Source organism: Lonchura striata, chromosome 20, assembly GCF_050655825.1.
Source record: "Lonchura striata isolate lonStrDom1 chromosome 20, ASM5065582v1, whole genome shotgun sequence".
In the NCBI taxonomy this organism is placed as follows: domain Eukaryota; kingdom Metazoa; phylum Chordata; class Aves; order Passeriformes; family Estrildidae; genus Lonchura; species Lonchura striata.
Genome location: NC_140722.1, coordinates 48,467 through 120,043, shown reverse-complemented (window position 1 = coordinate 120,043; position 71,577 = coordinate 48,467).

Here is a 71,577-nt window from a genome sequence, read left to right as displayed (position 1 = left end):
CCAGAGTCAGGGGCCCCTGAGCACATCTTTTGGCCATTTTCCCTGGGAAAGAAAACTCACCAGTCCAGGTTCCTGATGTCAGTTTGTAGGGCTCCCTTGGGTCTATCTGGACAGAAGAACCTTGAGGAGGGGACAACTTCGGTCTATGATCCATCCTTCGATGTATGGATATTTTGGAGTCAGGTCCCAGCCCTGTGCTTGGGGCCCCTGGGCACACCCTTTGGCCATTTTCCATGGGAAAGAAAACTAACCAGTCCAGCTTCCTGATGTCACTTTGTAGGGCTCCCTTGGGTCTATCAGGGCAGAAGAACCTTAAGGAGGGGACAACTTTGGTCTAGGGTCCATCCTTCGATGTATGGATTTTTCGGGGTCAGGTTCCAGCCCAGGGCCAGGGGCCCCTGGGCACATCCTTTGGCCAATTTCCCTGGGAAAGAAAACTCACCAGTCCAGATTCCTGATGTCAGTTTGTAGGGATCACTTGGCTCTATCAGGGCAGCACAAGTATGAGATGGGGACAACTTCGGTCTGGGGTCCATCCTTCGATGTATGGATATTTTGCAGTCAGGTGCCCAGCCCAGGGCCAGGGGCCCCTGGGCACATCATTTGGCCATTTTCAATGCGAAATACATCTCACCAGTCCAGGTTGCTGATGTCAGTTTGTAGGGCTCCATTGGGTCTATCAGGGCAGCACAAGTTTAGGTAGGGACAACTTCGGTCTGGGGTCCATCCTTCGATATAAGGATTCTTTGCAGTCAGGGCCCATCCCAGGGCCAGGAGCCCCTGGGCACAACCTCTGGCGATTTTCCATGGGAAAGAAAACTCACCAGTCCAGGTTCCTGATGTCAGTTTGTAGGGCTCCCTTGGGTCTATCAGGGCAGAAGAACCTTGAGGAGGGGACAACTTCGGTCTGGGGTCCATCCTTCGATGTATGGATTCTTTGCAGTGAGGTCCCACCCCAGGGCCAGGAGCCCCAGGGCACATCCTTTGGCCATTTTCCATGCGAAATACAACTCACCAGTCCAGGTTCCTGATGTCAGTTTGTAGGGCTCCCTTGGGTCTATCAGGGCGGCACAAGTTTGAGGAGGGGACAATTTTGGTCTGTTATCCATCCTTCGACATAATGATTTTTTGCAGTGAGGTTCCAGCCCAGGGCCAGGGACCCCTGGGCACATCCTTTGGCCATTTTCCCTGGGAAAGAAAACTCACCAGTCCAGGTTGCTGATGTCAGTTTGTAGGGCTCCCTTGAGTCTATCAGGGCAGAAGAACCTTGAGGAGGGGACAATTTCGGTCTAGGGTACATCTTTCGATGTATGGATTTTTTGCAGTTAGGTCACAACCCAGGGCTAGGGGCCCCTCGGCACATCTTTTGGCCATATTCTATGTGAAATACAACTCACCAGTCCAGGTTGCTGATGTCAGTTTCTAGGCCTCCCTTGGGTCTATCAGGGCAGCACAATTTTGAGGTGGGGACAACTTCGGTCTGGGGTGCATCCTTCGATGTATGGATTTTTTGCAGTCAGGTGCTAGCCCAGGGCCAGGTGCCCCAGTGCACATCCTTTGTCCTTTTTCCCTGGGAATGAAAACTCACCAGTCCAGGTTCCTGATGTCAGTTTGTAGGGCTCCCTTGGGTCTATCAGGGTGGCACAAGTTTGAGGAGGGGACAACTTCGGTCTGGGTTTCATCCTTCGATTTAAGAATATTTGCACTCAGGTCCCATCCCAGGGCCAGGAGCCCCTGGTGCACAACCTATGGCCATTTTCCCTGGGAAAGAAAACTGACCAGTCCAGGTTCCTGATGTCACTTTGTAGGGCTCCCTTGGATGTATCAGGGCAGCACAATTATGAGGTACGGAAAACTTCGTTCTGCGATCCATCCTTCGATATAATGATTGATTGCAGCCAGGTCCCATCCCATAGCCAGGGGGCCCTGGGCACATCCTTTGACCATTTTCCCTGGGAAAGAAAACTCACAAGTCCAGCTTCCTGATGTCAGTTTCTAGGGCTCCCTTGGGTCTATCAGGGCAGCAGAAGTTTGAGTAGGGGACAACTTCGGTGTTTGGTCCATCCTTCGATATAAGGATTCTTTGCAGTCAGGCCCCAGCGCAGGGCCAGGGGGCCTTGGGCACATTCTTTGGCCATTTTGCCTGGGAAAGAAAATTCACCAGTCCAGCTTCCTGATGTCAGTTTCTAGGGCTCCCTTGGGTCTATCAGGGCAGCACAAGTTTGAGGAGGGGACACCTTCGGTGTTTGGTCCATCCTGCGATATAAGGATTCTTTGCAGTCAGGCCCCAGCCCAGGGCCAGGGGGCCTTGGGCACATTCTTTGGCCATTTACCCTGGGAAAGAAAAATCACCAGTCCAGGTTCCTGATGTCACGTTTTAGGGCTCCCTTGGGTCTATCAGGGCAGAAGAACCTTGCGGAGGGGACAACTTCGGTCAAGGGTCCATCCTTCGATTTCTGGATTTTTTGCAGTGAAGCTCCAGCCCAGGGCAAGGAGCCCCTGGGCAAAACCTTTGGCCATTTTCCCTGGGAAAGAAAACTCACCAGTCCAGGTTGCTGATGTCAGTTTGTAGGGCTCCCTTGGATGTATCAGGGCAGCACAATTATGTGGTACGGAAAACCTCGGTCTGGGCTCCATCCTTCGATATAAGGATTTCTTGCAGTCATGCCCCAGCCCAGGGCCAGGGGCCACTGGGTACATCCTTTGGCCATTTTCCCTGGGAAAGAAAACACACCACTCCAGGTTCCTGATGTCAGTTTGTAGGGCTCCCTTCGGTTTATCAAAGCACCACAACTTTGAGGAGGGGACAACTTCGGTCTGGGCTCCATACTTTGATATAAGGATTTTTTGCATTCAGGTCACAGCTCAGGGCCAGGCGCCCCTGGGCAAATCTTTGGCCATTTTCCCTGGGAAAGAAAACTCAACAGTCATGCTTCCTGATGTCAGTTTGTACGGCTCTTTTGGGTCTATCAGGGCAGCACAATTTTCAGGAGGGAACAATTTTGGTCTGGGTTCCATCCTTCGATATAATGATTTTTTGCAGTGAGGCCCCATCCCAGGGCCAGGAGCCCCTAGGCACAACCTTTGGCGATTTTCCCTTTGAAAGAAAACTCACCAGTCCAGGTTCCTGATGTCACTTTGTAGGGCTCCCTTGGGTCTATCAGGGCAGAAGAACGTTGAGGAGGGGACAACTTCGGTCTAGGGTCCATCCTTCGATATATGGATATTTTGCAATCAGGTGCCCAGCCCTGTGCTTGGGGCCCCTGGGCACATCCTTTGGCCATTTTCCATGCGAAATACAACTCACCAGTCCAGGTTCCTGATGTCAGTTTGTAGGCCTCCCTTGGGTCTATCAGGGCAGCCCAAGTTTGAGGCGGGGACTAGTTCGGTCTGGGGTCCATCCTTCGATATATGGATTTCTTGCAGTGAGGTCCCATCCCAGAGCCAGGAGCCCCTGGGCACAACCTTTGGCGATTTTCCCTGGGAAAGAAAACACACCAGTCCAGGTTGCTGATGTGAGTTTGTAGGGCTCCCTTTAGATGTATCAGCGCAGCACAATTTTGAGGTACGGAAAACTTCGTTCTGCGATCCATCCTTCGATATCAGGATTTTTTGCAGTGAGGCTCCAGCCCAGGGCCAGGGGCACCTGGGCACATCCTTTGGCAATTTTCCCTAGGAAAGAAAACTCACCAGTCCAGGTTGCTGATGTCAGTTTGTAGGGCTCCATTGGGTCTATCAGGGCAGAAGAATCTTGAGGAGGGGACAACTTTAGTCTGAGATCCATCCTTCGACATAAGGATTTTTTGCAGTCTGGTCCCAACCCAGTGCTCGGGGCACCAGTGCACATCCTTTGGCCATTTTCCCTGGGAAAGAAAACACACCAGTCCAGGTTCCTGATGTCAGTTTGTAGGGCTCGCTTACGTCTATCAGGGCAGCACAAGTTTGAGGTGGGGGCAACATCGGTCTGGAGTCCATCCTTCGATGTATTGATTTTTGAACTCCAGTCCCAGCCCAGAGCCAGGGGCCCCTGGGCACATCCTTTGGCAATTTTCCCTGGGAAAGAAAACTCTCCAGTCCCGGTTCCTGATGTCAGTTTGTAGGGCTCCCTTGGGTCTATCAGGGCGGCACTAGTTTGAGGAGGGTACAACTTTGTGTGGGGTCCATCCTTCGATATAATGATTTTTTGCAGTGAGGCCCCATCCCAGGGCCAGGAGCCCCTGGGCACATCCTTTGGCCATTTCCCCTGGGAAAGAAAACTCACCAGTCCAGGTTCCTGATGTCAGTTTGTAGGGCTCCCTTGGATGCATCAGGGTAGCACAATTATGAGGTACGGAAAACTTCGGTCTGCGATCCATCCTTCGATATAAGGATTTTTTGCAGTCAGGTGCCACCCAGAGTCAGGGGCCCCTGAGCACATCCTTTGGCCATTTTCCCTGGGAAAGAAAACTCACCAGTCCAGGTTCCTGATGTCAGTTTGTAGGGCTCCCTTGGGTCTATCTGGACAGAAGAACCTTGAGGAGGGGACAACTTCGGTCTATGATCCATCCTTCGATGTATGGATATTTTGGAGTCAGGTCCCAGCCCTGTGCTTGGGGCCCCTGGGCACACCCTTTGGCCATTTTCCATGGGAAAGAAAACTAACCAGTCCAGCTTCCTGATGTCACTTTGTAGGGCTCCCTTGGGTCTATCAGGGCAGAAGAACCTTAAGGAGGGGACAACTTTGGTCTAGGGTCCATCCTTCGATGTATGGATTTTTCGGGGTCAGGTTCCAGCCCAGGGCCAGGGGCCCCTGGGCACATCCTTTGGCCAATTTCCCTGGGAAAGAAAACTCACCAGTCCAGATTCCTGATGTCAGTTTGTAGGGATCACTTGGCTCTATCAGGGCAGCACAAGTATGAGATGGGGACAACTTCGGTCTGGGGTCCATCCTTCGATGTATGGATATTTTGCAGTCAGGTGCCCAGCCCAGGGCCAGGGGCCCCTGGGCACATCATTTGGCCATTTTCAATGCGAAATACATCTCACCAGTCCAGGTTGCTGATGTCAGTTTGTAGGGCTCCATTGGGTCTATCAGGGCAGCACAAGTTTAGGTAGGGACAACTTCGGTCTGGGGTCCATCCTTCGATATAAGGATTCTTTGCAGTCAGGGCCCATCCCAGGGCCAGGAGCCCCTGGGCACAACCTCTGGCGATTTTCCATGGGAAAGAAAACTCACCAGTCCAGGTTCCTGATGTCAGTTTGTAGGGCTCCCTTGGGTCTATCAGGGCAGAAGAACCTTGAGGAGGGGACAACTTCGGTCTGGGGTCCATCCTTCGATGTATGGATTCTTTGCAGTGAGGTCCCACCCCAGGGCCAGGAGCCCCAGGGCACATCCTTTGGCCATTTTCCATGCGAAATACAACTCACCAGTCCAGGTTCCTGATGTCAGTTTGTAGGGCTCCCTTGGGTCTATCAGGGCGGCACAAGTTTGAGGAGGGGACAATTTTGGTCTGTTATCCATCCTTCGACATAATGATTTTTTGCAGTGAGGTTCCAGCCCAGGGCCAGGGACCCCTGGGCACATCCTTTGGCCATTTTCCCTGGGAAAGAAAACTCACCAGTCCAGGTTGCTGATGTCAGTTTGTAGGGCTCCCTTGAGTCTATCAGGGCAGAAGAACCTTGAGGAGGGGACAATTTCGGTCTAGGGTACATCTTTCGATGTATGGATTCTTTGCAGTTAGGTCACAACCCAGGGCTAGGGGCCCCTCGGCACATCTTTTGGCCATATTCTATGTGAAATACAACTCACCAGTCCAGGTTGCTGATGTCAGTTTCTAGGCCTCCCTTGGGTCTATCAGGGCAGCACAATTTTGAGGTGGGGACAACTTCGGTCTGGGGTGCATCCTTCGATGTATGGATTTTTTGCAGTCAGGTGCTAGCCCAGGGCCAGGTGCCCCAGTGCACATCCTTTGTCCTTTTTCCCTGGGAATGAAAACTCACCAGTCCAGGTTCCTGATGTCAGTTTGTAGGGCTCCCTTGGGTCTATCAGGGCGGCACAAGTTTGAGGAGGGGACAACTTCGGTCTGGGTTTCATCCTTCGATTTAAGAATATTTGCACTCAGGTCCCATCCCAGGGCCAGGAGCCCCTGGTGCACAACCTATGGCCATTTTCCCTGGGAAAGAAAACTGACCAGTCCAGGTTCCTGATGTCACTTTGTAGGGCTCCCTTGGATGTATCAGGGCAGCACAATTATGAGGCACGGAAAACTTCGTTCTGCGATCCATCCTTCGATATAATGATTGATTGCAGCCAGGTCCCATCCCATAGCCAGGGGGCCCTGGGCACATCCTTTGACCATTTTCCCTGGGAAAGAAAACTCACAAGTCCAGCTTCCTGATGTCAGTTTCTAGGGCTCCCTTGGGTCTATCAGGGCAGCAGAAGTTTGAGTAGGGGACAACTTCGGTGTTTGGTCCATCCTTCGATATAAGGATTCTTTGCAGTCAGGCCCCAGCGCAGGGCCAGGGGGCCTTGGGCACATTCTTTGGCCATTTTGCCTGGGAAAGAAAATTCACCAGCCCAGCTTCCTGATGTCAGTTTCTAGGGCTCCCTTGGGTCTATCAGGGCAGCACAAGTTTGAGGAGGGGACACCTTCGGTGTTTGGTCCATCCTTCGATATAAGGATTCTTTGCAGTCAGGCCCCAGCCCAGGGCCAGGGGGCCTTGGGCACATTCTTTGGCCATTTACCCTGGGAAAGAAAAATCACCAGTCCAGGTTCCTGATGTCACGTTTTAGGGCTCCCTTGGGTCTATCAGGGCAGAAGAACCTTGCAGAGGGGACAACTTCGGTCAAGGGTCCATCCTTCGATTTCTGGATTTTTTGCAGTGAAGCTCCAGCCCAGGGCAAGGAGCCCCTGGGCAAAACCTTTGGCCATTTTCCCTGGGAAAGAAAACTCACCAGTCCAGGTTGCTGATGTCAGTTTGTAGGGCTCCCTTGGATGTATCAGGGCAGCACAATTATGTGGTACGGAAAACCTTGGTCTGGGCTCCATCCTTCGATATAAGGATTTCTTGCAGTCATGCCCCAGCCCAGGGCCAGGGGCCCCTGGGTACATCCTTTGGCCATTTTCCCTGGGAAAGAAAACACACCACTCCAGGTTCCTGATGTCAGTTTGTAGGGCTCCCTTCGGTTTATCAAAGCACCACAACTTTGAGGAGGGGACAACTTCGGTCTGGGCTCCATACTTTGATATAAGGATTTTTTGCATTCAGGTCACAGCTCAGGGCCAGGCGCCCCTGGGCAAATCTTTGGCCATTTTCCCTGGGAAAGAAAACTCAACAGTCATGCTTCCTGATGTCAGTTTGTACGGCTCTTTTGGGTCTATCAGGGCAGCACAATTTTCAGGAGGGAACAACTTTAGTCTGGGTTCCATCCTTCGATATAATGATTTTTTGAAGTCAGGCCCCATCCCAGGGCCAGGAGCCCCTAGGCACAACCTTTGGCGATTTTCCCTTTGAAAGAAAACTCACCAGTCCAGGTTCCTGATGTCACTTTGTAGGGCTCCCTTGGGTCTATCAGGGCAGAAGAACCTTAAGGAGGGGACAACTTCGGTCTAGGGTCCATCCTTCGATATATGGATATTTTGCAATCAGGTGCCCAGCCCTGTGCTTGGGGCCCCTGGGCACATCCTTTGGCCATTTTCCATGCGAAATACAACTCACCAGTCCAGGTTCCTGATGTCAGTTTGTAGGCCTCCCTTGGGTCTATCAGGGCAGCCCAAGTTTGAGGCGGGGACTAGTTCGGTCTGGGGTCCATCCTTCGATATATGGATTTCTTGAAGTCAGGTCCCATCCCAGAGCCAGGAGCCCCTGGGCACAACCTTTGGCGATTTTCCCTGGGAAAGAAAACACACCAGTCCAGGTTCCTGATGTCAGTTTGTAGGGCTCCCTTTAGATGTATCAGCGCAGCACAATTTTGAGGTACGGAAAACTTCGTTCTGCGATCCATCCTTCGATATCAGGATTTTTTGCAGTGAGGCTCCAGCCCAGGGCCAGGGGCACCTGGGCACATCCTTTGGCAATTTTCCCTAGGAAAGAAAACTCACCAGTCCAGGTTGCTGATGTCAGTTTGTAGGGCTCCATTGGGTCTATCAGGGCAGAAGAATCTTGAGGAGGGGACAACTTTAGTCTGAGATCCATCCTTCGACATAAGGATTTTTTGCAGTCTGGTCCCAACCCAGTGCTCGGGGCACCAGTGCACATCCTTTGGCCATTTTCCCTGGGAAAGAAAACACACCAGTCCAGGTTCCTGATGTCAGTTTGTAGGGCTCGCTTACGTCTATCAGGGCAGCACAAGTTTGAGGTGGGGGCAACATCGGTCTGGAGTCCATCCTTCGATGTATTGATTTTTGAACTCCAGTCCCAGCCCAGAGCCAGGGGCCCCTGGGCACATCCTTTGGCAATTTTCCCTGGGAAAGAAAACTCACCAGTCCCGGTTCCTGATGTCAGTTTGTAGGGCTCCCTTGGGTCTATCAGGGCGGCACTAGTTTGAGGAGGGTACAACTTTGTGTGGGGTCCATCCTTCGATATAATGATTTTTTGCAGTGAGGCCCCATCCCAGGGCCAGGAGCCCCTGGGCACATCCTTTGGCCATTTTCCCTGGGAAAGAAAACTCACCAGTCCAGGTTCCTGATGTCAGTTTGTAGGGCTCCCTTGGATGCATCAGGGTAGCACAATTATGAGGTACGGAAAACTTCGGTCTGCGATCCATCCTTCGATATAAGGATTTTTTGCAGTCAGGTGCCACCCAGAGTCAGGGGCCCCTGAGCACATCCTTTGGCCATTTTCTCTGGGAAAGAAAACTCACCAGTCCAGGTTCCTGATGTCAGTTTGTAGGGCTCCCTTGGGTCTATCTGGACAGAAGAACCTTGAGGAGGGGACAACTTCGGTCTATGATCCATCCTTCGATGTATGGATATTTTGGAGTCAGGTCCCAGCCCTGTGCTTGGGGCCCCTGGGCACACCCTTTGGCCATTTTCCATGGGAAAGAAAACTAACCAGTCCAGCTTCCTGATGTCACTTTGTAGGGCTCCCTTGGGTCTATCAGGGCAGAAGAACCTTAAGGAGGGAACAATTTTGGTCTAGGGTCCATCCTTCGATGTATGGATTTTTCGGGGTCAGGTTCCAGCCCAGGGCCAGGGGCCCCTGGGCACATCCTTTGGCCAATTTCCCTGGGAAAGAAAACTCACCAGTCCAGATTCCTGATGTCAGTTTGTAGGGATCACTTGGCTCTATCAGGGCAGCACAAGTATGAGATGGGGACAACTTCGGTCTGGGGTCCATCCTTCGATGTATGGATATTTTGCAGTCAGGTGCCCAGCCCAGGGCCAGGGGCCCCTGGGCACATCATTTGGCCATTTTCAATGCGAAATACATCTCACCAGTCCAGGTTCCTGATGTCAGTTTGTAGGGCTCCCTTGGGTCTATCAGGGCAGAAGAACCTTGAGGAGGGGACAACTTCGGTCTGGGGTCCATCCTTCGATGTATGGATTCTTTGCAGTGAGGTCCCACCCCAGGGCCAGGAGCCCCAGGGCACATCCTTTGGCCATTTTCCATGCGAAATACAACTCACCAGTCCAGGTTCCTGATGTCAGTTTGTAGGGCTCCCTTGGGTCTATCAGGGCGGCACAAGTTTGAGGAGGGGACAATTTTGGTCTGTTATCCATCCTTCGACATAATGATTTTTTGCAGTGAGGTTCCAGCCCAGGGCCAGGGACCCCTGGGCACATCCTTTGGCCATTTTCCCTGGGAAAGAAAACTCACCAGTCCAGGTTGCTGATGTCAGTTTGTAGGGCTCCCTTGAGTCTATCAGGGCAGAAGAACCTTGAGGAGGGGACAATTTCGGTCTAGGGTACATCTTTCGATGTATGGATTTTTTGCAGTTAGGTCACAACCCAGGGCTAGGGGCCCCTCGGCACATCTTTTGGCCATATTCTATGTGAAATACAACTCACCAGTCCAGGTTGCTGATGTCAGTTTCTAGGCCTCCCTTGGGTCTATCAGGGCAGCACAATTTTGAGGTGGGGACAACTTCGGTCTGGGGTGCATCCTTCGATGTATGGATTTTTTGCAGTCTGGTGCTAGCCCAGGGCCAGGTGCCCCAGTGCACATCCTTTGTCCTTTTTCCCTGGGAATGAAAACTCACCAGTCCAGGTTCCTGATGTCAGTTTGTAGGGCTCCCTTGGGTCTATCAGGGCGGCACAAGTTTGAGGAGGGGACAACTTCGGTCTGGGTTTCATCCTTCGATTTAAGAATATTTGCACTCAGGTCCCATCCCAGGGCCAGGAGCCCCTGGTGCACAACCTATGGCCATTTTCCCTGGGAAAGAAAACTGACCAGTCCAGGTTCCTGATGTCACTTTGTAGGGCTCCCTTGGATGTATCAGGGCAGCACAAGTTTAGGTAGGGACAACTTCGGTCTGGGGTCCATCCTTCGATATAAGGATTCTTTGCAGTCAGGGCCCATCCCAGGGCCAGGAGCCCCTGGGCACAACCTCTGGCGATTTTCCATGGGAAAGAAAACTCACCAGTCCAGGTTCCTGATGTCAGTTTGTAGGGCTCCCTTGGGTCTATCAGGGCAGAAGAACCTTGAGGAGGGGACAACTTCGGTCTGGGGTCCATCCTTCGATGTATGGATTCTTTGCAGTGAGGTCCCACCCCAGGGCCAGGAGCCCCAGGGCACATCCTTTGGCCATTTTCCATGCGAAATACAACTCACCAGTCCAGGTTCCTGATGTCAGTTTGTAGGGCTCCCTTGGGTCTATCAGGGCAGCACAACTTTGAGGAGGGGACAATTTTGGTCTGTTATCCATCCTTCGACATAATGATTTTTTGCAGTGAGGTTCCAGCCCAGGGCCAGGGACCCCTGGGCACATCCTTTGGCCATTTTCCCTGGGAAAGAAAACTCACCAGTCCAGGTTGCTGATGTCAGTTTGTAGGGCTCCCTTGAGTCTATCAGGGCAGAAGAACCTTGAGGAGGGGACAATTTCGGTCTAGGGTACATCTTTCGATGTATGGATTTTTTGCAGTTAGGTCACAACCCAGGGCTAGGGGCCCCTCGGCACATCTTTTGGCCATATTCTATGTGAAATACAACTCACCAGTCCAGGTTGCTGATGTCAGTTTCTAGGCCTCCCTTGGGTCTATCAGGGCAGCACAATTTTGAGGTGGGGACAACTTCGGTCTGGGGTGCATCCTTCGATGTATGGATTTTTTGCAGTCTGGTGCTAGCCCAGGGCCAGGTGCCCCAGTGCACATCCTTTGTCCTTTTTCCCTGGGAATGAAAACTCACCAGTCCAGGTTCCTGATGTCAGTTTGTAGGGCTCCCTTGGGTCTATCAGGGCGGCACAAGTTTGAGGAGGGGACAACTTCGGTCTGGGTTTCATCCTTCGATTTAAGAATATTTGCACTCAGGTCCCATCCCAGGGCCAGGAGCCCCTGGTGCACAACCTATGGCCATTTTCCCTGGGAAAGAAAACTGACCAGTCCAGGTTCCTGATGTCACTTTGTAGGGCTCCCTTGGATGTATCAGGGCAGCACAATTATGAGGTACGGAAAACTTCGTTCTGCGATCCATCCTTCGATATAATGATAGATTGCAGCCAGGTCCCATCCCATAGCCAGGGGGCCCTGGGCACATCCTTTGACCATTTTCCCTGGGAAAGAAAACTCACAAGTCCAGCTTCCTGATGTCAGTTTCTAGGGCTCCCTTGGGTCTATCAGGGCAGCAGAAGTTTGAGTAGGGGACAACTTCGGTGTTTGGTCCATCCTTCGATATAAGGATTCTTTGCAGAGAGGTAGCAGCCCAGGGCCAGGAGCCCCTGGGCACAACCTTTGGCGATTTTCCCTGGTAAAGAAAACAGACCAGTCCAGCTTCCTGATGTCAGTTTGTAGGGCTCCCTTGGGTCTATCAAGGCAGCACAAGTTTAGGTAGGGACAACATCGGTCAGGGGTACATCCTTCGATATATTGATTTTTTGCAGTCAGGGCCCATCCCAGGGCCAGGGGCCCCTGGGCACATCCTTTGGCGATTTTCCCTGGGAAAGAAAACTCACCAGTCCAGGATCCTGATGTCAGTTTGTAGGGCTCCCTTGGATGTATCAGGGCAGCACAATTATGTGGTACAGAAAACCTCGGTCTGGGCTCCATCCTTCGATATAAGGATTTCTTGCAGTCATGCCCCAGCCCAGGGCCAGGGGCCACTGGGTACATCCTTTGGCCATTTTCCCTGGGAAAGAAAACACACCACTCCAGGTTCCTGATGTCAGTTTGTAGGGCTCCCTTCGGTTTATCAGGGCACCACAAGTTTGAGGAGGGGACAACTTCGGTCTGGGGTCCATACTTTGATATAAGGATTTTTTGCATTCAGGTCACAGCTCAGGGCCAGGCGCCCCTGGGCAAATCTTTGGCCATTTTCCATGCGAAACAAATCACCAGTCCTGGTTGCTGATGTCAGTTTGTAGGTCTCCCTTGGGTCTATCAGGGCAGAAGAACCTTAAGGAGGGGACAACTTTGGTCTAGGGTCCATCCTTCGATGTATGGATTTTTCGGGGTCAGGTTCCAGCCCAGGGCCAGGGGCCCCTGGGCACATCCTTTGGCCAATTTCCCTGGGAAAGAAAACTCACCAGTCCAGGTTGCTGATGTCTGTTTGTAGGGCTCCCTTGAGTCTATCAGGGCAGAAGAACCTTGAGGAGGGGACAACTTTGGTCTAGGGTCCATCCTTCGATGTATGGATTTTTCGGAGTCAGGTTCCAGCCCAGGGCCAGGGGCCCCTGGGCACATCCTTTGGCCATTTTCCATGCGAAATACAACTCACCAGTCCAGGTTCCTGATGTCGTTTTGAAGGGCTCCCTTGGGTCTATCAGGGCAGCCCAAGTTTGAGGCGGGGACTAGTTCGGTCTGGGGTCCATCCTTCGATATATGGATTTCTTGCAGTGAGGTCCATTCCCAGGGCCAGGAGCCCCTAGGCACAACCTTTGGCGATTTTCCCTTTGAAAGAAAACTCACCAGTCCAGGTTCCTGATGTCACTTTGTAGGGCTCCCTTGGGTCTATCAGGGCAGAAGAACCTTGAGGAGGGGACAACTTCGGTCTAGGGTCCATCCTTCGATATATGGATATTTTGCAATCAGGTGCCCAGCCCTGTGCTTGGGGCCCCTGGGCACATCCTTTGGCCATTTTCCATGCGAAATACAACTCACCAGTCCAGGTTCCTGATGTCAGTTTGTAGGCCTCCCTTGGGTCTATCAGGGCAGCACAAGTTTGAGGCGGGGACTAGTTCGGTCTGGGGTCCATCCTTCGATATAAGGATTTTTTGCAGTGAGGCTCCAGCCCAGGGCCAGGGGCCCCTGGGCACATCCTTTGGCAATTTTCCCTAGGAAAGAAAACTCACCAGTCCAGGTTGCTGATGTCAGTTTGTAGGGTTCCATTGGGTCTATCAGGGCAGAAGAATCTTGAGGAGGGGACAACTTTAGTCTGAGATCCATCCTTCGACATAAGGATTTTTTGCAGTCTGGTCCCAACCCAGTGCTCGGGGCACCAGTGCACATCCTTTGGCCATTTTCCCTGGGAAAGAAAAAACACCAGTCCAGGTTCCTGATGTCAGTTTGTAGGGCTCACTTACGTCTATCAGGGCAGCACAAGTTTGAGGTGGGGGCAACATCGGTCTGGAGTCCATCCTTCGATGTATTGATTTTTGAACTCCAGTCCCAGCCCAGAGCCAGGGGCCCCTGGGCACATCCTTTGGCAATTTTCCCTGGGAAAGAAAACTCACCAGTCCCGGTTCCTGATGTCAGTTTGTAGGGCTCCCTTGGGTCTATCAGGGCGGCACTAGTTTGAGGAGGGTACAACTTGGGTGTGGGGTCCATCCTTCGATATAATGATTTTTTGCAGTCAGGCCCCATCCCAGGGCCAGGAGCCCCTGGGCACATCCTTTGGCCATTTTCCCTGGGAAAGAAAACTCACCAGTCCAGGTTCCTGATGTCACTTTGTAGGGCTCCCTTGGATGCATCAGGGTAGCACAATTATGAGGTACGGAAAACTTCGGTCTGCGATCCATCCTTCGATATAAGGATTTTTTGCAGTCAGGTGCCACCCAGAGTCAGGGGCCCCTGAGCACATCCTTTGGCCATTTTCCCTGGGAAAGAAAACTCACCAGTCCAGGTTCCTGATGTCAGTTTGTAGGGTTCCCTTGGGTCTATCTGGACAGAAGAACCTTGAGGAGGGGACAACTTCGGTCTATGATCCATCCTTCGATGTATGGATATTTTGGAGTCAGGTCCCAGCCCTGTGCTTGGGGCCCCTGGGCACACCCTTTGGCCATTTTCCATGGGAAAGAAAACTCACCAGTCCAGCTTCCTGATGTCACTTAGTAGGGCTCCCTTGGGTCTATCAGGGCAGAAGAACCTTAAGGAGGGGACAACTTTGGTCTAGGGTCCATCCTTCGATGTATGGATTTTTCGGGGTCAGGTTCCAGCCCAGGGCCAGGGGCCCCTGGGCACATCCTTTGGCCAATTTCCCTGGGAAAGAAAACTCACCAGTCCAGATTCCTGATGTCAGTTTGTAGGGATCACTTGGCTCTTTCAGGGCAGCACAAGTATGAGATGGGGAAAACTTCGGTCTGGGGTCCATCCTTCGATGTATAGATATTTTGCAGTCAGGTGCCCAGCCCAGGGCCAGGGGCCCCTGGGCACATCATTTGGCCATTTTCAATGCGAAATACATCTCACCAGTCCAGGTTGCTGATGTCAGTTTGTAGGGCTCCATTGGGTCTATAAGGGCAGCACAAGTTTAGGTAGGGACAACTTCGGTCTGGGGTCCATCCTTCGATACAAGGATTCTTTGCAGTCAGGGCCCATCCCAGGGCCAGGAGCCCCTGGGCACAACCTCTGGCGATTTTCCATGGGAAAGAAAACTCACCAGTCCAGGTTCCTGATGTCACTTTGTAGGGCTCCCTTGGGTCTATCAGGGCAGAAGAACGTTGAGGAGGGGACAACTTCGGTCTAGGGTCCATCCTTCGATGTATGGATTCTTTGCAGTGAGGTCCCACCCCAGGGCCAGGAGCCCCAGGGCACATCCTTTGGCCATTTTCCATGCGAAATACAACTCACCAGTCCAGGTTCCTGATGTCAGTTTGTAGGGCTCCCTTGGGTCTATCAGGGCAGCACAAGTTTGAGGAGGGGACAATTTTGGTCTGTTATCCATCCTTCGACATAATGATTTTTTGCAGTGAGGTTCCAGCCCAGGGCCAGGGACCCCTGGGCACATCCTTTGGCCATTTTCCCTGGGAAAGAAAACTCACCAGTCCAGGTTCCTGATGTCAGTTTGTAGGGCTCCCTTGAGTCTATCAGGGCAGCACAAGTTTGAGGTGGGGGCAACGTCGGTCTGGGTTCCATCCTTCGATGTATTGAATTTTGAACTCCAGTCCCAGCCCAGAGCCAGGGGCCCCTGGGCACATCCTTTGGCCAATTTCCCTGGGAAAGAAAACTCACCTTTCCTGGTTCCTGATGTCAGTTTGTAGGGCTCCCTTGGGTCTATCAGGGCAGCACAATTATGAGGTACGGATAACTTCGGTCTGCGATCCATCCGCCGATATTAGGATTTTTTGCAGTGAGTTCCCAGCCCAGGGCCAGGGGCCCCTGGGTACAACCTTTGGCAATTTTCCCTAGGAAAGAAAACTCACCTTTCCTGGTTCCTGATGTCAGTTTGTAGGGAACCCTTGGGTCTATCAGGGCAGAAGAATCTTGAGGAGGGGACAACTTTAGTCTGAGATCCATCCTTCGACATAAGGATTTTTGAAGTCCGGTCCCAACCCCGGGCTAGGGGCCCCAGTGCACATCTTTGGCCATTTTCCCTGGGAAAGAAAACACACCAGTCCAGGTTCGTGATGTCATTTTGTAGCGCTCACTTGGGTCTATCAGGGCAGCACAAGTTTGAGGTGGGGGCAACGTCGGTCTGGGTTCCATCCTTCGATGTATTGACTTTTTGAACTCCAGTCCCATCCCAGAGCCAGGGGCCCCTCGGCACATCTTTTGGCCATATTCTATGTGAAATACAACTCACCAGTCCAGGTTGCTGATGTCAGTTTCTAGGCCTCCCTTGGGTCTATCAGGGCAGCACAATTTTGAGGTGGGGACAACTTCGGTCTGGGGTGCATCCTTCGATGTATGGATTTTTTGCAGTCTGGTGCTAGCCCAGGGCCAGGTGCCCCAGTGCACATCCTTTGTCCTTTTTCCCTGGGAATGAAAACTCACCAGTCCAGGTTCCTGATGTCAGTTTGTAGGGCTCCCTTGGGTCTATCAGGGCGGCACAAGTTTGAGGAGGGGACAACTTCGGTCTGGGTTTCATCCTTCGATTTAAGAATATTTGCACTCAGGTCCCATCCCAGGGCCAGGAGCCCCTGGGGCACAACCTTTGGCCATTTTCCCTGGGAAAGAAAACTCACCAGTCCAGGTTCCTGATGTCGCTTTGTAGGGCTCCCTTGGATGTATCAGGGCAGCACAATTATGAGGTACGGAAAACTTCGTTCTCCGATCCATCCTTCGATATAATGATTGATTGCAGCCAGGTCCCATCCCATAGCCAGGGGGCCCTGGGCACATCCTTTGACCATTTTCCCTGGGAAAGAAAACTCACAAGTCCAGCTTCCTGATGTCAGTTTCTAGGGCTCCCTTGGGTCTATCAGGGCAGCACAAGTTTGAGGAGGGGACACCTTCGGTGTTTGGTCCATCCTTCGATATAAGGATTCTTTGCAGTCAGGCCCCAGCGCAGGGCCAGGGGGCCTTGGGCACATTCTTTGGCCATTTTGCCTGGGAAAGAAAATTCACCAGTCCAGCTTCCTGATGTCAGTTTGCAGGGCTCCCTTGGATCTATCTGGGCAGCACAAGTTTCAGGGGGGAACAACTTCGGTCTGCGATCCATCCTTCGATATAAGGATTCTTTGCAGAGAGGTAGCAGCCCAGGGCCAGGGGCCCCTGGGCACATCCTTTGGCCATTTTCCCTGGGAAACAAAACTCACCAGTCCAGCTTCCTGATGTCAGTTTGTAGGGCTCCCTTGGGTCTATCAGGGCGGCACTAGTTTGAGGAGGGTACAACTTGGGTGTGGGGTCCATCCTTCGATATATTGATTTTTTGCAGTCAGGGCCCATCCCAGGGCCAGGGGCCCCTGGGCACATCCTTTGGCGATTTTCCCTGGGAAAGAAAACTCACCAGTCCAGGATCCTGATGTCAGTTTGTAGGGCTCCCTTGGATGTATCAGGGCAGCACAATTATGTGGTACAGAAAACCTCGGTCTGGGCTCCATCCTTCGATATAAGGATTTCTTGCAGTCATGCCCCAGCCCAGGGCCAGGGGCCACTGGGTACATCCTTTGGCCATTTTCCCTGGGAAAGAAAACACACCACTCCAGGTTCCTGATGTCAGTTTGTAGGGCTCCCTTCGGTTTATCAGGGCACCACAAGTTTGAGGAGGGGACGACTTCGGTCTGGGCTCCATACTTTGATATAAGGATTTTTGCATTCAGGTCACAGCTCAGGCGCCCTGGGCAAATCTTTGGCCATTTTCCATGCAAAACAAATCACCAGTCCAGCTTCCTGATGTCAGTTTGTAGGGCTCCCTTGGGTCTATCAGGGCAGAAGAACCTTAAGGAGGGGACAACTTTGGTCTAGGGTCCATCCTTCGATGTATGGATTTTTCGGGGTCAGGTTCCAGCCCAGGGCCAGGGGACCCTGGGCACATCCTTTGGCCAATTTCCCTGGGAAAGAAAACTCACCAGTCCAGGTTGCTGATGTCTGTTTGTAGGGCTCCCTTGAGTCTATCAGGGCAGAAGAACCTTGAGGAGGGGATAACTTTGGTCTAGGGTCCATCCTTCGATGTATGGATTTTTCGGAGTCAGGTTCCAGCCCAGGGCCAGGGGCCCCTGGGCACATCCTTTGGCCATTTTCCATGCAAAATACAACTCACCAGTCCAGGTTCCTGATGTCGTTTTGAAGGGCTCCCTTGGGTCTATCAGGGCAGCCCAAGTTTGAGGCGGGGACTAGTTCGGTCTGGGGTCCATCCTTCGATATATGGATTTCTTGCAGTGAGGTCCATTCCCAGGGCCAGGAGCCCCTAGGCACAACCTTTGGCGATTTTCCCTTTGAAAGAAAACTCACCAGTCCAGGTTCCTGATGTCACTTTGTAGGGCTCCCTTGGGTCTATCAGGGCAGAAGAACCTTGAGGAGGGGACAACTTCGGTCTACGGTCCATCCTTCGATATATGGATATTTTGCAATCAGGTGCCCAGCCCTGTGCTTGGGGCCCCTGGGCACATCCTTTGGCCATTTTCCATGCGAAATACAACTCACCAGTCCAGGTTGCTGATGTCAGTTTGTAGGCCTCCCTTGGGTCTATCAGGGCAGCACAAGTTTGAGGCGGGGACTAGTTCGGTCTGGGGTCCATCCTTCGATATATGGATTTCTTGCAGTGAGGTCCCATCCCAGGGCCAGGAGCCCCTGGGCACAACCTTTGGCGATTTTCCCTGGGAAAGAAAACACACCAGTCCAGGTTGCTGATGTCAGTTTGTAGGGCTCCATTGGGTCTATCAGGGCAGAAGAATCTTGAGGAGGGGACAACTTTAGTCTGAGATCCATCCTTCGACATAAGGATTTTTTGCAGTCTGGTCCCAACCCAGTGCTCGGGGCACCAGTGCACATCCTTTGGCCATTTTCCCTGGGAAAGAAAACACACCAGTCCAGGTTCCTGATGTCAGTTTGTAGAGCTCACTTACGTATATCAGGGCAGCACAAGTTTGAGGTGGGGGCAACATCGGTCTGGAGTCCATCCTTCGATGTATTGATTTTTGAACTCCAGTCCCAGCCCAGAGCCAGGGGCCCCTGGGCACATCCTTTGGCAATTTTCCCTGGGAAAGAAAACTCACCAGTCCCGGTTCCTGATGTCAGTTTGTAGGGCTCCCTTGGGTCTATCAGGGCGGCACTAGTTTGAGGAGGGTACAACTTGGGTGTGGGGTCCATCCTTCGATATAATGATTTTTTGCAGTCAGGCCCCATCCCAGGGCCAGGAGCCCCTGGGCACATCCTTTGGCCATTTTCCCTGGGAAAGAAAACTCACCAGTCCAGGTTCCTGATGTCACTTTGTAGGGCTCCCTTGGATGCATCAGGGTAGCACAATTATGAGGTACGGAAAATTTTGGTCTGCGATCCATCCTTCGATATAAGGATTTTTTGCAGTCAGGTGCCACCCAGAGTCAGGGGCCCCTGAGCACATCCTTTGGCCATTTTCCCTGGGAAAGAAAACTCACCAGTCCAGGTTCCTGATGTCAGTTTGTAGGGCTCCCTTGGGTCTATCTGGACAGAAGAACCTTGAGGAGGGGACAACTTCGGTCTATGATCCATCCTTCGATGTATGGATATTTTGGAGTCAGGTCCCAGCCCTGTGCTTGGGGCCCCTGGGCACATCCTTTGGCCATTTTCCCTGGGAAAGAAAACTCACCAGTCCCGGTTCCTGATGTCAGTTTGTAGGGCTCCCTTGGGTCTATCAGGGCGGCACTAGTTTGAGGAGGGTCCAACTTGGGTGTGGGGTCCATCCTTCGATATAATGATTTTTTGCAGTCAGGCCCCATCCCAGGGCCAGGAGCCCCTGGGCACATCCTTTGGCCATTTTCCCTGGGAAAGAAAACTCACCAGTCCAGGTTCCTGATGTCAGTTTGTAGGGCTCCCTTGGATGCATCAGGGTAGCACAATTATGAGGTAAAGAAAATTTCGGTCTGCAATCCATCCTTCGATATAAGGATTTCTTGCAGTCAGGTGCCACCCAGAGTCAGGGGCCCCTTGGCACATCCTTTGGCCATTTTCCATGCGAAATACAACTCACCAGTCCAGGTTCCTGATGTCAGTTTGTACGGCTCCCTTCGGTTTATCAAAGCACCACAACTTTGAGGAGGGGACAACTTCGGTCTGGGCTCCATACTTTGATATAAGGATTTTTTGCATTCAGGTCACAGCTCAGGGCCAGGCGCCCCTCGGCAAATCTTTGGCCATTTTCCCTGGGAAAGAAAACTCAACAGTCCAGCTTCCTGATGTCAGTTTGTACGGCTCTTTTGGGTCTATCAGGGCAGCACAATTTTCAGGAGGGAACAATTTTGGTCTGGGTTCCATCCTTCGATATAATGATTTTTTGCAGTCAGGCCCCATCCCAGGGCCAGGAGCCCCTAGGCACAACCTTTGGCGATTTTCCCTTTGAAAGAAAACTCACCAGTCCAGGTTCCTGATGTCACTTTGTAGGGCTCCCTTGGGTCTATCAGGGCAGAAGAACCTTGAGGAGGGGACAACTTCGGTCTAGGGTCCATCCTTCGATATATGGATATTTTGCAATCAGGTGCCCAGCCCTGTGCTTGGGGCCCCTGGGCACATCCTTTGGCCATTTTCCATGCGAAATACAACTCACCAGTCCAGGTTGCTGATGTCAGTTTGTAGGCCTCCCTTGGGTCTATCAGGGCAGCACAAGTTTGAGGCGGGGACTAGTTCGGTCTGGGGTCCATCCTTCGATATATGGATTTCTTGCAGTGAGGTCCCATCCCAGAGCCAGGAGCCCCTGGGCACAACCTTTGGCGATTTTCCATGGGAAGAAAACACACCAGTCCAGGTTGCTGATGTGAGTTTGTAGGGCTCCCTTTAGATGTATCAGCGCAGCACAATTTTGAGGTACGGAAAACTTCGTTCTGCGATCCATCCTTCGATATCAGGATTTTTTGCAGTGAGGCTCCAGCCCAGGGCCAGGGGCCCCTGGGCACATCCTTTGGCAATTTTCCCTAGGAAAGAAAACTCACCAGTCCAGGTTGCTGATGTCAGTTTGTAGGGTTCCATTGGGTCTATCAGGGCAGAAGAATCTTGAGGAGGGGACAACTTTAGTCTGAGATCCATCCTTCGACATAAGGATTTTTTGCAGTCTGGTCCCAACCCAGTGCTCGGGGCACCAGTGCACATCCTTTGGCCATTTTCCCTGGGAAAGAAAAAACACCAGTCCAGGTTCCTGATGTCAGTTTGTAGGGCTCACTTACGTCTATCAGGGCAGCACAAGTTTGAGGTGTGGGCAACATCGGTCTGGAGTCCATCCTTCGATGTATTGATTTTTGAACTCCAGTCCCAGCCCAGAGCCAGGGGCCCCTGGGCACATCCTTTGGCAATTTTCCCTGGGAAAGAAAACTCACCAGTCCCGGTTCCTGATGTCAGTTTGTAGGGCTCCCTTGGGTCTATCAGGGCGGCACTAGTTTGAGGAGGGTACAACTTTGTGTGGGGTCCATCCTTCGATATAATGATTTTTTGCAGTCAGGCCCCATCCCAGGGCCAGGAGCCCCTGGGCACATCCTTTGGCCATTTTCCCTGGGAAAGAAAACTCACCAGTCCAGGTTCCTGATGTCACTTTGTAGGGCTCCCTTGGATGCATCAGGGTAGCACAATTATGAGGTACGGAAAACTTCGGTCTGCGATCCATCCTTCGATATAAGGATTTTTTGCAGTCAGGTGCCACCCAGAGTCAGGGGCCCCTGAGCACATCCTTTGGCCATTTTCCCTGGGAAAGAAAACTCACCAGTCCAGGTTCCTGATGTCAGTTTGTAGGGCTCCCTTGGGTCTATCTGGACAGAAGAACCTTGAGGAGGGGACAACTTCGGTCTATGATCCATCCTTCGATGTATGGATATTTTGGAGTCAGGTCCCAGCCCCGTGCTTGGGGCCCCTGGGCACACCCTTTGGCCATTTTCCATGGGAAAGAAAACTAACCAGTCCAGCTTCCTGATGTCACTTAGTAGGGCTCCCTTGGGTCTATCAGGGCAGAAGAACCTTAAGGAGGGGACAACTTTGGTCTAGGGTCCATCCTTCGATGTATGGATTTTTCGGGGTCAGGTTCCAGCCCAGGGCCAGGGGCCCCTGGGCACATCCTTTGGCCAATTTCCCTGGGAAAGAAAACTCACCAGTCCAGATTCCTGATGTCAGTTTGTAGGGATCACTTGGCTCTTTCAGGGCAGCACAAGTATGAGATGGGGACAACTTCGGTCTGGGGTCCATCCTTCGATGTATAGATATTTTGCAGTCAGGTGCCCAGCCCAGGGCCAGGGGCCCCTGGGCACATCATTTGGCCATTTTCAATGCGAAATACATCTCACCAGTCCAGGTTGCTGATGTCAGTTTGTAGGGCTCCATTGGGTCTATAAGGGCAGCACAAGTTTAGGTAGGGACAACTTCGGTCTGGGGTCCATCCTTCGATACAAGGATTCTTTGCAGTCAGGGCCCATCCCAGGGCCAGGAGCCCCTGGGCACAACCTCTGGCGATTTTCCATGGGAAAGAAAACTCACCAGTCCAGGTTCCTGATGTCACTTTGTAGGGCTCCCTTGGGTCTATCAGGGCAGAAGAACCTTGAGGAGGGGACAACTTCGGTCTAGGGTCCATCCTTCGATGTATGGATTCTTTGCAGTGAGGTCCCACCCCAGGGCCAGGAGCCCCAGGGCACATCCTTTGGCCATTTTCCATGCGAAATACAACTCACCAGTCCAGGTTCCTGATGTCAGTTTGTAGGGCTCCCTTGGGTCTATCAGGGCGGCACAAGTTTGAGGAGGGGACAATTTTGGTCTGTTATCCATCCTTCGACATAATGATTTTTTGCAGTGAGGTTCCAGCCCAGGGCCAGGGACCCCTGGGCACAACCTTTGGCCATTTTCCCTGGGAAAGAAAACTCACCAGTCCAGGTTCCTGATGTCAGTTTGTAGGGCTCCCTTGAGTCTATCAGGGCAGCACAAGTTTGAGGTGGGGGCAACGTCGGTCTGGGTTCCATCCTTCGATGTATTGAATTTTGAACTCCAGTCCCAGCCCAGAGCCAGGGGCCCCTGGGCACATCCTTTGGCCAATTTCCCTGGGAAAGAAAACTCACCTTTCCTGGTTCCTGATGTCAGTTTGTAGGACTCCCTTGGGTCTATCAGGGCAGCACAATTATGAGGTACGGAAAACTTCGGTCTGCGATCCATCCGCCGATATAAGGATTTTTTGCAGTGAGTTCCCAGCCCAGGGCCAGGGGCCCCTGGGTACAACCTTTGGCAATTTTCCCTAGGAAAGAAAACTCACCTTTCCTGGTTCCTGATGTCAGTTTGTAGGGAACCCTTGGGTCTATCAGGGCAGAAGAATCTTGAGGAGGGGACAACTTTAGTCTGCGATCCATCCTTCGACATAAGGATTTTTGAAGTCCGGTCCCAACCCCGGGCTAGGGGCCCCAGTGCACATCTTTGGCCATTTTCCCTGGGAAAGAAAACACACCAGTCCAGGTTCGTGATGTCATTTTGTAGCGCTCACTTGGGTCTATCAGGGCAGCACAAGTTTGAGGTGGGGGAAACGTCGGTCTGGGTTCCATCATTCGATGTATTGACTTTTTGAACTCCAGTCCCATCCCAGAGCCAGGGGCCCCTCGGCACATCTTTTGGCCATATTCTATGTGAAATACAACTCACCAGTCCAGGTTGCTGATGTCAGTTTCTAGGCCTCCCTTGGGTCTATCAGGGCAGCACAATTTTGAGGTGGGGACAACTTCGGTCTGGGGTGCATCCTTCGATGTATGGATTTTTTGCAGTCTGGTGCTAGCCCAGGGCCAGGTGCCCCAGTGCACATCCTTTGTCCTTTTTCCCTGGGAATGAAAACTCACCAGTCCAGGTTCCTGATGTCAGTTTCTAGGGCTCCCTTGGGTCTATCAGGGCAGCACAAGTTTGAGGAGGGGACACCTTCGGTGTTTGGTCCATCCTTCGATATAAGGATTCTTTGCAGTCAGGCCCCAGCGCAGGGCCAGGGGGCCTTGGGCACATTCTTTGGCCATTTTGCCTGGGAAAGAAAATTCACCAATCCAGCTTCCTGATGTCAGTTTGCAGGGCTCCCTTGGATCTATCTGGGCAGCACAAGTTTCAGGGGGGAACAACTTCGGTCTGCGATCCATCCTTCGATATAAGGATTCTTTGCAGAGAGGTAGCAGCCCAGGGCCAGGGGTCCCTGGGCACATCCTTTGGCCATTTTCCCTGGATAACAAAACTCACCAGTCCAGCTTCCTGATGTCAGTTTGTAGGGCTCCCTTGGGTCTATCAGGGCGGCACTAGTTTGAGGAGGGTACAACTTGGGTGTGGGGTCCATCCTTCGATATATTGATTTTTTGCAGTCAGGGCCCATCCCAGGGCCAGGGGCCCCTGGGCACATCCTTTGGCCAATTTCCCTGGGAAAGAAAACTCACCAGTCCAGGATCCTGATGTCAGTTTGTAGGGCTCCCTTGGATGTATCAGGGCAGCACAATTATGTGGTACAGAAAACCTCGGTCTGGGCTCCATCCTTCGATATAAGGATTTCTTGCAGTCATGCCCCAGCCCAGGGCCAGGGGCCACTGGGTACATCCTTTGGCCATTTTCCCTGGGAAAGAAAACACACCACTCCAGGTTCCTGATGTCAGTTTGTAGGGCTCCCTTTGGTTTATCAGGGCATTACAAGTTTGAGGAGGGGACAACTTCGGTCTGGGCTCCATACTTTGATATAAGGATTTTTTGCATTCAGGTCACAGCTCAGGGCCAGGCGCCCCTGGGCAAATCTTTGGCCATTTTCCCTGGGAAAGAAAACTCAACAGTCCAGCTTCCTGATGTCAGTTTGTACGGCTCTTTTGGGTCTATCAGGGCAGAAGAACCTTAAGGAGGGGACAACTTTGGTCTAGGGTCCATCCTTCGATGTATGGATTTTTCGGGGTCAGGTTCCAGCCCAGGGCCAGGGGCCCCTGGGCACATCCTTTGGCCAATTTCCCTGGGAAAGAAAACTCACCAGTCCAGGTTGCTGATGTCTGTTTGTAGGGCTCCCTTGAGTCTATCAGGGCAGAAGAACCTTGAGGAGGGGACAACTTTGGTCTAGGGTCCATCCTTCGATGTATGGATTTTTCGGAGTCAGGTGCCCAGCCCAGGGCCAGGGGCCCCTGGGCACATCCTTTGGCCATTTTCCATGCGAAATACAACTCACCAGTCCAGGTTCCTGATGTCGTTTTGAAGGGCTCCCTTGGGTCTATCAGGGCAGCCCAAGTTTGAGGCGGGGACTAGTTCGGTCTGGGGTCCATCCTTCGATATATGGATTTCTTGCAGTGAGGTCCATTCCCAGGGCCAGGAGCCCCTAGGCACAACCTTTGGCGATTTTCCCTTTGAAAGAAAACTCACCAGTCCAGGTTCCTGATGTCACTTTGTAGGGCTCCCTTGGGTCTATCAGGGCAGAAGAACCTTGAGGAGGGGACAACTTCGGTCTAGGGTCCATCCTTCGATATATGGATATTTTGCAATCAGGTGCCCAGCCCTGTGCTTGGGGCCCCTGGGCACATCCTTTGGCCATTTTCCATGCGAAATACAACTCACCAGTCCAGGTTCCTGATGTCAGTTTGTAGGCCTCCCTTGGGTCTATCAGGGCAGCCCAAGTTTGAGGCGGGGACTAGTTCGGTCTGGGGTCCATCCTTCGATATATGGATTTCTTGCAGTGAGGTCCCATCCCAGGGCCAGGAGCCCCTGGGCACAACCTTTGGCGATTTTCCCTGGGAAAGAAAACACACCAGTCCAGGTTGCTGATGTCAGTTTGTAGGGCTCCATTGGGTCTATCAGGGCAGAAGAATCTTGAGGAGGGGACAACTTTAGTCTGAGATCCATCCTTCGACATAAGGATTTTTTGCAGTCTGGTCCCAACCCAGTGCTCGGGGCACCAGTGCACATCCTTTGGCCATTTTCCCTGGGAAAGAAAACACACCAGTCCAGGTTCCTGATGTCAGTTTGTAGAGCTCACTTACGTATATCAGGGCAGCACAAGTTTGAGGTGGGGGCAACATCGGTCTGGAGTCCATCCTTCGATGTATTGATTTTTGAACTCCAGTCCCAGCCCAGAGCCAGGGGCCCCTGGGCACATCCTTTGGCAATTTTCCCTGGGAAAGAAAACTCACCAGTCCCGGTTCCTGATGTCAGTTTGTAGGACTCCCTTGGGTCTATCAGGGCGGCACTAGTTTGAGGAGGGTACAACTTGGGTGTGGGGTCCATCCTTCGATATAATGATTTTTTGCAGTCAGGCCCCATCCCAGGGCCAGGAGCCCCTGGGCACATCCTTTGGCCATTTTCCCTGGGAAAGAAAACTCACCAGTCCAGGTTCCTGATGTCAGTTTGTAGGGCTCCCTTGGATGCATCAGGGTAGCACAATTATGAGGTACGGAAAATTTTGGTCTGCGATCCATCCTTCGATATAAGGATTTTTTGCAGTCAGGTGCCACCCAGAGTCAGGGGCCCCTGAGCACATCCTTTGGCCATTTTCCCTGGGAAAGAAAACTCACCAGTCCAGGTTCCTGATGTCAGTTTGTAGGGCTCCCTTGGGTCTATCTGGACAGAAGAACCTTGAGGAGGGGACAACTTCGGTCTATGATCCATCCTTCGATGTATGGATTCTTTGCAGTGAGGTCCCAGCCCTGTGCTTGGGGCCCCTGGGCACATCCTTTGGCAATTTTCCCTGGGAAAGAAAACTCACCAGTCCCGGTTCCTGATGTCAGTTTGTAGGGCTCCCTTGGGTCTATCAGGGCAGCACTAGTTTGAGGAGGGTCCAACTTGGGTGTGGGGTCCATCCTTCGATATAATGATTTTTTGCAGTCAGGCCCCATCCCAGGGCCAGGAGCCCCTGGGCACATCCTTTGGCGATTTTCCCTTTGAAAGAAAACTCACCAGTCCAGGTTCCTGATGTCAGTTTGTAGGGCTCCCTTGGATGCATCAGGGTAGCACAATTATGAGGTAAAGAAAATTTCGGTCTGCAATCCATCCTTCGATATAAGGATTTTTTGCAGTCAGGTGCCACCCAGAGTCAGGGGCCCCTGAGCACATCCTTTGGCCATTTTCCCTGGGAAAGAAAACTCACCAGTCCAGGTTCCTGATGTCAGTTTGTAGGGCTCCCTTGGGTATATCTGGACAGAAGAACCTTGAGGAGGGGACAACTTCGGTCTATGATCCATCCTTCGATGTATGGATTCTTTGCAGTGAGGTCCCAGCCCTGTGCTTGGGGCCCCTGGGCACATCCTTTGGCAATTTTCCCTGGGAAAGAAAACTCACCAGTCCCGGTTCCTGATGTCAGTTTGTAGGGCTCCCTTGGGTCTATCAGGGCAGCACTAGTTTGAGGAGGGTCCAACTTGGGTGTGGGGTCCATCCTTCGATATAATGATTTTTTGCAGTCAGGCCCCATCCCAGGGCCAGGAGCCCCTGGGCACATCCTTTGGCCATTTTCCCTGGGAAAGAAAACTCACCAGTCCAGGTTCCTGATGTCAGTTTGTAGGGCTCCCTTGGATGCATCAGGGTAGCACAATTATGAGGTAAAGAAAATTTCGGTCTGCAATCCATCCTTCGATATAAGGATTTCTTGCAGTCAGGTGCCACCCAGAGTCAGGGGCCCCTTGGCACATCCTTTGGCCATTTTCCATGCGAAATACAACTCACCAGTCCAGGTTCCTGATGTCAGTTTGTACGGCTCCCTTCGGTTTATCAAAGCACCACAACTTTGAGGAGGGGACAACTTCGGTCTGGGCTCCATACTTTGATATAAGGATTTTTTGCATTCAGGTCACAGCTCAGGGCCAGGCGCCCCTCGGCAAATCTTTGGCCATTTTCCCTGGGAAAGAAAACTCAACAGTCATGCTTCCTGATGTCAGTTTGTACGGCTCTTGTGGGTCTATCAGGGCAGCACAATTTTCAGGAGGGAACAATTTTGGTCTGGGTTCCATCCTTCGATATAATGATTTTTTGCAGTCAGGCCCCATCCCAGGGCCAGGAGCCCCTAGGCACAACCTTTGGCGATTTTCCCTTTGAAAGAAAACTCACCAGTCCAGGTTCCTGATGTCACTTTGTAGGGCTCCCTTGGGTCTATCAGGGCAGAAGAACCTTGAGGAGGGGACAACTTCGGTCTAGGGTCCATCCTTCGATATATGGATATTTTGCAATCAGGTGCCCAGCCCTGTGCTTGGGGCCCCTGGGCACATCCTTTGGCCATTTTCCATGCGAAATACAACTCACCAGTCCAGGTTCCTGATGTCAGTTTGTAGGCCTCCCTTGGGTCTATCAGGGCAGCACAAGTTTGAGGCGGGGACTAGTTCGGTCTGGGGTCCATCCTTCGATATATGGATTTCTTGCAGTGAGGTCCCATCCCAGGGCCAGGAGCCCCTGGGCACAACCTTTGGCGATTTTCCCTGGGAAAGAAAACACACCAGTCCAGGTTGCTGATGTCAGTTTGTAGGGCTCCATTGGGTCTATCAGGGCAGAAGAATCTTGAGGAGGGGACAACTTTAGTCTGAGATCCATCCTTCGACATAAGGATTTTTTGCAGTCTGGTCCCAACCCAGTGCTCGGGGCACCAGTGCACATCCTTTGGCCATTTTCCCTGGGAAAGAAAACACACCAGTCCAGGTTCCTGATGTCAGTTTGTAGAGCTCACTTACGTATATCAGGGCAGCACAAGTTTGAGGTGGGGGCAACATCGGTCTGGAGTCCATCCTTCGATGTATTGATTTTTGAACTCCAGTCCCAGCCCAGAGCCAGGGGCCCCTGGGCACATCCTTTGGCAATTTTCCCTGGGAAAGAAAACTCACCAGTCCCGGTTCCTGATGTCAGTTTGTAGGACTCCCTTGGGTCTATCAGGGCGGCACTAGTTTGAGGAGGGTACAACTTGGGTGTGGGGTCCATCCTTCGATATAATGATTTTTTGCAGTCAGGCCCCATCCCAGGGCCAGGAGCCCCTGGGCACATCCTTTGGCCATTTTCCCTGGGAAAGAAAACTCACCAGTCCAGGTTCCTGATGTCAGTTTGTAGGGCTCCCTTGGATGCATCAGGGTAGCACAATTATGAGGTACGGAAAATTTTGGTCTGCGATCCATCCTTCGATATAAGGATTTTTTGCAGTCAGGTGCCACCCAGAGTCAGGGGCCCCTGAGCACATCCTTTGGCCATTTTCCCTGGGAAAGAAAACTCACCAGTCCAGGTTCCTGATGTCAGTTTGTAGGGCTCCCTTGGGTCTATCTGGACAGAAGAACCTTGAGGAGGGGACAACTTCGGTCTATGATCCATCCTTCGATGTATGGATTCTTTGCAGTGAGGTCCCAGCCCTGTGCTTGGGGCCCCTGGGCACATCCTTTGGCAATTTTCCCTGGGAAAGAAAACTCACCAGTCCCGGTTCCTGATGTCAGTTTGTAGGGCTCCCTTGGGTCTATCAGGGCAGCACTAGTTTGAGGAGGGTCCAACTTGGGTGTGGGGTCCATCCTTCGATATAATGATTTTTTGCAGTCAGGCCCCATCCCAGGGCCAGGAGCCCCTGGGCACATCCTTTGGCCATTTTCCCTGGGAAAGAAAACTCACCAGTCCAGGTTCCTGATGTCAGTTTGTAGGGCTCCCTTGGATGCATCAGGGTAGCACAATTATGAGGTAAAGAAAATTTCGGTCTGCAATCCATCCTTCGATATAAGGATTTCTTGCAGTCAGGTGCCACCCAGAGTCAGGGGCCCCTTGGCACATCCTTTGGCCATTTTCCATGCGAAATACAACTCACCAGTCCAGGTTCCTGATGTCAGTTTGTACGGCTCCCTTCGGTTTATCAAAGCACCACAACTTTGAGGAGGGGACAACTTCGGTCTGGGCTCCATACTTTGATATAAGGATTTTTTGCATTCAGGTCACAGCTCAGGGCCAGGCGCCCCTCGGCAAATCTTTGGCCATTTTCCCTGGGAAAGAAAACTCAACAGTCATGCTTCCTGATGTCAGTTTGTACGGCTCTTTTGGGTCTATCAGGGCAGCACAATTTTCAGGAGGGAACAATTTTGGTCTGGGTTCCATCCTTCGATATAATGATTTTTTGCAGTCAGGCCCCATCCCAGGGCCAGGAGCCCCTAGGCACAACCTTTGGCGATTTTCCCTTTGAAAGAAAACTCACCAGTCCAGGTTCCTGATGTCACTTTGTAGGGCTCCCTTGGGTCTATCAGGGCAGAAGAACCTTGAGGAGGGGACAACTTCGGTCTAGGGTCCATCCTTCGATATATGGATATTTTGCAATCAGGTGCCCAGCCCTGTGCTTGGGGCCCCTGGGCACATCCTTTGGCCATTTTCCATGCGAAATACAACTCACCAGTCCAGGTTCCTGATGTCAGTTTGTAGGCCTCCCTTGGGTCTATCAGGGCAGCACAAGTTTGAGGCGGGGACTAGTTCGGTCTGGGGTCCATCCTTCGATATATGGATTTCTTGCAGTGAGGTCCCATCCCAGAGCCAGGAGCCCCTGGGCACAACCTTTGGCGATTTTCCATGGGAAGAAAACACACCAGTCCAGGTTGCTGATGTGAGTTTGTAGGGCTCCCTTTAGATGTATCAGCGCAGCACAATTTTGAGGTACGGAAAACTTCGTTCTGCGATCCATCCTTCGATATCAGGATTTTTTGCAGTGAGGCTCCAGCCCAGGGCCAGGGGCCCCTGGGCACATCCTTTGGCAATTTTCCCTAGGAAAGAAAACTCACCAGTCCAGGTTGCTGATGTCAGTTTGTAGGGTTCCATTGGGTCTATCAGGGCAGAAGAATCTTGAGGAGGGGACAACTTTAGTCTGAGATCCATCCTTCGACATAAGGATTTTTTGCAGTCTGGTCCCAACCCAGTGCTCGGGGCACCAGTGCACATCCTTTGGCCATTTTCCCTGGGAAAGAAAAAACACCAGTCCAGGTTCCTGATGTCACTTTGTAGGGCTCACTTACGTCTATCAGGGCAGCACAAGTTTGAGGTGGGGGCAACATCGGTCTGGAGTCCATCCTTCGATGTATTGATTTTTGAACTCCAGTCCCAGCCCAGAGCCAGGGGCCCCTGGGCACATCCTTTGGCAATTTTCCCTGGGAAAGAAAACTCACCAGTCCCGGTTCCTGATGTCAGTTTGTAGGGCTCCCTTGGGTCTATCAGGGCGGCACTAGTTTGAGGAGGGTACAACTTTGTGTGGGGTCCATCCTTCGATATAATGATTTTTTGCAGTCAGGCCCCATCCCAGGGCCAGGAGCCCCTGGGCACATCCTTTGGCCATTTTCCCTGGGAAAGAAAACTCACCAGTCCAGGTTCCTGATGTCACTTTGTAGGGCTCCCTTGGATGCATCAGGGTAGCACAATTATGAGGTACGGAAAACTTCGGTCTGCGATCCATCCTTCGATATAAGGATTTTTTGCAGTCAGGTGCCACCCAGAGTCAGGGGCCCCTGAGCACATCCTTTGGCCATTTTCCCTGGGAAAGAAAACTCACCAGTCCAGGTTCCTGATGTCAGTTTGTAGGGCTCCCTTGGGTCTATCTGGACAGAAGAACCTTGAGGAGGGGACAACTTCGGTCTATGATCCATCCTTCGATGTATGGATATTTTGGAGTCAGGTCCCAGCCCTGTGCTTGGGGCCCCTGGGCACACCCTTTGGCCATTTTCCATGGGAAAGAAAACTAACCAGTCCAGCTTCCTGATGTCACTTAGTAGGGCTCCCTTGGGTCTATCAGGGCAGAAGAACCTTAAGGAGGGGACAACTTTGGTCTAGGGTCCATCCTTCGATGTATGGATTTTTCGGGGTCAGGTTCCAGCCCAGGGCCAGGGGCCCCTGGGCACATCCTTTGGCCAATTTCCCTGGGAAAGAAAACTCACCAGTCCAGATTCCTGATGTCAGTTTGTAGGGATCACTTGGCTCTTTCAGGGCAGCACAAGTATGAGATGGGGAAAACTTCGGTCTGGGGTCCATCCTTCGATGTATAGATATTTTGCAGTCAGGTGCCCAGCCCAGGGCCAGGGGCCCCTGGGCACATCATTTGGCCATTTTCAATGCGAAATACATCTCACCAGTCCAGGTTGCTGATGTCAGTTTGTAGGGCTCCATTGGGTCTATAAGGGCAGCACAAGTTTAGGTAGGGACAACTTCGGTCTGGGGTCCATCCTTCGATACAAGGATTCTTTGCAGTCAGGGCCCATCCCAGGGCCAGGAGCCCCTGGGCACAACCTCTGGCGATTTTCCATGGGAAAGAAAACTCACCAGTCCAGGTTCCTGATGTCACTTTGTAGGGCTCCCTTGGGTCTATCAGGGCAGAAGAACCTTGAGGAGGGGACAACTTCGGTCTAGGGTCCATCCTTCGATATATGGATTCTTTGCAGTGAGGTCCCACCCCAGGGCCAGGAGCCCCAGGGCACATCCTTTGGCCATTTTCCATGCGAAATACAACTCACCAGTCCAGGTTCCTGATGTCAGTTTGTAGGGCTCCCTTGGGTCTATCAGGGCGGCACAAGTTTGAGGAGGGGACAATTTTGGTCTGTTATCCATCCTTCGACATAATGATTTTTTGCAGTGAGGTTCCAGCCCAGGGCCAGGGACCCCTGGGCACATCCTTTGGCCATTTTCCCTGGGAAAGAAAACTCACCAGTCCAGGTTCCTGATGTCAGTTTGTAGGGCTCCCTTGAGTCTATCAGGGCAGCACAAGTTTGAGGTGGGGGCAACGTCGGTCTGGGTTCCATCCTTCGATGTATTGAATTTTGAACTCCAGTCCCAGCCCAGAGCCAGGGGCCCCTGGGCACATCCTTTGGCCAATTTCCCTGGGAAAGAAAACTCACCTTTCCTGGTTCCTGATGTCAGTTTGTAGGACTCCCTTGGGTCTATCAGGGCAGCACAATTATGAGGTACGGATAACTTCGGTCTGCGATCCATCCGCCGATATTAGGATTTTTTGCAGTGAGTTCCCAGCCCAGGGCCAGGGGCCCCTGGGTACAACCTTTGGCAATTTTCCCTAGGAAAGAAAACTCACCTTTCCTGGTTCCTGATGTCAGTTTGTAGGGAACCCTTGGGTCTATCAGGGCAGAAGAATCTTGAGGAGGGGACAACTTTAGTCTGCGATCCATCCTTCGACATAAGGATTTTTGAAGTCCGGTCCCAACCCCGGGCTAGGGGCTCCAGTGCACATCTTTGGCCATTTTCCCTGGGAAAGAAAACACACCAGTCCAGGTTCGTGATGTCATTTTGTAGCGCTCACTTGGGTCTATCAGGGCAGCACAAGTTTGAGGTGTGGGCAACGTCGGTCTGGGTTCCATCATTCGATGTATTGACTTTTTGAACTCCAGTCCCATCCCAGAGCCAGGGGCCCCTCGGCACATCTTTTGGCCATATTCTGTGTGAAATACAACTCACCAGTCCAGGTTGCTGATGTCAGTTTCTAGGCCTCCCTTGGGTCTATCAGGGCAGCACAATTTTGAGGTGGGGACAACTTCGGTCTGGGGTGCATCCTTCGATGTATGGATTTTTTGCAGTCTGGTGCTAGCCCAGGGCCAGGTGCCCCAGTGCACATCCTTTGTCCTTTTTCCCTGGGAATGAAAACTCACCAGTCCAGGTTCCTGATGTCAGTTTGTAGGGCTCCCTTGGGTCTATCAGGGCGGCACAAGTTTGAGGAGGGGACAACTTCGGTCTGGGTTTCATCCTTCGATTTAAGAATATTTGCACTCAGGTCCCATCCCAGGGCCAGGAGCCCCTGGGGCACAACCTTTGGCCATTTTCCCTGGGAAAGAAAACTCACCAGTCCAGGTTCCTGATGTCACTTTGTAGGGCTCCCTTGGATGTATCAGGGCAGCACAATTATGAGGTACGGAAAACTTCGTTCTCCGATCCATCCTTCGATATAATGATTGATTGCAGCCAGGTCCCATCCCATAGCCAGGGGGCCCTGGGCACACCCTTTGGCCATTTTCCCTGGGAAAGAAAACTCACAAGTCCAGCTTCCTGATGTCAGTTTCTAGGGCTCCCTTGGGTCTATCAGGGCAGCACAAGTTTGAGGAGGGGACACCTTCGGTGTTTGGTCCATCCTGCGATATAAGGATTCTTTGCAGTCAGGTCCCAGCCCAGGGCCAGGGGGCCTTGGGCACATTCTTTGGCCATTTTCCCTGAGAAAGAAAATTCACCAGTCCAGCTTCCTGATGTCACTTTTTAGGGCTCCCTTGGGTCTATCAGGGCAGAAGAACCTTGCGGAGGGGACAACTTCGGTCAAGGGTCCATCCTTGGATTTATGGATTTTTTGCAGTGAGGCTCCAGCCCAGGGCAAGGAGACCCTGGGCAAAACCTTTGGCCATTTTCCCTGGGAAAGAAAACTCACCAGTCCAGGTTGCTGATGTCAGTTTGTAGGGCTCCCTTGGATGTATCAGGGCAGCACAATTATCTGGTACAGAAAACCTCGGTCTGGGCTCCATCCTTCTATATAAGGATTTTTTGCAGACACGCCCCAGCCCAGGGCCAGGGGCCCCTGGGTACATCCTTTGGCCATTTTCCCTGGGAAAGGAAACACACCAGTCCAGGTTGCTGATGTCAGTTTGTAGGGCTCCCTTCGGTTTATCAAAGCACCACAACTTTGAGGAGGGGACAACTTCGGTCTGGGCTCCATACTTTGATATAAGGATTTTTTGCATTCAGGTCACAGCTCAGGGCCAGGCGCCCCTGGGCAAATCTTTGGCCATTTTCCCTGGGAAAGAAAACTCAACAGTCATGCTTCCTGATGTCAGTTTGTACGGCTCTTTTGGGTCTATCAGGGCAGCACAATTTTCAGGAGGGAACAATTTTGGTCTGGGTTCCATCCTTCGATATAATGATTTTTTTCACTCAGGCCCCATCCCAGGCCCAGGAGCCCCTAGGCACAACCTTTGGCGATTTTCCCTTTGAAAGAAAACTCACCAGTCCAGGTTCCTGATGTCACTTTGTAGGGCTCCCTTGGGTCTATCAGGGCAGAAGAACCTTGAGGAGGGGACAACTTCGGTCTAGGGTCCATCCTTCGATATATGGATATTTTGCAATCAGGTGCCCAGCCCTGTGCTTGGGGCCCCTGGGCACATCCTTTGGCCATTTTCCATGCGAAATACAACTCACCAGTCCAGGTTCCTGATGTCAGTTTGTAGGCCTCCCTTGGGTCTATCAGGGCAGCACAAGTTTGAGGCGGGGACTAGTTCGGTCTGGGGTCCATCCTTCGATATATGGATTTCTTGCAGTCAGGTCCCATCCCAGAGCCAGGAGCCCCTGGGCACAACCTTTGGCGATTTTCCATGGGAAGAAAACACACCAGTCCAGGTTGCTGATGTGAGTTTGTAGGGCTCCCTTTAGATGTATCAGCGCAGCACAATTTTGAGGTACGGAAAACTTCATTCTGCGATCCATCCTTCGATATCAGGATTTTTTGCAGTGAGGCTCCAGCCCAGGGCCAGGGGCCCCTGGGCACATCCTTTGGCAATTTTCCCTAGGAAAGAAAACTCACCAGTCCAGGTTGCTGATGTCAGTTTGTAGGGTTCCATTGGGTCTATCAGGGCAGAAGAATCTTGAGGAGGGGACAACTTTAGTCTGAGATCCATCCTTCGACATAAGGATTTTTTGCAGTCTGGTCCCAACCCAGTGCTCGGGGCACCAGTGCACATCCTTTGGCCATTTTCCCTGGGAAAGAAAAAACACCAGTCCAGGTTCCTGATGTCACTTTGTAGGGCTCACTTACGTCTATCAGGGCAGCACAAGTTTGAGGTGGGGGCAACATCGGTCTGGAGTCCATCCTTCGATGTATTGATTTTTGAACTCCAGTCCCAGCCCAGAGCCAGGGGCCCCTGGGCACATCCTTTGGCAATTTTCCCTGGGAAAGAAAACTCACCAGTCCCGGTTCCTGATGTCAGTTTGTAGGGCTCCCTTGGGTCTATCAGGGCGGCACTAGTTTGAGGAGGGTACAACTTTGTGTGGGGTCCATCCTTCGATATAATGATTTTTTGCAGTCAGGCCCCATCCCAGGGCCAGGAGCCCCTGGGCACATCCTTTGGCCATTTTCCCTGGGAAAGAAAACTCACCAGTCCAGGTTCCTGATGTCACTTTGTAGGGCTCCCTTGGATGCATCAGGGTAGCACAATTATGAGGTACGGAAAACTTCGGTCTGCGATCCATCCTTCGATATAAGGATTTTTTGCAGTCAGGTGCCACCCAGAGTCAGGGGCCCCTGAGCACATCCTTTGGCCATTTTCCCTGGGAAAGAAAACTCACCAGTCCAGGTTCCTGATGTCAGTTTGTAGGGCTCCCTTGGGTCTATCTGGACAGAAGAACCTTGAGGAGGGGACAACTTCGGTCTATGATCCATCCTTCGATGTATGGATATTTTGGAGTCAGGTCCCAGCCCTGTGCTTGGGGCCCCTGGGCACACCCTTTGGCCATTTTCCATGGGAAAGAAAACTAACCAGTCCAGCTTCCTGATGTCACTTAGTAGGGCTCCCTTGGGTCTATCAGGGCAGAAGAACCTTAAGGAGGGGACAACTTTGGTCTAGGGTCCATCCTTCGATGTATGGATTTTTCGGGGTCAGGTTCCAGCCCAGGGCCAGGAGCCCCTGGGCACAACCTTTGGCGATTTTCCATGGGAAGAAAACACACCAGTCCAGGTTGCTGATGTGAGTTTGTAGGGCTCCCTTTAGATGTATCAGCGCAGCACAATTTTGAGGTACGGAAAACTTCGTTCTGCGATCCATCCTTCGATATCAGGATTTTTTGCAGTGAGGCTCCAGCCCAGGGCCAGGGGCCCCTGGGCACATCCTTTGGCAATTTTCCCTAGGAAAGAAAACTCACCAGTCCAGGTTGCTGATGTCAGTTTGTAGGGTTCCATTGGGTCTATCAGGGCAGAAGAATCTTGAGGAGGGGACAACTTTAGTCTGAGATCCATCCTTCGACATAAGGATTTTTTGCAGTCTGGTCCCAACCCAGTGCTCGGGGCACCAGTGCACATCCTTTGGCCATTTTCCCTGGGAAAGAAAAAACACCAGTCCAGGTTCCTGATGTCACTTTGTAGGGCTCACTTACGTCTATCAGGGCAGCACAAGTTTGAGGTGGGGGCAACATCGGTCTGGAGTCCATCCTTCGATGTATTGATTTTTGAACTCCAGTCCCAGCCCAGAGCCAGGGGCCCCTGGGCACATCCTTTGGCAATTTTCCCTGGGAAAGAAAACTCACCAGTCCCGGTTCCTGATGTCAGTTTGTAGGGCTCCCTTGGGTCTATCAGGGCGACACTAGTTTGAGGAGGGTACAACTTTGTGTGGGGTCCATCCTTCGATATAATGATTTTTTGCAGTCAGGCCCCATCCCAGGGCCAGGAGCCCCTGGGCACATCCTTTGGCCATTTTCCCTGGGAAAGAAAACTCACCAGTCCAGGTTCCTGATGTCACTTTGTAGGGCTCCCTTGGATGCATCAGGGTAGCACAATTATGAGGTACGGAAAACTTCGGTCTGCGATCCATCCTTCGATATAAGGATTTTTTGCAGTCAGGTGCCACCCAGAGTCAGGGGCCCCTGAGCACATCCTTTGGCCATTTTCCCTGGGAAAGAAAACTCACCAGTCCAGGTTCCTGATGTCAGTTTGTAGGGCTCCCTTGGGTCTATCTGGACAGAAGAACCTTGAGGAGGGGACAACTTCGGTCTATGATCCATCCTTCGATGTATGGATATTTTGGAGTCAGGTCCCAGCCCTGTGCTTGGGGCCCCTGGGCACACCCTTTGGCCATTTTCCATGGGAAAGAAAACTAACCAGTCCAGCTTCCTGATGTCACTTAGTAGGGCTCCCTTGGGTCTATCAGGGCAGAAGAACCTTAAGGAGGGGACAACTTTGGTCTAGGGTCCATCCTTCGATGTATGGATTTTTCGGGGTCAGGTTCCAGCCCAGGGCCAGGAGCCCCTGGGCACAACCTTTGGCGATTTTCCATGGGAAGAAAACACACCAGTCCAGGTTGCTGATGTGAGTTTGTAGGGCTCCCTTTAGATGTATCAGCGCAGCACAATTTTGAGGTACGGAAAACTTCGTTCTGCGATCCATCCTTCGATATCAGGATTTTTTGCAGTGAGGCTCCAGCCCAGGGCCAGGGGCCCCTGGGCACATCCTTTGGCAATTTTCCCTAGGAAAGAAAACTCACCAGTCCAGGTTGCTGATGTCAGTTTGTAGGGTTCCATTGGGTCTATCAGGGCAGAAGAATCTTGAGGAGGGGACAACTTTAGTCTGAGATCCATCCTTCGACATAAGGATTTTTTGCAGTCTGGTCCCAACCCAGTGCTCGGGGCACCAGTGCACATCCTTTGGCCATTTTCCCTGGGAAAGAAAAAACACCAGTCCAGGTTCCTGATGTCAGTTTGTAGGGCTCACTTACGTCTATCAGGGCAGCACAAGTTTGAGGTGGGGGCAACATCGGTCTGGAGTCCATCCTTCGATGTATTGATTTTTGAACTCCAGTCCCAGCCCAGAGCCAGGGGCCCCTGGGCACATCCTTTGGCAATTTTCCCTGGGAAAGAAAACTCACCAGTCCCGGTTCCTGATGTCAGTTTGTAGGGCTCCCTTGGGTCTATCAGGGCGGCACTAGTTTGAGGAGGGTACAACTTTGTGTGGGGTCCATCCTTCGATATAATGATTTTTTGCAGTCAGGCCCCATCCCAGGGCCAGGAGCCCCTGGGCACATCCTTTGGCCATTTTCCCTGGGAAAGAAAACTCACCAGTCCAGGTTCCTGATGTCACTTTGTAGGGCTCCCTTGGATGCATCAGGGTAGCACAATTATGAGGTACGGAAAACTTCGGTCTGCGATCCATCCTTCGATATAAGGATTTTTTGCAGTCAGGTGCCACCCAGAGTCAGGGGCCCCTGAGCACATCCTTTGGCCATTTTCCCTGGGAAAGAAAACTCACCAGTCCAGGTTCCTGATGTCAGTTTGTAGGGCTCCCTTGGGTCTATCTGGACAGAAGAACCTTGAGGAGGGGACAACTTCGGTCTATGATCCATCCTTCGATGTATGGATATTTTGGAGTCAGGTCCCAGCCCTGTGCTTGGGGCCCCTGGGCACACCCTTTGGCCATTTTCCATGGGAAAGAAAACTAACCAGTCCAGCTTCCTGATGTCACTTAGTAGGGCTCCCTTGGGTCTATCAGGGCAGAAGAACCTTAAGGAGGGGACAACTTTGGTCTAGGGTCCATCCTTCGATGTATGGATTTTTCGGGGTCAGGTTCCAGCCCAGGGCCAGGGGCCCCTGGGCACATCCTTTGGCCAATTTCCCTGGGAAAGAAAACTCACCAGTCCAGATTCCTGATGTCAGTTTGTAGGGATCACTTGGCTCTTTCAGGGCAGCACAAGTATGAGATGGGGACAACTTCGGTCTGGGGTCCATCCTTCGATGTATAGATATTTTGCAGTCAGGTGCCCAGCCCAGGGCCAGGGGCCCCTGGGCACATCATTTGGCCATTTTCAATGCGAAATACATCTCACCAGTCCAGGTTGCTGATGTCAGTTTGTAGGGCTCCATTGGGTCTATAAGGGCAGCACAAGTTTAGGTAGGGACAACTTCGGTCTGGGGTCCATCCTTCGATACAAGGATTCTTTGCAGTCAGGGCCCATCCCAGGGCCAGGAGCCCCTGGGCACAACCTCTGGCGATTTTCCATGGGAAAGAAAACTCACCAGTCCAGGTTCCTGATGTCACTTTGTAGGGCTCCCTTGGGTCTATCAGGGCAGAAGAACCTTGAGGAGGGGACAACTTCGGTCTAGGGTCCATCCTTCGATATATGGATTCTTTGCAGTGAGGTCCCACCCCAGGGCCAGGAGCCCCAGGGCACATCCTTTGGCCATTTTCCATGCGAAATACAACTCACCAGTCCAGGTTGCTGATGTCAGTTTGTAGGGCTCCCTTGGGTCTATCAGGGCGGCACAAGTTTGAGGAGGGGACAATTTTGGTCTGTTATCCATCCTTCGACATAATGATTTTTTGCAGTGAGGTTCCAGCCCAGGGCCAGGGACCCCTGGGCACATCCTTTGGCCATTTTCCCTGGGAAAGAAAACTCACCAGTCCAGGTTCCTGATGTCAGTTTGTAGGGCTCCCTTGAGTCTATCAGGGCAGCACAAGTTTGAGGTGGGGGCAACGTCGGTCTGGGTTCCATCCTTCGATGTATTGAATTTTGAACTCCAGTCCCAGCCCAGAGCCAGGGGCCCCTGGGCACATCCTTTGGCCAATTTCCCTGGGAAAGAAAACTCACCTTTCCTGGTTCCTGATGTCAGTTTGTAGGACTCCCTTGGGTCTATCAGGGCAGCACAATTATGAGGTACGGAAAACTTCGGTCTGCGATCCATCCGCCGATATAAGGATTTTTTGCAGTGAGTTCCCAGCCCAGGGCCAGGGGCCCCTGGGTACAACCTTTGGCAATTTTCCCTAGGAAAGAAAACTCACCTTTCCTGGTTCCTGATGTCAGTTTGTAGGGAACCCTTGGGTCTATCAGGGCAGAAGAATCTTGAGGAGGGGACAACTTTAGTCTGCGATCCATCCTTCGACATAAGGATTTTTGAAGTCCGGTCCCAACCCCGGGCTAGGGGCCCCAGTGCACATCTTTGGCCATTTTCCCTGGGAAAGAAAACACACCAGTCCAGGTTCGTGATGTCATTTTGTAGCGCTCACTTGGGTCTATCAGGGCAGCACAAGTTTGAGGTGTGGGCAACGTCGGTCTGGGTTCCATCATTCGATGTATTGACTTTTTGAACTCCAGTCCCATCCCAGAGCCAGGGGCCCCTCGGCACATCTTTTGGCCATATTCTGTGTGAAATACAACTCACCAGTCCAGGTTGCTGATGTCAGTTTCTAGGCCTCCCTTGGGTCTATCAGGGCAGCACAATTTTGAGGTGGGGACAACTTCGGTCTGGGGTGCATCCTTCGATGTATGGATTTTTTGCAGTCTGGTGCTAGCCCAGGGCCAGGTGCCCCAGTGCACATCCTTTGTCCTTTTTCCCTGGGAATGAAAACTCACCAGTCCAGGTTCCTGATGTCAGTTTGTAGGGCTCCCTTGGGTCTATCAGGGCGGCACAAGTTTGAGGAGGGGACAACTTCGGTCTGGGTTTCATCCTTCGATTTAAGAATATTTGCACTCAGGTCCCATCCCAGGGCCAGGAGCCCCTGGGGCACAACCTTTGGCCATTTTCCCTGGGAAAGAAAACTCACCAGTCCAGGTTCCTGATGTCACTTTGTAGGGCTCCCTTGGATGTATCAGGGCAGCACAATTATGAGGTACGGAAAACTTCGTTCTCCGATCCATCCTTCGATATAATGATTGATTGCAGCCAGGTCCCATCCCATAGCCAGGGGGCCCTGGGCACACCCTTTGGCCATTTTCCCTGGGAAAGAAAACTCACAAGTCCAGCTTCCTGATGTCAGTTTCTAGGGCTCCCTTGGGTCTATCAGGGCAGCACAAGTTTGAGGAGGGGACACCTTCGGTGTTTGGTCCATCCTGCGATATAAGGATTCTTTGCAGTCAGGTCCCAGCCCAGGGCCAGGGGGCCTTGGGCACATTCTTTGGCCATTTTCCCTGAGAAAGAAAATTCACCAGTCCAGCTTCCTGATGTCACTTTTTAGGGCTCCCTTGGGTCTATCAGGGCAGAAGAACCTTGCGGAGGGGACAACTTCGGTCAAGGGTCCATCCTTGGATTTATGGATTTTTTGCAGTGAGGCTCCAGCCCAGGGCAAGGAGACCCTGGGCAAAACCTTTGGCCATTTTCCCTGGGAAAGAAAACTCACCAGTCCAGGTTGCTGATGTCAGTTTGTAGGGCTCCCTTGGATGTATCAGGGCAGCACAATTATCTGGTACAGAAAACCTCGGTCTGGGCTCCATCCTTCTATATAAGGATTTTTTGCAGACACGCCCCAGCCCAGGGCCAGGGGCCCCTGGGTACATCCTTTGGCCATTTTCCCTGGGAAAGGAAACACACCAGTCCAGGTTGCTGATGTCAGTTTGTAGGGCTCCCTTCGGTTTATCAAAGCACCACAACTTTGAGGAGGGGACAACTTCGGTCTGGGCTCCATACTTTGATATAAGGATTTTTTGCATTCAGGTCACAGCTCAGGGCCAGGCGCCCCTCGGCAAATCTTTGGCCATTTTCCCTGGGAAAGAAAACTCAACAGTCATGCTTCCTGATGTCAGTTTGTACGGCTCTTTTGGGTCTATCAGGGCAGCACAATTTTCAGGAGGGAACAATTTTGGTCTGGGTTCCATCCTTCGATATAATGATTTTTTGCAGTGAGGCCCCATCCCAGGGCCAGGAGCCCCTAGGCACAACCTTTGGCGATTTTCCCTTTGAAAGAAAACTCACCAGTCCAGGTTCCTGATGTCACTTTGTAGGGCTCCCTTGGGTCTATCAGGGCAGAAGAACCTTGAGGAGGGGACAACTTCGGTCTAGGGTCCATCCTTCGATATATGGATATTTTGCAATCAGGTGCCCAGCCCTGTGCTTGGGGCCCCTGGGCACATCCTTTGGCCATTTTCCATGCGAAATACAACTCACCAGTCCAGGTTCCTGATGTCAGTTTGTAGGCCTCCCTTGGGTCTATCAGGGCAGCACAAGTTTGAGGCGGGGACTAGTTCGGTCTGGGGTCCATCCTTCGATATATGGATTTCTTGTAGTGAGGTCCCATCCCAGGGCCAGGAGCCCCTGGGCACAAACTTTGGCGATTTTCCCTGATAAACAAAAGACAACAGTCCAGGTTGCTGATGTGAGTTTGCAGGGCTCCCTTTAGATGTATCAGGGCAGCGCAATTTTGAGGTACGGAAAACTTCGTTCTGCGATCCATCCTTCGATATCAGGATTTTTTGCAGTGAGGTTCCAGCCCAGGGCAAGGGGCCCCTGGGCACATCCTTTGGCAATTTTCCCTGGGAAAGAAAACTCACCAGTCCAGGTTGCTGATGTCAGTTTGTAGGGCTCCCTTGGGTCTATCAGGGCAGAAGAATCTTGAGGAGGGGCCAACTTTAGTCTGCGATCCATCCTTCGACATAAGGATTTTTTGCAGTCTGGTCCCAACCCAGTGCTCGGGGCACCAGTGCACATCCTTTGGCCATTTTCCCTGGGAAAGAAAAAACACCAGTCCAGGTTCCTGATGTCAGTTTGTAGGGCTCCCTTCGGTTTATCAGGGCACCACAAGTTTGAGGAGGGGACAATTTCGGTCTGGGCTCCATACTTTGATATAAGGATTTTTTGCATTCAGGTCACAGTTCAGGGCCAGGCGCCCCTGGGCAAATCTTTGGCCATTTTCCATGCGAAATACAACTCACCAGTCCAGCTTCCTGATGTCACTTAGTAGGGCTCCCTTGGGTCTATCAGGGCAGAAGAACCTTAAGGAGGGGACAACTTTGGTCTAGGGTCCATCCTTCGATGTATGGATTTTTCGGGGTCAGGTTCCAGCCCAGGGCCAGGGGCCCCTGGGCACATCCTTTGGCCATTTTCCCTGGGAAAGAAAACTCACCAGTCCAGGTTCCTGATGTCACTTTGTAGGGCTCCCTTGAGTCTATCAGGGCAGAACAACCTTGAGGAGGGGACAGCTTTGGTCTCGGGTCCATCCTTCGATGTATGGATTTTTCGGAGTCAGGTTCCAGCCCATGGCCAGGGGCCCCTGGGCACATCCTTTGGCCATTTTCCATGCAAAATACAACTCACCAGTCCAGGTTGCTGATGTCGTTTTGAAGGGCTCCCTTGGGTCTATCAGGGCAGCACAAGTTTGAGGTGGGGGCAACATCGGTCTGGAGTCCATCCTTCGATGTATTGATTTTTGAACTCCAGTCCCAGCCCAGAGCCAGGGGCCCCTGGGCACATCCTTTGGCAATTTTCCCTGGGAAAGAAAACTCACCAGTCCCGGTTCCTGATGTCAGTTTGTAGGGCTCCCTTGGGTCTATCAGGGCGGCACTAGTTTGAGGAGGGTACAACTTGGTGTGGGGTCCATCCTTCGATATAATGATTTTTTGCAGTCAGGCCCCATCCCAGGGCCAGGAGCCCCTGGGCACATCCTTTGGCCATTTTCCCTGGGAAAGAAAACTCACCAGTCCAGGTTCCTGATGTCACTTTGTAGGGCTCCCTTGGATGCATCAGGGTAGCACAATTATGAGGTACGGAAAACTTCGGTCTGCGATCCATCCTTCGATATAAGGATCTTTTGCAGTCAGGTGCCACCCAGAGTCAGGGGCCCCTGAGCACATCCTTTGGCCATTTTCCCTGGGAAAGAAAACTCACCAGTCCAGGTTCCTGATGTCAGTTTGTAGGGCTCCCTTGGGTCTATCTGGACAGAAGAACCTTGAGGAGGGGACAACTTCGGTCTATGATCCATCCTTCGATGTATGGATATTTTGGAGTCAGGTCCCAGCCCTGTGCTTGGGGCCCCTGGGCACACCCTTTGGCCATTTTCCATGGGAAAGAAAACTCACCAGTCCAGGTTCCTGATGTCACTTTGTAGGGCTCCCTTGGGTCTATCAGGGCAGCCCAAGTTTGAGGTGGGGACAACTTCGGTCTGGAGTCCATCCTTCGTTGTATGGATTTTTTGCAGTGAGGTCCCAGCCCAGTGCCAGGGGCCCCTGGGCACATCCTTTGGCCATTATCTCTGGGAAAGAAAACTCACCAGTCCAGATTCCTGATGTCAGTTTGTAGGGATCACTTGGCTCTATCAGGGCAGCACAAGTATGAGATGGGGACAACTTCGGTCTGGGGTCCATCCTTCGATGTATGGATATTTTGCAGTCAGGTGCCCAGCCCAGGGGCAGGGGCCCCTGGGCACATCCTTTGGCCATTTTCAATGCGAAATACAACTCACCAGTCCAGGTTCCTGATGTCAGTTTGTAGGGCTCCCTTGGGTCTATCAGGGCAGAAGAACCTTGAGGAGGGGACAACTTCGGTCTAGGGTCCATCCTTCGATGTATGGATTTTTTGCAGTTAGGTCACAACCCAGAGCTAGGGGCCCCTCGGCACATCTTTTGGCCATATTCCATGTGAAATAAAACTCACCAGTCCAGGTTGCTGATGTCAGTTTCTAGGCCTCCCTTGGGTCTATCAGGGCAGCACAATTTTGAGGTGGGGACAACTTCGGTCTGGGGTGCATCCTTCGATGTATGGATTTTTTGCAGTCTGGTGCTAGCCCAGGGCCAGGTGCCCCAGTGCACATCCTTTGTCCTTTTTCCCTGGGAATGAAAACTCACCAGTCCAGGTTCCTGATGTCAGTTTGTAGGGCTCCCTTGGGTCTATCAGGGCGGCACAAGTTTGAGGAGGGGACAACTTCGGTCTGGGTTTCATCCTTCGATTTAAGAATATTTGCACTCAGGTCCCATCCCAGGGCCAGGAGCCCCTGGGGCACAACCTTTGGCCATTTTCCCTGGGAAAGAAAACTCACCAGTCCAGGTTCCTGATGTCACTTTGTAGGGCTCCCTTGGATGTATCAGGGCAGCACAATTATGAGGTACGGAAAACTTCGTTCTCCGATCCATCCTTCGATATAATGATTGATTGCAGCCAGGTCCCATCCCATAGCCAGGGGGCCCTGGGCACACCCTTTGGCCATTTTCCCTGGGAAAGAAAACTCACAAGTCCAGCTTCCTGATGTCAGTTTCTAGGGCTCCCTTGGGTCTATCAGGGCAGCACAAGTTTGAGGAGGGGACACCTTCGGTGTTTGGTCCATCCTGCGATATAAGGATTCTTTGCAGTCAGGTCCCAGCCCAGGGCCAGGGGGCCTTGGGCACATTCTTTGGCCATTTTCCCTGAGAAAGAAAATTCACCAGTCCAGCTTCCTGATGTCACTTTTTAGGGCTCCCTTGGGTCTATCAGGGCAGAAGAACCTTGCGGAGGGGACAACTTCGGTCAAGGGTCCATCCTTGGATTTATGGATTTTTTGCAGTGAGGCTCCAGCCCAGGGCAAGGAGACCCTGGGCAAAACCTTTGGCCATTTTCCCTGGGAAAGAAAACTCACCAGTCCAGGTTGCTGATGTCAGTTTGTAGGGCTCCCTTGGATGTATCAGGGCAGCACAATTATCTGGTACAGAAAACCTCGGTCTGGGCTCCATCCTTCTATATAAGGATTTTTTGCAGACACGCCCCAGCCCAGGGCCAGGGGCCCCTGGGTACATCCTTTGGCCATTTTCCCTGGGAAAGGAAACACACCAGTCCAGGTTGCTGATGTCAGTTTGTAGGGCTCCCTTCGGTTTATCAAAGCACCACAACTTTGAGGAGGGGACAACTTCGGTCTGGGCTCCATACTTTGATATAAGGATTTTTTGCATTCAGGTCACAGCTCAGGGCCAGGCGCCCCTCGGCAAATCTTTGGCCATTTTCCCTGGGAAAGAAAACTCAACAGTCATGCTTCCTGATGTCAGTTTGTACGGCTCTTTTGGGTCTATCAGGGCAGCACAATTTTCAGGAGGGAACAATTTTGGTCTGGGTTCCATCCTTCGATATAATGATTTTTTTCACTCAGGCCCCATCCCAGGGCCAGGAGCCCCTAGGCACAACCTTTGGCGATTTTCCCTTTGAAAGAAAACTCACCAGTCCAGGTTGCTGATGTCAGTTTGTAGGGCTCCCTTGGGTCTATCAGGGCAGAAGAATCTTGAGGAGGGGCCAACTTTAGTCTGCGATCCATCCTTCGACATAAGGATTTTTTGCAGTCTGGTCCCAACCCAGTGCTCGGGGCACCAGTGCACATCCTTTGGCCATTTTCCCTGGGAAAGAAAAAACACCAGTCCAGGTTCCTGATGTCAGTTTGTAGGGCTCCCTTCGGTTTATCAGGGCACCACAAGTTTGAGGAGGGGACAATTTCGGTCTGGGCTCCATACTTTGATATAAGGATTTTTTGCATTCAGGTCACAGTTCAGGGCCAGGCGCCCCTGGGCAAATCTTTGGCCATTTTCCATGCGAAATACAACTCACCAGTCCAGCTTCCTGATGTCACTTTGTAGGGCTCCCTTGGGTCTATCAGGGCAGAAGAACCTTAAGGAGGGGACAACTTTGGTCTAGGGTCCATCCTTCGATGTATGGATTTTTCGGGGTCAGGTTCCAGCCCAGGGCCAGGGGCCCCTGGGCACATCCTTTGGCCAATATCCCTGGGAAAGAAAACTCACCAGTCCAGGTTGCTGATGTCTGTTTGTAGGGCTCCCTTGAGTCTATCAGGGCAGAACAACCTTGAGGAGGGGACAGCTTTGGTCTAGGGTCCATCCTTCGATGTATGGATTTTTCGGAGTCAGGTTCCAGCCCAGGGCCAGGGGCCCCTGGGCACATCCTTTGGCCATTTTCCATGCAAAATACAACTCACCAGTCCAGGTTGCTGATGTCGTTTTGAAGGGCTCCCTTGGGTCTATCAGGGCAGCACAAGTTTGAGGTGGGGGCAACATCGGTCTGGAGTCCATCCTTCGATGTATTGATTTTTGAACTCCAGTCCCAGCCCAGAGCCAGGGGCCCCTGGGCACATCCTTTGGCAATTTTCCCTGGGAAAGAAAACTCACCAGTCCCGGTTCCTGATGTCAGTTTGTAGGGCTCCCTTGGGTCTATCAGGGCGGCACTAGTTTGAGGAGGGTACAACTTGGTGTGGGGTCCATCCTTCGATATAATGATTTTTTGCAGTCAGGCCCCATCCCAGGGCCAGGAGCCCCTGGGCACATCCTTTGGCCATTTTCCCTGGGAAAGAAAACTCACCAGTCCAGGTTCCTGATGTCACTTTGTAGGGCTCCCTTGGATGCATCAGGGTAGCACAATTATGAGGTACGGAAAACTTCGGTCTGCAATCCATCCTTCGATATAAGGATTTTTTGCAGTCAGGTGCCACCCAGAGTCAGGGGCCCCTGAGCACATCCTTTGGCCATTTTCCCTGGGAAAGAAAACTCACCAGTCCAGGTTCCTGATGTCAGTTTGTAGGGCTCCCTTGGGTCTATCTGGACAGAAGAACCTTGAGGAGGGGACAACTTCGGTCTATGATCCATCCTTCGATGTATGGATATTTTGGAGTCAGGTCCCAGCCCTGTGCTTGGGGCCCCTGGGCACACCCTTTGGCCATTTTCCATGGGAAAGAAAACTCACCAGTCCAGGTTCCTGATGTCACTTTGTAGGGCTCCCTTGGGTCTATCAGGGCAGCCCAAGTTTGAGGTGGGGACAACTTCGGTCTGGAGTCCATCCTTCGTTGTATGGATTTTTTGCAGTGAGGTCCCAGCCCAGTGCCAGGGGCCCCTGGGCACATCCTTTGGCCATTATCTCTGGGAAAGAAAACTCACCAGTCCAGATTCCTGATGTCAGTTTGTAGGGATCACTTGGCTCTATCAGGGCAGCACAAGTATGAGATGGGGACAACTTCGGTCTAGGGTCCATCCTTCGATGTATGGATATTTTGCAGTCAGGTGCCCAGCCCAGGGGCAGGGGCCCCTGGGCACATCCTTTGGCCATTTTCAATGCGAAATACAACTCACCAGTCCAGGTTCCTGATGTCAGTTTGTAGGGCTCCCTTGGGTCTATCAGGGCAGAAGAACCTTGAGGAGGGGACAACTTCGGTCTAGGGTCCATCCTTCGATGTATGGATTTTTTGCAGTTAGGTCACAACCCAGAGCTAGGGGCCCCTCGGCACATCTTTTGGCCATATTCCATGTGAAATAAAACTCACCAGTCCAGGTTGCTGATGTCAGTTTCTAGGCCTCCCTTGGGTCTATCAGGGCAGCACAATTTTGAGGTGGGGACAACTTCGGTCTGGGGTGCATCCTTCGATGTATGGATTTTTTGCAGTCTGGTGCTAGCCCAGGGCCAGGTGCCCCAGTGCACATCCTTTGTCCTTTTTCCCTGGGAATGAAAACTCACCAGTCCAGGTTCCTGATGTCAGTTTGTAGGGCTCCCTTGGGTCTATCAGGGCGGCACAAGTTTGAGGAGGGGACAACTTCGGTCTGGGTTTCATCCTTCGATTTAAGAATATTTGCACTCAGGTCCCATCCCAGGGCCAGGAGCCCCTGGGGCACAACCTTTGGCCATTTTCCCTGGGAAAGAAAACTCACCAGTCCAGGTTCCTGATGTCAGTTTGTAGGGCTCCCTTGGATGTATCAGGGCAGCACAATTATGAGGTACGGAAAACTTCGTTCTCCGATCCATCCTTCGATATAATGATTGATTGCAGCCAGGTCCCATCCCATAGCCAGGGGGCCCTGGGCACACCCTTTGGCCATTTTCCCTGGGAAAGAAAACTCACAAGTCCAGCTTCCTGATGTCAGTTTCTAGGGCTCCCTTGGGTCTATCAGGGCAGCACAAGTTTGAGGAGGGGACACCTTCGGTGTTTGGTCCATCCTGCGATATAAGGATTCTTTGCAGTCAGGTCCCAGCCCAGGGCCAGGGGGCCTTGGGCACATTCTTTGGCCATTTTCCCTGAGAAAGAAAATTCACCAGTCCAGCTTCCTGATGTCACTTTTTAGGGCTCCCTTGGGTCTATCAGGGCAGAAGAACCTTGCGGAGGGGACAACTTCGGTCAAGGGTCCATCCTTGGATTTATGGATTTTTTGCAGTGAGGCTCCAGCCCAGGGCAAGGAGACCCTGGGCAAAACCTTTGGCCATTTTCCCTGGGAAAGAAAACTCACCAGTCCAGGTTGCTGATGTCAGTTTGTAGGGCTCCCTTGGATGTATCAGGGCAGCACAATTATCTGGTACAGAAAACCTCGGTCTGGGCTCCATCCTTCTATATAAGGATTTTTTGCAGACACGCCCCAGCCCAGGGCCAGGGGCCCCTGGGTACATCCTTTGGCCATTTTCCCTGGGAAAGGAAACACACCAGTCCAGGTTGCTGATGTCAGTTTGTAGGGCTCCCTTCGGTTTATCAAAGCACCACAACTTTGAGGAGGGGACAACTTCGGTCTGGGCTCCATACTTTGATATAAGGATTTTTTGCATTCAGGTCACAGCTCAGGGCCAGGCGCCCCTCGGCAAATCTTTGGCCATTTTCCCTGGGAAAGAAAACTCAACAGTCATGCTTCCTGATGTCAGTTTGTACGGCTCTTTTGGGTCTATCAGGGCAGCACAATTTTCAGGAGGGAACAATTTTGGTCTGGGTTCCATCCTTCGATATAATGATTTTTTTCACTCAGGCCCCATCCCAGGGCCAGGAGCCCCTAGGCACAACCTTTGGCGATTTTCCCTTTGAAAGAAAACTCACCAGTCCAGGTTGCTGATGTCAGTTTGTAGGGCTCCCTTGGGTCTATCAGGGCAGAAGAATCTTGAGGAGGGGCCAACTTTAGTCTGCGATCCATCCTTCGACATAAGGATTTTTTGCAGTCTGGTCCCAACCCAGTGCTCGGGGCACCAGTGCACATCCTTTGGCCATTTTCCCTGGGAAAGAAAAAACACCAGTCCAGGTTCCTGATGTCAGTTTGTAGGGCTCCCTTCGGTTTATCAGGGCACCACAAGTTTGAGGAGGGGACAATTTCGGTCTGGGCTCCATACTTTGATATAAGGATTTTTTGCATTCAGGTCACAGTTCAGGGCCAGGCGCCCCTGGGCAAATCTTTGGCCATTTTCCATGCGAAATACAACTCACCAGTCCAGCTTCCTGATGTCACTTTGTAGGGCTCCCTTGGGTCTATCAGGGCAGAAGAACCTTAAGGAGGGGACAACTTTGGTCTAGGGTCCATCCTTCGATGTATGGATTTTTCGGGGTCAGGTTCCAGCCCAGGGCCAGGGGCCCCTGGGCACATCCTTTGGCCAATATCCCTGGGAAAGAAAACTCACCAGTCCAGGTTGCTGATGTCTGTTTGTAGGGCTCCCTTGAGTCTATCAGGGCAGAACAACCTTGAGGAGGGGACAGCTTTGGTCTAGGGTCCATCCTTCGATGTATGGATTTTTCGGAGTCAGGTTCCAGCCCAGGGCCAGGGGCCCCTGGGCACATCCTTTGGCCATTTTCCATGCAAAATACAACTCACCAGTCCAGGTTGCTGATGTCGTTTTGAAGGGCTCCCTTGGGTCTATCAGGGCAGCACAAGTTTGAGGTGGGGGCAACATCGGTCTGGAGTCCATCCTTCGATGTATTGATTTTTGAACTCCAGTCCCAGCCCAGAGCCAGGGGCCCCTGGGCACATCCTTTGGCAATTTTCCCTGGGAAAGAAAACTCACCAGTCCCGGTTCCTGATGTCAGTTTGTAGGGCTCCCTTGGGTCTATCAGGGCGGCACTAGTTTGAGGAGGGTACAACTTGGTGTGGGGTCCATCCTTCGATATAATGATTTTTTGCAGTCAGGCCCCATCCCAGGGCCAGGAGCCCCTGGGCACATCCTTTGGCCATTTTCCCTGGGAAAGAAAACTCACCATTCCAGGTTCCTGATGTCACTTTGTAGGGCTCCCTTGGATGCATCAGGGTAGCACAATTATGAGGTACGGAAAACTTCGGTCTGTGATCCATCCTTCGATATAAGGATCTTTTGCAGTCAGGTGCCACCCAGAGTCAGGGGCCCCTGAGCACATCCTTTGGCCATTTTCCCTGGGAAAGAAAACTCACCAGTCCAGGTTCCTGATGTCAGTTTGTAGGGCTCCCTTGGGTCTATCTGGACAGAAGAACCTTGAGGAGGGGACAACTTCGGTCTATGATCCATCCTTCGATGTATGGATATTTTGGAGTCAGGTCCCAGCCCTGTGCTTGGGGCCCCTGGGCACACCCTTTGGCCATTTTCCATGGGAAAGAAAACTCACCAGTCCAGGTTCCTGATGTCACTTTGTAGGGCTCCCTTGGGTCTATCAGGGCAGCCCAAGTTTGAGGTGGGGACAACTTCGGTCTGGAGTCCATCCTTCTTTGTATGGATTTTTTGCAGTGAGGTCCCAGCCCAGTGCCAGGGGCCCCTGGGCACATCCTTTGGCCATTATCTCTGGGAAAGAAAACTCACCAGTCCAGATTCCTGATGTCAGTTTGTAGGGATCACTTGGCTCTATCAGGGCAGCACAAGTATGAGATGGGGACAACTTCGGTCTAGGGTCCATCCTTCGATGTATGGATATTTTGCAGTCAGGTGCCCAGCCCAGGGGCAGGGGCCCCTGGGCACATCCTTTGGCCATTTTCAATGCGAAATACAACTCACCAGTCCAGGTTCCTGATGTCAGTTTGTAGGGCTCCCTTGGGTCTATCAGGGCAGAAGAACCTTGAGGAGGGGACAACTTCGGTCTAGGGTCCATCCTTCGATGTATGGATTTTTTGCAGTTAGGTCACAACCCAGAGCTAGGGGCCCCTCGGCACATCTTTTGGCCATATTCCATGTGAAATAAAACTCACCAGTCCAGGTTGCTGATGTCAGTTTCTAGGCCTCCCTTGGGTCTATCAGGGCAGCACAATTTTGAGGTGGGGACAACTTCGGTCTGGGGTGCATCCTTCGATGTATGGATTTTTTGCAGTCAGGTGCTAGCCCAGGGCCAGGTGCCCCACTGCACATCCTTTGTCCTTTTTCCCTGGGAAAGAAAACTCACCAGTCCAGGTTCCTGATGTCAGTTTGTAGGGCTCCCTTGGGTCTATCAGGGCAGCACAATTATGAGGTACGGAAAACTTCGTTCTGCGATCCATCCTTCGATATAATGATTGATTGCAGCCAGGTCCCATCCCATAGCCAGGGGGCCCTGGGCACATCCTTTGGCCATTTTCCCTGGGAAAGAAAACTCACAAGTCCAGCTTCCTGATGTCAGTTTGTAGGGCTCCCTTGGGTCTATCAGGGCAGCACAAATTTGAGGAGGGGACACTTTCGGTGTTTGGTCCATCCTTCGATATAAGGATTCTTTGCAGTCAGGACCCATCCCAGGGCCGGGAACCCCTCGGCACAACCATTCGCGATTTTCCCTGCGAAAGAAAACTCACCAGTCCAGCTTCCTGATGTCAGTTTGTAGGGCTCCCTTGGGTCTATCAGGGCAGCACAAGTTTAGGTAGGGACAACCTCGTTCTGGGGTACATCCTTCGATATATTGATTTTTTGCAGTCAGGGCCCATCCCAGGGCCAGGGGCCCCTGGGCACATCCTTTGGCGATTTTCCCTGGGAAAGAAAACTCACCAGTCCAGGTTCCTGATGTCACTTTTTAGGGCTCCCTTGGGTCTATCAGGGCAGAAGAACCTTGCGGAGGGGACAACTTCGGTCAAGGGTCCATCCTTGGATTTATGGATTTTCGCAGTGAGGCTCCAGCCCAGGGCAAGGAGCCCCTGGGCAAAACCTTTGGCCATTTTCCCTGGGAAAGAAAACTCACCAGTCCAGGTTGCTGATGTCAGTTTGTAGGGCTCCCTTGGATGTATCAGGGCAGCACAATTATGTGGTACAGAAAACCTCGGTCTGGGCTCCATCCTTCGATATAAGGATTTCTTGCAGTCATGCCCCAGCCCAGGGCCAGGGGCCCCTGGGTACATCCTTTGGCCATTTTCCCTGGGAAAGAAAACACACCAGTCCAGGTTCCTGATGTCAGTTTGTAGGGCTCCCTTCGGTTTATCAGGGCACCACAAGTTTGAGGAGGGGACAACTTCGGTCTGGGCTCCATACTTTGATATAAGGATTTTTTGCATTCAGGTCACAGCTCAGGGCCAGGCGCCCCTGGGCAAATCTTTGGCCATTTTCCATGCGAAATACAACTCACCTGTCCAGCTTCCTGATGTCACTTTGTAGGGCTCCCTTGGGTCTATCAGGGCAGAAGAACATTAAGGAGGGGACAACTTTGGTCTAGGGTCCATCCTTCGATGTATGGATTTTTCGGGGTCAGGTTCCAGCCCAGGGCCAGGGGCCCCTGGGCACATCCTTTGGCCAATTTCCCTGGGAAAGAAAACTCACCAGTCCAGATTCCTGATGTCAGTTTGTAGGGATCACTTGGCTCTATGAGGGCAGCACAAGTATGAGATGGGGACAACTTCGGTCTGGGGTCCATCCTTCGATGTATGGATATTTTGCAGTCAGGTGCCCAGCCCAGGGCCAGGGGCCCCTGGGCACATCATTTGGCCATTTTCAATGCGAAATACAACTCACCAGTCCAGGTTGCTGATGTCAGTTTGTAGGGCTCCATTGGGTCTATCAGGGCAGCACAAGTTTAGGTAGGGACAACTTCGGTCTGGGGTCCATCCTTCGATATAAGGATTCTTTGCAGTCAGGGCCCATCCCAGGGCCAGGAGCCCCTGGGCACAACCTCTGGCGATTTTCCATGGGAAAGAAAACTCACCAGTCCAGGTTCCTGATGTCACTTTGTAGGGCTCCCTTGGGTCTATCAGGGCAGAAGAACCTTGAGGAGGGGACAACTTCGGTCTAGGGTCCATCCTTCGATGTATGGATATTTTGCAGTGAGGTTCCAGCCCAGGGCCAGGGACCCCTGGGCACATCCTTTGGCCATTTTCCATGCGAAATACAACTCACCAGTCCAGGTTCCTGATGTCAGTTTGTAGGGCTCCCTTGAGTCTATCAGGGCAGCACAAGTTTGAGGTGGGGGCAACGTCGGTCTGGGGTCCATCCTTCGATGTAATGACTTTTTGAACTCCAGTCCCAGCCCAGAGCCAGGGGCCCCTGGGCACACCCTTTGGCCAATTTCCCTGGGAAAGAAAACTCACCTTTCCTGGTTCCTGATGTCAGTTTGTAGGGCTCCATTGGGTCTATCAGGGCAGCACAATTATGAGGTACGGAAAACTTCGGTCTGCGATCCATCCGCCGATATAAGGATTTTTTGCAGTGAGTTCCCAGCCCAGGCCCAGGGGCCCCTGGGTACAACCTTTGGCAATTTTCCCTAGGAAAGAAAACTCACCTTTCCTGGTTCCTGATGTCAGTTTGTAGGGAACCCTTGGGTCTATCAGGGCAGAAGAATCTTGAGGAGGGGACAACTTTAGTCTGCGATCCATCCTTCGACATAAGGATTTTTGAAGTCCGGTCCCAACCCAGGGCTCGGGGCCCCAGTGCATATCTTTGGCCATTTTCCCTGCGAAAGAAAACACACCAGTCCAGGTTCGTGATGTCATTTTGTAGCGTTCACTTGGGTATATCAGGGCAGCACAAGTTCGAGGTGGGGGCTACATCGGTCTGGGTTACATCCTTCGATGTATTGACATTTTGAACTCCTGTCCCAGCCCAAAGCCAGGGGCCCCTAGGCACATCCTTTGGCCATTTTCCCGGGGAAAGAAAACACACCAGTCCAGGTTCCTGATGTCAGTATGTAGGGCTCACTTGGGTCTATCAGGGCAGCACAAGTTTGAGGTGGGGGCAACGTCGGTCTGGGTTACATCCTTCGATGTATTGACATTTAGAACTCCTGTCCCAGCCCAAAGCCAGGGGCCCCTGGGAACATCCTTTGGCCATTTTCCCTGGGAAAGAAAACACACCAGTCCAGGTTCCTGATGTCAGTATGTAGGGCTCACTTGGCTCTATCAGGGCAGCACAAGTTTGAGGTGGGGACAACTTCGGTCGGGGGTGCATCCTTCGATGTATGGATTTTTTGCAGTCAGGTGCTAGCCCAGGGCCAGGTGCCCCAGTGCACATCCTTTGGCAATTTTCCCTGGGAATGAAAACTCACCAGTCCAGGTTCCTGATGTCAGTTTGTAGGGCTCCCTTGGGTCTATCAGGGCGGCACAAGTTTGAGGAGGGGACAACTTCGGTCTGGGTTTCATCCTTCGATTTAAGAATATTTGCACTCAGGTCCCATCCCAGGGCCAGGAGCCCCTGGGGCACAACCTTTGGCCATTTTCCCTGGGAAAGAAAACTCACCAGTCCAGGTTCCTGATGTCAGTTTGTAGGGCTCCCTTGGATGTATCAGGGCAGCACAATTATGAGGTACGGAAAACTTCGTTCTGCGATCCATCCTTCGATATAATGATTGATTGCAGCCAGGTCCCATACCATAGCCAGGGGGCCCTGGGCACATCCTTTGGCCATTTTCCCTGGGAAAGAAAACTCAAAAGTCCAGCTTCCTGATGTCAGTTTCTAGGGCTCCCTTGGGTCTATCAGGGCAGCACAAGTTTCAGGGGGGAACAGCTTCGGTCTGCGATCCATCCTTCGATATAAGGATTCTTTGCAGTGAGGTAGCAGCCCAGGGCCAGGGGCCCCTGGGCACATCCTTTGGCGATTTTCCCTGGGAAAGAAAACTCACCAGTCCAGGTTCCTGATGTCACTTTTTAGGGCTCCCTTGGGTCTATCAGGGCAGAAGAACCTTGCGGAGGGGACAACTTCGGTCAATGGTCCATCCTTCGATTTATGGATTTTTTGCAGTGAGGCTCCAGCCCAGGGCAAGGAGCCCCTGGGCAAAACCTTTGGCCATTTTCCCTGGGAAAGAAAACTCACCAGTCCAGGTTCCTGATGTCAGTTTGTAGGGCTCCCTTGGATGTATCAGGGCAGCACAATTATGTGGTACAGAAAACCTCGGTCTGGGCTCCATCCTTCGATATAAGGATTTTTTGCAGTCATGTCCCAGCCCAGGGCCAGGGGCACCTGGGTACATCCTTTGGCCATTTTCCCTGGGAAAGAAAACACACCAGTCCAGGTTCCTGATGTCAGTTTGTAGGGCACCCTTCGGTTTATCAGGGCACCACAAGTTTGAGGAGGGGACAACTTCGGTCTGGGCTCTATACTTTGATATAAGGATTTTTTGCATTCAGGTCACAGCTCAGGGCCAGGCGCCCCTGGGCAAATCTTTGGCAATTTTCCATGCGAAATACAACTCACCTGTCCAGCTTCCTGATGTCACTCTGTAGGGCTCCCTTGGGTCTATCTGGGAAGCAGAACCTTAAGGAGGGGACAACTTTGGTCTAGGGTCCATCCTTCTATGAATGGATTTTTCGGGGTCAGGTTCCAACCCAGGGCCAGGGGCCCCTGGGCACATCCTTTGGCCAATTTCCCTGTTAAAGAAAACTCACCAGTCCAGGTTGCTGATGTCTGTTTGTAGGGCTCCCTTGAGTCTATCAGGGCAGCAGAAGTTTGAGGAGGGGACAACCTCGGTCTGCGATCCATCCTTTGATCTAGGAATTTTTTTGCAGTCAGGTCCCAGCCTAGGGTAAGGGCCCCTGGGCACATCCTTTGGCCATTTTCCCTGGGAAAGAAAATTCACCAGTCCAGGTTGCTGATGGCAGTTTTATAGGGCTCCCTTGGGTCTATCAGGGCAGCACAATTTTGCGGATGCCGTCCTGGCATTCAGTGCACAGTGAAGGCAATCGCAAAGTCCAGCAGCTGCTGACTCCCAAACACAAGGCGCTGGCTATGTTCTTGCATCTCGACAACTCAACCCAGCCCTTCATTTCTGCAGTTGCCATCGAGGTCTCTGCATGTCGGAGCCTCAGAGGACGAGCACTAATTTCCCAGAAGGGGCTGTATCAGGACTAATTCAAAATTCATGAAAATTGTCCTGGAACCCCTTCCAAAGTATGCTAGAATGGAATTGAAGAGGCAGGCAAGCGGCCACCACAGTCCACTAGCAATCCTTAGGGTGCGCGCAGAAGCCCGGTGCTCTGCAGCTTCGTTCTTCGCCCTCGTACAAGCTACCGCTCTCTCCGGCTCCCGGAGCAGGAGAAGCGGCTGCTTCGCGCACACAACAGCGGAGCGTCAGCCCTACGCTCCGAAGCGCAGCTTCAGCCGAAAGACGACGTCCACCGGCGCTTGGCTTCGGACAGCTCCGGAGATCGGGAGTGTGCGTCTGCACTAGACTGCATGATAGCGAAAAGCTTTGGCAGTGTGTCTCGCAGGGAGATAGCTTAGGAGCGCAGCGCACTTATGCCTCCCTTGTCCAGAAACACGATTTTACTGCACACTCCAAAAACACTGCTCTTTCCAGGGCAATACGTAAGCTGCTTTCTGACGGCCGTGATCTTTCGGGGACTCTTGCTCAGCTCGTTGTTTTAACGTGCCCATGCCGTCCTGGCATTCAGTGCACAGTGAAAGCAATCGGAAAAGTCCAGCAGCTGCTGACTCCCAAACACAAGGCGCTGGCTATGTTCTTGCTTCTCGACAACTCAACGGAGCCCTTCATTTCTGCAGCTGCCATCGAGGTCTCTGCATGTCGGAGCCTCAGAGGACGAGCAGGAGTTTCCCAGGAGGGCCTGCATCAGGACGAATTCAAAATTCAGGAAAATTGTCCTGGAACACCTTCCATAAGGATGCTAGAATGGAATTGAAGACGCAGGCGAGCGGCCACCACGGTCCTCTAGCAGTCCTTAGAGTGCGCGCAGAAGCCCGGTGCTCTGCGGCTTCGCTCTTCGCCCTCGTACAAGCTACCGCTCTGTCCTGCTCCCGGAGCAGGAGAAGCGGCTGCTTCGCGCGCACAACAGCGGAGCGGCAGCCGTACGCTCCGAAGCGCTGCTTCAGCCGAAAGACGCCGGCCACCGGCGCTTCGCTTCGGACAGCTCCGGAGAGCGGTAGTGTGCGTCTGCACTAGACTGCATGATAGCGAAAAGCTTTGGCAGTGTGTCTCGCAGGGAGATAGCTTAGGAGCGCAGCGCACTTATGCCTCCCTTGTCCAGATACACGGATTTGCTGTACTCTCCAAAAACACTGCAGTTTCGAGGGCAAGATGCCAGATGCTCTCTGATGCCCGTACTCTCTTCCTCCTCTTGCCCACCTTGTTTTTTTAGCGTGCACATGTCTCGGCAATCAGTGCACAGTGAAGGCAATCGCAAAAGTGCAGCAGCTGCTGACTCCCAGACACTAGGCGCTGGCTATGTTCTTGCTTCTCGACAACTCAACGCAGCCCTTCTTTTCTGCAGCTGCCATCGATGTTTCTGCATCTCGGAGCCTCAGGGGACGAGCACGAGTTTCCCAGGAGGGGCTGTATCAGGACGAACCCATAAGCAATGAAAGTTGTCCTGGAACAGCTCCATAGAGCATGCCAGCTGTGAATTGATGGGTTAGGGAGGTGCAGCCACCTTCCTCTAGCAGCCCGTAGGCTGTGCACACAAGTCCGGTGCTCTGCGGCTTCGTTCTTCGCCCTCGTACAAGCTACCGCTCTGTCCGGCTCCCGGAGCAGGAGAAGCGGCCGCTTTGCGCACACTACACCGGAGCTAGCAAACAGAATTAGGGCCTTAGATGTGGGAATCCAGGTCCCAAATTCCCGTTCTCCATTATCCCATATCCTTTGGCACTGGTGTTGATTTTGTTTGAGTGCCACAGTGTGCTGGTGCCCTTCTGTCATGAGAAAATACTTCTGGTTTCAAGTGCTGTAACACGTTTTCTCAAGCTACTCTTTCTCTCTCATTCTTTTGTATTTGTTGTTTAGATCTTCTTTGTAGGCTCTCAGCAGCACTGGTACTCTTTCCAAAAACAAGAGTGAGGTCCTGGGCTGCCTAAAGCAGCTAGAAATTTTGCTTGGATGTCAAAGAACATATGAAAGAAGATCCGCCCTTATAGGAAAAATCCTGATAGGGAGCAATCCTGATCAATGGCAATTTTGTTTGTTCCTGTTATGATTGTAGGGTAAGATTCTTTCTGGGTCTCCGGTTGGACTAGGATAGTGCAATGGAAAAAGCAAAGAAGAATTATGGTGAGATTTTTTTTTTCTTAATAGACCTTGCTCTGTTAATGTGTAGGAGTGCAAAATGTGTAGGAGGTATTGGTAAACCCGAGGCAGTTTGTGCATACATTAACAAGAAAATAAATTCAGGTCTGAGATCTGCACAGTGTTGTAGAGAGATTGTGGGACTGCCAGAGACACGTGTATGGTTTTACAACTCTTGTGATGCAATGGTATGTCTCTGGGAGTTATCCCAGCATAAGTTTTGGTAAGCGTAGTTGTTGGAGATGCTAAGTTTGCTATCTGTGAAACTAACCTGGGTAACAAAGACACGTGTTTTCTTGGATTCTTTGTTAGCCACTACTGAGCTCTTGTGTATAAAAGCTCTAAGTGTCAGAATCTGAGGTATTGATGATTCCGAGATTGTAGAATGTCTCTGTCTTTCTGCGCCGTTGCAAAAGAAGAAGTCATCATTCATCTGTGCTCTTTCCAAGGTTGTTTATTCTTGCTTATCTCTAACATGTTCTGCTGCCCTGCCGCAGGTCTGTCCTGCAGGGCAGCTTGTGGAGCTCTGCCCTCAGTGGGATGTTACAAACATTATATACCAGAAACTACCTGCGCTATATTTACAATAACGTGCCAATATCTGTCACCTACATTGAACAGTGTGTCCCCAGCCTAAACCAATAGAAAAATGCCAACACTACAGTGAAACATGGAGGGCATGAAGAAGAAGAAAAAGGACAAGACACACCCAATTTCCTCTATTTTGTCCCCTTTGAACCCCTAATCTAGAATCCTAAAATTTTACTTTTGCACCCATGTCACACTTAATTATTACTTATATCAAACACTCAGAGCTTGTAATTCATCCTGTAAGATTGAAAACTCTTTTCCATGGACAGAGATCACAGACAGTGTCTCTGGGGGCTCTGTACAGAGGGATTCCTGACCCCTTGTCAGGGTCCCAGACCTTCCGGCACTACCAGAGGGAAGACCTGGATTCCCACATCTAAGGCCCTAATTCTGTTTGCTAGCATTCCCATGGGGTATTGTACCAAAATGGATGCCAGAAACAAAATGTCTACCACAACCGGAATTTTGTAGAAGTACTTTTGAAAAATCTTGAAGTTTATTTGTTTGTTTTCTTGTTTTAATTTGGCAGCTTTTTAGTTCTGGGCTTTATGCTCCAGGTCAGGTTTGCAGGTCTTATTTCCAAAATCCAAACAAATGCCTTATAGAGATTATTTTGCAAGATATAAGCCTTCTAAGAGAATCATTATATTAAAGGTAATAAAACACAAGTACTTTTATTTCTCTTTGACTTATGACAATATATAAAACAGCACATTCTTCTTTATGTAGCTATACTTGAGTGTTGCAGATGTGCAGGGAATGGTAATGATATCTTGTTTGACTGACTAAATGAAGATGTCACTTCCTTTGGACATGCAATACATGAAAACAGTTTTGGCCCAAGATGAAAATGAGTAGAGCACAGACTGATCTGTTGCTAATAAAAACCAACAGTGAGAATTACTCAGCACTGCAAATTCATAAATATTGGTTATAAAATCTTGGGCACATTTGACATCATAGCACATTCATTGGAATTCACTGATAAATAAAGCAATTATATATTATTAAGTAAGCCTACAACGTCAGTCTACCTTCCATCATATTTTAGGTTATTCATAATGACATTCTGGCAAGCAAGCTTGATTTTTGTCTCCATAATAAATGCACTGTGGTATGATTAAAGGCATACCACAGCAGTCAAGCTTCCCCTGTTTATCTGGCTAGCTCCATAACAGGAGAGGAGAGAGAGCTCCCAGATCCCAAGTCTCTCTGGTGGACGCTCACAACACAAGTCTTAATTATCATGGCTTATGCTCACTTTGATGGCCGTTTTGCTTATATCCAGTGTTAAGCCTATATGACTTGTTTTATTACCCTTTTCATCAGAGTTTGCCAGTCATAACAAAATAAATGTCTTTCCTGCAAGGAGTGCTATGTTTGGTCTCATCAGGAATATCTGCTGTGGCAGCAGTATGAGGGAGAAATTGCAGAAAAGGGCTGTGTACTGGTGTCATAGGGTGACGTTATGGTGTTTGTATCCCCAGTTGTGTGTTCTGTTTATGTTTGATATTATGTTCTGTACTTTCAGAACTGACTCTGAAAGTGAAGGTTTGTTTTGCCTTGTTATCAGCCGGTTCACCTCCCTGCATGGTCTGCTGTCTAGAAGAGGCTAGTGCTGGCTGGCTTGCTTTTGCTTACTTGCTGGCTTTCACTTGCTTTGCTTTGCTTGCCTCTGCTTTTGCCTTCGCTTTCTAGTTAGTTTAGCTAAGCAATCCAATTCTTTCCCTGGACTGTTTTTTTTTTCCTTTCCTTTTCCTGAATGCCACCCAACCTGCTCCGGACTGGGACCTGGGAAACACCAAGTAATACCCAAAGCCTGCGCTTTGTGATCTGCAGCAGCCATCCCCAGTGCCGGAGAGCAATCCCCAGCGTCCAGACCTGGGCAACCACGCCCAGGAAAGACTCTCTGGATTGGTTCATCTCTTCAGAGTGGTGAAAGAGTTTTTTTTTGTCATGTGGTGTTATTTTTTTTAGTGCTGGGGAGTGCTTTGTTTGTTAAATAAACAGGCTCTTTTCCACTTCTCTCTGTGAAATTTTTTCCTGAACCACGTGGGTGGGGAGGGGCCGTGAGGATTTGTTTTCTGGGGGCTCCCTCCAAGAGGCTTTTCCCCAAATTTGCCCTAAACTAGGACATCTGGAGAGGCCCTGCTACAGCAGGCTAGTTCTGACATTAACCACGCAGAACTAGGTGTTCAAAAGTAACCAAGCAATGCACTGAGAGAGAAGGATGTAGAGACACTTCATAAATCTGTAATTCGTAGAACAGTTCACCACACATTGTAGGCTGACGTTCAGGCCAGCTTATTGCATTCAAACCTTTTCCTTTCTTTTCATCCATGCCTTCGTAAGGTTGCATTCAGCAACCACCATTACAAACAAATGGTTAAGGTAATAAAATATCTTGGAGTAAGCTAATCTTGTAAAGGAACTGCTTAGTCAGAGAGTGTTGAGAGAACAGAAAATTGGTGGGATGATGGGTTGGAGGAAGACACAGAATGCCTTTTGAGTATATTGCTTCCTATTCAAATTCTCAGCTGGATGCCCTATCAGGAATGTATTTTTTCATTTGGCCAAGATAGTCAGTCCTTTTTAATTCTGCAAGTGGTTGTTGGAATGTGAACCTGAAATCGAAAGAAGTAAAATGGAAGAAGCCAAGTACTTTGTGTAAGATTCAGAAAATGGTGTTAGAGGCACGTACAGAATTATACATTTATGATACTTTTCAGTATTCTTATAATACAATAGAGAAAAATAAAAGGCCCATACAGTTACCAACTCTATATCTGTTATGGGGATCTGATGGAAGAAGTGCATTTATCCATCAGCAACCTGATTCTGCTTCCATTGAAGTCATATGGAGTTTTGCCAAAGGTTTTAGTGGGTGAAAGAATAGGATCTGGGAGGCTATAGATGAGGAAAAGCCAGAGCTTGTCAAGCTTTTTCAGCATGTTATTGGATAGGTGCCACTGCCTAGAGGGCAGTGGGTGGCCCAGAGAAAAGTTTCAGAAAAAAGAGATAGAATATGAATTCAAACAATTTTTTTGAGAAAAGTCTTGTATAAAAGAAAAGTCTTTTAAGAAATATCATATCTTTCTGTTGACTAGTGACAGTGGAAGGGTCCACTGTGTCAGAAAAAAAACCAGAAATAAGTATATATATATATATACATATATATATATATGTTTGAGTTTTAAAGTGTGTTGTTTCACAAAGTGGTGGTGTTAGAGAAATGCACCAGACAAAACAAAATGGATTTGGGTGGCCAATCGATGTTCATGGTTGTCAGCCCAAAAGAGCCAGACCTGAAATGAGGGTGTAGGAAGTACACCTTGTGCTATGGAGATTTTGTTTGTACACTGTTACAGTTTTTGGAAAGCAGTTCTGTAGTTGTCCTTCTGGGGAAAGGGCACAGCCATGGAAAGGGGATACATAAGGACACTTCATACATAACCATGACACTAGTTTATGTATGAACTGTCCTTATGTATGTGTATGAGTATGCCATGGTGGGCATGGTTAGAAGTGTGTAGGACATGCAGAGAGACTGATTCTTGGAATACCAATGTTAGGCATATGGAAAGAGACCTGAAGGTGTTAAGTGTAACAGTGTCAGCCTTTGAGAAAGCAGAAAGACAGGTACTTGTATAAGTGTAGGAATATTATACTGAAAGACATATTCAATGTCCAGCTCTGCCGTTCTCTTTGAATGCTTGGGCACATCATTCTGCCCTCACATCTTATGTTGTATCAACCATAAAAATATATGCTGTTTCTGCACCCTTTTTATTTCTAGTTTGGGAATTCTGAACAAAATGGATGCAAGGTAGTATGCTGAAGTGGAACAGAAATTTCTGTTTTAAAAACCAATCTCAAAAAATCGCAAACAAACCCAAAACAAAACCAGCTGCTGGCTTCAACCATCTTCAGACGTGCAGTGAATTGGAGTGCAGAGGCCAATATCTTTATGGTTTCAACTGGGGTTCAGATGGCAAGACCAAAATCTGAAACCTTAAGCACTCTGCATTTCTGATATTTTTCCTTATTTTTTCCCTATGTTTGATTTAAAGTTGTGTATATCTACTAGCAAGGATTCAGCCAGGGGACACTTGAGACTGGAAAAGGCCTGCTAGGGAATCACGGCAGGACACCCACATTTATGCCTCCATGCTTTTCTAATCCCGGAAAACCATGGTCAAAGAGACCTTACCTGCTGCCCCAAGATTCCATTAGGTGTAGAGCTCAGAGAGCCAGAAAGCTCCCAGTCCCAGGGACACTGGGGCTCAGAGTCATGACAAGGAGATCACATCCTAGCTGCAGTTTGTCACCTTCACACCTTTCTAATCTGGGCCATCCATGCTGATGGGATGAGGGGAAGTCATTTGCAGAGTGGCTGAGGTCACTTGGTTTTTTCAGCCTGGAAAAGATCGAGGGGAGATCTCCTTGTGGTCTACAGCTTCCTCATGAGGGAAGTGCAGGAGCAAGAACTGATCTCTTCTCTCTGGTGACTAGTGATAGGACATGAGGAAATGATATGAAGCTGTGCTTAAACCAGAGAGTGTTTGGCACTGGACCAGGCAGGCTCCCCGGGGAAATGGTCATGGCACCAAAGCTGACAGAGCGCAAGAAGTGTTTAAGCAATGCCCTCAGGCACATAGTGTGACTTTTGGGGTGTCCTGTGCAGGACCAAGGGCTAGACTTTGATGATCCTTGTGGGTCCCTTCCAACTCAGAATATTCTAGGAATCTATTATTCTATTGGAAACAGCAATATGTATTTCCATTGGCAACTGGAAAGGTCAGAGCACAGGATACAAATTTTGAACTATTTTAAGTAATATTCTGGAAGGCACAAAGCTATAGCTGAAAAGAGGAGCTCCTAATTCACTTTTTATATCCACATATTCACAGAAGGGGATACAGTGGAGATTTATGTATCAGAATTGCTAAATGAAGTAAAAAACTACTATCTCTGAATGACCTGATGCCATTCATTAAACTGGGAACATTGAAGACCTCTCTGTATGTAATCCTATTATATTTATCTGCCAAGAAGCTTGGCTAATACATTCATCAGTTTTATAATGGAAATTCAGTTTGTGTATAGTAAAGAACTTGCATTTTCTTCTTAGCAAGTTTTTAATATTTACAATGAAAAGGTACACATCTGGTCTAGAAGCTGGGCAGTAAGTATTCTTGAGGAGGTAGAGGAGTATAAGAAAAAAATTGGAAAGAAGAGAGACTTCTGTTCCACTGGCATCTCTTCTTGGGATCTGTCCAGCAAACACATATTTAAGCACTTCTATAAATCGACCGTTTCAGAAGAAATATCAACACCAATTGCATTTCAGCCTCTTTTACAACCTGATAATTGTATGTGCTTTTTTAGGAACTTGTGAAGCTCTATTTCAAAGAGTAGTCACTTTTTGAAAGCCTAATGCCTTTTCCAATTTGTTCTGGCTAAATGTGATAGTAGTGCTGCATGTGAGCAGCAAATGGGCATACACAGATTTCATATTGTGTGTGCAGCTTGTTCAAAAACATCAGCCTGCAATTCTTCCTGCAATGTTGCAAAAGTCCTGTCTTACACCAAAGAATATGGAAGGTACTTTTGCTATGAAGTTTCTGAACTCTCTAGGTTTAGTTGCACAGTGAGGCCACACATTTAAGAGAAAACTGACCATGAGAATCTTCCTTTGTCCTTTGCAAACATACCTCCTTCCTGTAAGGTGTTTGCCCCAAGCCAGGTAAGGGAGTTCCTGTGATTTGATGAACAAGTTTACCATATTGCTGAAGAACTCCACTGGCTGTCTGAGGAGTCAGCCTACTAAATTTACTGATCTGCAGTACACACACAGGTCAGAGAGATGCTCTAAGACAGCAGAGGCCACACCTTGTGGCCCCCAGTGATGTCCACTAAGCACATGTTCTGTTCACCGAATAGACTGCAAAAATACACAGCACTCATCATCAGAACTCTGTTCTCTTCTTCAAGCAAAACAAAATTGGCATCCTAGCCCAGGTTTGGTCAGGTTGTATGGATGATTTCAGGCTTCTTTCAGCTTCTTTCTCTTGATTTCTTGTTGTCCTGGGGTGACAGAGCAGGTTCAGTAATGGAGTGAAGCATTAAAAAAAAAAAAATCACAGTCCAGAGCTTTCATTTGTTTACACTAGCTAATTTAAGAATTTTTAAATTTTGAGTCTGCACCAGCTGTTCTCAGAACAGTACAGAGGTCTATACTAGAGTGAGAATCACTGGCAACTGCTCTCTTGTTAATGTCTTCTGTATATATAATCTGAGGAACTGTGCTATCAATGGCATAACTTTCATATAGAATCTCTTTACACCAGCTGTGCAGAACACACCTAAATGTTTGTTTGTTTGTTTGTTTGATATTACATGCAATTTCAAAGACACAGAAGTCGAGGTGGATTTTAAAAGGGCTCAGGATATTCCTTACAAATATATATTTATATTAAAAAAAAAAATCTAATTAAGGCCATCCAGATTAATCAGACTGTCCTATATGGTAGAATAAGAGAATAATTTTGAAATAGCATTTTAATGTTGTTTTAACTCTAAGTTTCAATTTATCTGGAAATTTAACTTAATTATTCAAAAATTTAAATCTTGCAACAAAGCTGGCAAGGATTCAGGTCTTGGGTTTGGGGTTTTTTTCAGATTCTTTGTTATGTGTTTCCTCTAAACCGTAAAAACTATCTACTTCGCATTTGTGTTTCATATTTGCAAATTTTAATATTCTCTCAAAACCCAAGAAAAATGGAAACTTTAAGCAGCATATCCAAGAGAAACATCTTGGTATGTTAGAAATGAGTTAATTATGCAAAGATACAATATTCTGCAAAACTAAATGCAAATTGCATTTAATCTAGTTCATAGTTTTTAAAACAGTGAAACTAAGAGTATCAATTTTAGGATAATAAGGCATGATTTTATTTTCAAAATAAAATGTTAGTATTCTTATAGCTCAGTAAAAATAAAAACGCTTAATTTTGTGTTGCGTGAAGAGGCTTCTTGCAAAACATCACAGTAAGGGTGGATATTTAGTTTTTGTGATCTGAGACCATTTATTCATTTTGAGCAATTATTTTCAACACTGATTTTTCTTCTCTTCTCATATGGAGATTGTGGTAGTTTACACTGTCTGTGTTTCCTTTTCACCTTTCACAGACTCCAGAGAAGCAGCTCAATGGCTCTGTATTTGAAGTCAGAAGATACTAAGAGTAACATTACATTACTCAGTTTAACATGTCCAGTATTGACAGAAAAAGTTATACAATATGCCTGTAGACAATCTTACCTAATGGCAGGGGAAGTATTAGAAGTGACACAATGGTATCGTGACCATGCAATTTAATGTATTCTGTTTTTTTTATCTGTACCTCTGACTGAGAGGTCAGTATATCCTAAACATTAAAGTAACAGAGAAAATAAAGCAAAAAATTTAGTAGCTAGTGTTGAGTAAAAGCCACGGATGTATTAAGATGTTACCTTTGCCAGTTATCTTTTATCATGTAGGTTAACTCACTGCTTCCTTAATTTCACCAATACATCCTGACAGTATTCAGAGAAAGGCTCCCAGAGGAATTGACCCAGAGGACTGACACTGAATTGCTCTTGGAAGAGCTTCACTGTCTGTTCTCGTCAGAGGGAGGACCTAGGGAGGTCTTTGGTCTGCTACTTCATGTGCATGGAACCGGGTGACTTTATATCCCCTTTTTCAGGGGGTCTAAGTAACTGAAAAATCACTTAAATTAATATAAAATTTTTGTCTCCATATCAATTTATGCATTTTCAATTGTATGTGTGCTTCCAATATTATATATTTGAATTTAATATGTCTTACATTACATACTTCTGGATGCAACGGCTCTCCTGTCTCTTTGTGTAATTAACGTACAACACACTTCATGATACCTCAGCGACCTGGAGTAGAGCTCTCAATCTGTGCAACAATAAGGCTGCCAGTGGACTAGGAACTAAAAAGATATGAGATTCCTTTCCATCACTGTTGCTGGAGGACAGCAGCAGTGTTGCTCGCCTCTCACTGCTCAGATGGCTTTCTGGTCTGTGGAATTAGGATCATGAGTGCCATGACCTCAGTGAAAAGTATCAATGGAAAATTGAGAAAATAAGTTTTTACTACAAGGTTTAACATTGCTGGCTGTTTGTGTAGGTGTTCTCTCATCAGTCAGATCTAGGATACTTCTCAGCTGTGTGCTCTGTGTACCTACTCTGGCTGCATCCTGACTCTCAGAGATACACACTGTCACAACTCCTTGTATAGAATGCAGGTTCAGGGGGATCAGAGCCAGGTCACCAGGCTGAGCAGTCAAGGTGCCAGGACTGTGAAGAGTCCCATGGAACACACCTGATACAGGTAATTGACTGCTGTGAGCATTCATGCCAGCCGCACACACACAAATACACATACTGAGTGTATACATGTATTAACACCCTGCTTTTCTTAGTAGTTGGGTTCACATGTCAAAATACCTGCATTGTCTCTGCTGCCTTTTTTAAGGGATGAGAAGAAGGGATGCAGTTGTAGTTGTCTTTTTCATTGACAGCTGTAGTAGCACTTTGTTACTGTTGAAGTATCCCTGTGGCACAGAGAATGTGTCTGGGGAATATCTGACCTTCTATCTTTAGGATGCCAGTGTCTGAATGCATCTTAAATCCTGCAGACATGAATGGTGTATGGATATGGCACACCACTGTGAGCAGCCCTTTGCCTGCTGGGCTGTGCACACAAAATGCCTGTATGCACTGTGCTTTTGGTAGAGGTCACAGAGTAGAAGTTCTCATAACTTCTGGGGCCTGATTCATGCAGATTGTGGCTTCTGAAGAGCAGTGCTCTTTAAAGGGCACTAAAATAACAAACACTTTGCATGATGAAAAATAATGTTGATGTACTGAAGGTAAATGTCATTCATATTTTGACTGTCCCTGGTCCTCCCAGTCTCCTACAAAAACCACATCTAACTTCCAAAACCTGAAAAACTTTGCAAATTATCCCCTTATCATAGACCTTTTCTTTCAGTTGTACCAAACTATGATACTTTTCTTGTGTTCTTTTGCTTTAATTGCATTGACCCAAGGTGTAAGGCAGGCAATCACAGAATAACAGAATCACAGAATAATGAGGTTGGAGGAGATGTCTAAAATCATCAAGTCCAACCTGTGCCCTAACACCACAATTAGACTATAGCACCAAGTACCAAATCCAGTCTTTTTCTAAACATATCCAGAGATGGTGATTCCACCACCTCCCTAAGAAGACAATTCCAGTATTTTATTATTCTTTCAGTGAAAATTTTTTTCCTAATATCCGACCTAAATCTTCCCTGATGTAGCTTGAGACTGTGTCCTCTTGTTCTGCCAGTTGCTGCCCAGTGGAAGAGATCAACCCCCACCTGTCTGCAGCCTCCCTTCAGGAAGTTGTAGAGGGCGATGAGGTCACCTCTAAGAAGCCTCCTCTTCTCCAGGCTAAACAACCCACACTCCCTCAAACATTCCTCGTAGGGCTTGTGTTCCAAGCCCCTCACCAGCCTTGTTGTCCTCCTCTGGACGCTCTCAAGTATCTCTATGTCCTTCCTGAACTGAATGGCCCAGAACTGGACACAGCACTCAAGATGTGGTCTCACCAGCACCAAGTATAGGGGAAGAATAACCTCCCTACTCCTGCTGGTCACACAATTCCTAATGCAGGCCAGGATGCCATTGGCCTTCTTGGCCACGAGGGTACACTGATGGCTCATATCCAACCGGCTGTCGACCAACACCCTCAGGTCCCTTTCTGTCTGGACACTGTCCAGCCATACTGTCCCAAACCTGTCACACTGTAGGGGATTTTTGTGTCCAAAATGCAGAACTCGGCACTTGGACTTATTAAACTTCATGCTGTTGGACTCTGCCCATCTGTCCAATCGATCCAAATCCCTTTGCAGAGCCCTTCTTCCTTCCAACAGATCAACACAAGCTCCCAGCTTAGTGTCACCTGCAAATTTACTCATGAAGGACTCAATGCCCTCATCCATGTCATCTATAAAAATATGAAAGAGAGATGGTCCCAGCACAGAGCCCTGAGGGACACTACTAGTGACTGGCCCCAGCTGGATGCAGCACTGTTCACCACCACTCTCTGGGCCCAGCCATCCAGCCAGTTCCTAGCCCAACGAAGGGTGCTCCCATCCAAGCCATGGGCTGCCAGCTTTTCCAGGAGTATGCTATGGGGAACAGTATCAAAGGCCTTGCTGAAGTCTAAATAGACAACATCCACAGCCCTTCCTGCATCTACCAGACGAGTCACCTGGTCGTAGAAGGAGACCAGGTTGGTCAGACATGAACTACCCTTTGTAAACCCATGCTGACTGGGTCTAATAGCCTGGCCATCTTGTAAGTGCTGTGTGATAGCACTAAGTATGAACTGTTCCATTATCTTACCTGGTACTGAGGTCAGGCTAACTGGCCTGTAATTACTAGGATCCTCCTTCCTACCTTTTTTGCAAATGGGTGTCACATTGGCCAGTTTCCAATCGTCCGGGACCTCACCAGTGAGCCACGACTCCTGATAAATGATGGAGAGCAGCTTCGCAAGCACATCTGCCAGCTCCCTCATCACCCTAGGGTGGATCCCATCTGGTCCCATTGATTTATAAATATCCAAGTGGCACCTGCAATAAACCAGTCTGAACCGATGTCAGGTTTCAGATCCACTGTCTCACCAGAACTAGACATGGGAGCTCCCCAGTGCCCTGTGAAATATTTAATAGGCTCAGAAATCTCTAAGAATTAAAAGAATGCTATTTTTAAAAAATAATTTGCTTTTTTAAAAAAGCAATTTCTCTTTTTTTTTGAAGTTTCTAAACTTTATTAACTGCAACTTCTATCTGTGTTTGATGTTCACAGTATCTCTAGGTAGGAGAATAAGAAAATTCTAAATCCTCAGCTTACTTGCAGTATATTTTTCATTAAAATGCAAAATAATCTTTGTTCAAGCATACAGAATGCTTGGTATTTGGCCCGGTAAGTTATAGATTTTAGGTCACATAACTGTACCTCAAGATAGCTCACATAATTCATGTATGGTTGACAACTTCTGAAGACAGTAGGAAGAATAAAGGCTTTTTTTCTTGGTGTGTGAGTGGAAAAAGTTGGAGAAATATTATTTAGATTCCATTTGGAGAGGTCAGAATAGAAACAACAAACAGGTATTTTTGGACAACTCCAGATATTTAATTTACTCTGAAACAAAGCATTTTAATCCACCCTTTTGTCATCATTGCTTTTAAAAGAAGCTTTTTGTGCTTCCTTATTTATAAGGTATGCTAATGAAAAAGGACCAGAAGTAAAAATGTCAAAGCAGATGTCATGGTTTGACACTGGCACAATGCCAGTGCCCCCATGAAAATGCTATCTCTCAATTGAATGCTGTGAAACGAAATCGAGAACAGAACAAAGCAGGCACAAGCTTAATAACAAGGAAAAAAACTTTATTAAGCTACTACTATAAAAGTAAAAAAGAAAGAAAAAAACCCCCACACAAAGATTAAAATGAAAACTCTGCAAAGCATTCCTCCTTCCACTACCTAACTCCAACAAACCACAGCGAGACACAAT